This window comes from Somniosus microcephalus, chromosome 33 (assembly GCF_052327205.1).
Source record: "Somniosus microcephalus isolate GS21.2 chromosome 33, FLI_Smic_1.0, whole genome shotgun sequence".
Taxonomy (NCBI): Eukaryota; Metazoa; Chordata; class Chondrichthyes; order Squaliformes; family Somniosidae; genus Somniosus; species Somniosus microcephalus.
In genome coordinates this window covers 25,093,045-25,164,501 of record NC_141019.1, presented here as the reverse complement: position 1 = coordinate 25,164,501, position 71,457 = coordinate 25,093,045, and the positions used below count along the sequence as shown (strand labels likewise).

General features: G+C 50.2%; 1 protein-coding gene and 1 long non-coding RNA gene across 6 annotated transcripts; one reads left to right on the top strand and one right to left on the bottom strand.

The window, feature by feature from the left end:
* Nucleotides 1-47,992: 47,992 nt before the first annotated feature.
* On the top strand, nucleotides 47,993-69,480 carry LOC147097014 (uncharacterized). The gene is made up of 3 exons (XR_015074463.1): nucleotides 47,993-48,244; nucleotides 65,882-66,103; nucleotides 69,250-69,480. It is a non-coding gene; the product is annotated as an uncharacterized LOC147097014 (long non-coding RNA).
* On the bottom strand, nucleotides 53,414-62,839 carry bcdin3d (BCDIN3 domain containing). 5 transcript variants are annotated; one of them, XM_085972747.1, is made up of 3 exons: nucleotides 62,734-62,839; nucleotides 62,555-62,646; nucleotides 53,414-54,076 (listed from the first exon to the last, which is right to left on the bottom strand). In XM_085972747.1, exons 1-3 carry the CDS (start codon nucleotides 62,747-62,749, stop codon nucleotides 53,507-53,509), a joined length of 678 nt encoding a protein of 225 aa, XP_085828873.1. In that variant the 5' UTR covers nucleotides 62,750-62,839; the 3' UTR covers nucleotides 53,414-53,506. The 5 variants fall into 5 exon arrangements, with proteins under 5 accessions (XP_085828873.1, XP_085828872.1, XP_085828870.1 ...); XM_085972746.1 differs by lacking the exons at nucleotides 62,555-62,646; nucleotides 62,734-62,839 and adding exons at nucleotides 58,709-59,066; nucleotides 62,707-62,723; XM_085972744.1 differs by lacking the exon at nucleotides 62,734-62,839 and adding an exon at nucleotides 58,709-59,066 and having other exon boundaries at nucleotides 62,555-62,672.
* Nucleotides 69,481-71,457: the final 1,977 nt, after the last annotated feature.

The following is a 71,457-nucleotide window of genomic DNA, read 5'->3' as shown; positions in this document are numbered from 1 at the left end:
GCTCCCCACCACCTTCTCGAGGGCAACTAGGGATGGGCAATAAATGCTGGCCTTGCCAGCGACGTCCACATCCCAGGAATGAATAATTTTTTTTTAATGCAACCCTTCTCATCCCCAGTCTTTCTCTCCCCCAGTCTCTCTCTCTCCCCCCAGGTCCCTGGATAGCATCAGCAGCCGGAAACCTGACTGATAGCATCCCTGGACTAGGAAGGGAATCAGAGGGCAGATGCCGAGCCCCTACCACATTGTAGTTGAGACCGGCTAACAGGTCGGAGAGCTGGGATCAAACCCGGGACCTTCCTGGTCCGTGTGGGGGTCATTTTGACTTTCAGCGATGGCTGAAAACATGGACAAAGGAGCTGAGTTCCAGCGGTGAGGGGAGAGTGACTGCCCTTGACATCAAGGCAGCATTTGACCGAGTGTGGCATCAAGGAGCCCTAGTAAAACTGAAGTCAATGGGAATCAGAGGGAAAGCTCTCCATTGGCTGGAGTCATACCTAGCACAAAGGAAGATGGTTGTGATGGTTGAAGGTCAATCATCACAGCCCCAGGACATCGCTGCAGGAGTTCCTCAGGGCAGTGTCCTAGGCCCAACCATCTTCAGCTGCTTCATCAATGACCTTCCCTCCAACATAAGGTCAGAAATGGGGATGTTCGCTGATGACTGCACAGTTTTCAGCGCCATTCGCAACTCCTCAGATAATGAAGCAGTCCATGCCCACATGCAACAAGACCTGGACGACGTTCAGGCTTGGGCCGATAAGTGGCAGGTAACATTCGCGACACAGAAGTGCCAGGCAATGGCTATCTCCAACAAGCGAGAGTCTAACCACCGCCCCTTGACATTCAATGGCATTACCATTGCCGAATCCCCCACCATCAACATCCTGGGGGTCACCATTAACCAGAAACTTAACTGGACCAGCCACATAAATACTGTGGCAACAAGAGCAGGTCAGAGGCTAGGTATTCTGTGGCGAGTGTCTCACCTCCTGACTCCCCAAAGCCTTTCCACCATCTACAAGGCACAAGTAAGGAGTGTGATGGAATACTCTCCACTTGCCTGGATGAGTGCAGCTCCAACAACACTCAAGAAGCTCGACACCATCCAGGACAAAGCAGCCCGCTTGATTGGCACCCCATCCACCACCTTAAACATTCACTCCCTCCACCAGCGGCGCACCGTGGCTGCAGTGTGTACCATCTACAAGAGGCACTGCAGCAACTCGCCAAGGCTTCTTCGGCAGCACCTCCCAAACCCGCAACCTCTTCCACCTAGAAGGACAAGGGCAGCAGGTGCAGGGGAACACCACCACCTCCAAGTTCCCCTCCAAGTCACACACCATCCTGACTTGGGAAATATATCGGCCGTTCCTTCATCGTCGCTGGGTCAAATTCCTGGAACTCCCTCCCTAACAGCACTGTGGGAGCACCTTCACCACACGGACTGCAGCGGTTCAAGAAGGCGGCTCACCACCACCTTCTCAAGGGCAACTAGGGACGGGCAATAAATGCTGGCCTTGCCAGCGATGCCCTGATCCCATAAACAATTTTTTTTAAAACAGGCAATATCGGATCAGCCGCCCATTACACATCCCGGATCGGGCAGGGTGCATAACGGGCGGTCTGGCCGCAATCGCCCGTTCACTGAAAGTTAAAATTACCCCTGCCCTCTGGTGACTCAGCACCACACCGAGTTTCCACTTACCAGGTGAGCTACTACAATTTTTAAATCAAGCCAGGCCTCAGGCCTCATGCCTCAGGCCTATGATTCACTTCATTCACAAGATGCCAAAGGAGCAGCGGGGTGGGAGTGCCCCTATTCTCTAATACGCAGTGTCTGCAGTTTTCCCCGTGCTGAGTTTGCAGTCTGGGCTGTACTCATGAGGTGGAGCCTACTGGAGGCTCGGGGACTGTTCACAGGGAGGGAGGGACGGAAAAGCAGGGAAAGAATAGTGTGACCGTATTTGCTAAACCGAATCCAGAGGCAAACAGGGTGGGAGCACAGCAAAGTAGCCAGGACGCGTTTCAAGAAAACCGGCATGACGACTTTGTTGCTTCTGCTAGTGGAATACGCGTCGCGATGACGCCATTTTCACTTTACACCGAATCTCGAATCTTGCGTGTGTTCAGTCGTCCCTGAGAACCCTAACTTTTAATTTCTCAATTTTAAATCTGTTCCAAACAGACTGAGATTTTCCACACAAGGTGTGAAACACCCTCTGTCTCAGAAGGTTTCAGAAATCTCTTCCCGGTGGGAGAATTTAGAGCTTGCCTTATTCATTAAATAAACCCACGAGGCACCGTACTGATCTCTGAGGTAAAGTAAATCCACTCAGCCGCCAGGTTTCACCGCACCCTCGGCTTCTCCCGCGCATTTTAAAGGATCCGCCCTCCGGCCAGTCACTATTGGCTGAAACATGGGGTCAGGTGACTCAATCCCCCAGAGTGCAGTGCGGCCCGAGCTGTCGACAGGGCCTTTTCTCCGCCGCGCTGCTTTGTGGGAAGGCGCGGCCGCCATCATCACCTCCGTTCAACCGGCTCCTGGAATCCATTCCTGAGCTGATACTTGGCACGAAGGGGATGAGAATCTGCCCCCCCGGGGTTTCTGTACATTCATGTTTAAAAAAAAACAAAGATTGAATTTTTCCAGTTTATCCAAAAATGAAGTTAAAATCCAACTCCTGCCGACCAGCGGACCGATGAATATGGCTCTATTCGGGGACGAGTTTCCTGAACCGGGGACGTTGTTTGCTCAGGGACACAGTACCTAATCTGGGACTGTCCCTGGAAAACAGAGGCGTATGGTCAGCCTAAGAAAGAGTCACCTTGCTGGCCAGTCATGCAAATGCTTTGAGTGCAGGCTTTAGAGTGGCTTTTGGCAGGCTCAGTGACGCTTCAACAACGAAGGCCGCCATGGAATAGTGGGGCCAGGCCTCAGGCCTATGATCCTTCCTAAGGGATATTTCCTGTTCTCAGTGAAGTCCTTTGGCAAGCATCACTTCATCAGCAAGCCTGAAATGAAGGGGAACTACCAGACAGGGCAAGAGCTGCCAGACAGGACAAGAACTACCAGACAGGGCAAGAGCTGCCAGACAGGGCAAGAGCTACCAGACAGAGCAAGAGCTGCCAGACAGGGCAAGCGCTGCCAGACCGGGCAAGAGCTGCCAGACAGGGCAAGCGCTGCCAGACAGAGCAAGAGCTGCCAGACAGGGCAAGAGCTGCCAGACAGGGCAAGCGCTGCCAGACAGGGCAAGCGCTGCCAGACAGGACAAGAACTACCAGACAGGGCAAGAGCTGCCAGACAGGGCAAGAGCTACCAGACAGAGCAAGAGCTGCCAGACAGGGCAAGCGCTGCCAGACCGGGCAAGAGCTGCCAGACAGGGCAAGCGCTGCCAGACAGAGCAAGAGCTGCCAGACAGGGCAAGAGCTGCCAGACAGGGCAAGCGCTGCCAGACAGGGCAAGAGCTGCCAGACAGGGCAAGCGCTGCCAGACAGGGCAAGAGCTGCCAGACAGGGCAAGCGCTGCCAGACCGGGCAAGAGCTGCCACACAGGGCAAGCACTGCCAGACAGGGCAAGCGCTGCCAGACAGGGCAAGAGCTGCCAGACAGGGCAAGCGCTGCCAGACTGGGCAAGAGCTGCCAGACAGGGCAAGAGCTGCCAGACAGGGCAAGAGCTGCCAGACCGGGCAAGAGCCGCCAGACAGGGCAAGAGCTACCAGACAGGGCAAGAGCTGCCAGACAGGGCAAGCGCTGCCAGACAGGGCAAGAGCTGCCAGACAGGGCAAGAGCTGCCAGACCGGGCAAGAGCCGCCAGACAGGGCAAGAGCTACCAGACAGGGCAAGAGCTGCCAGACAGGGCAAGCGCTGCCAGACAGGGCAAGAGCTGCCAGACAGGGCAAGAGCTACCAGACAGGGCAGGAGCTGCCAGACAGGGCAAGAGCTGCCAGACAGGGCAAGAGCTGCCAGACTGGACAAGCCACTGCATGAATGGGCAGAGGGACAGGCCTATGATCCTTCCTAAGGAATATTTCCTGTTCTCGGTCAAGCCCTTTTGAGAGAGAAAGAAAGACAGACCCCTTTCATGACCTCCTGGCAACCCATTTAGCCTGGTACAGGCAGAGATCTAAGACCAAGGCAGCTGACTGCTCTCTCAGCTCTGGTTGGTACGTGCTGGAGAATGACCAAGGATTGAAGGGGGAAATAGAGGTGGTTTTACCTCAGGTTTTTTTGATAAAGCACTTGCACTAGCAGAGGGTTGTATAATGCTGAGCATTATTGGAGAGAAATAAATACAGAACGGAGTCACATTGCATCAGGTTTGTGAAATCATAGAATAGTGCAGCACAGAAGGAGCCCATTCAGCCCATCGAGTCTGCGCCGGCTCTTTCGAAGAGTTAGTCCCACTCCCCCGCTCTTTCCCCATATCCCTGCAATTTTTTCTCCTTCAACTATTTATCCAACTCCCTTTTGAAAGCTACTATTGAATCTGTATCCACCGCCCTATCAGGCAGCGCAGTCCAAATCCTAACCACTCATTGCGTAAAAAAGTTTTTCCTCCTGTCGCCTCTGGTTCTTTTGCCAATCACCTTAAATCTGTGTCCTCTGGTTAGCGACCCTTCAGCCACTGGAAACAGTTTCTCTTTATTTACTCCATCTAAACACTTCATGATTTTAAACACCTCTATCAAATCTCCTCTTAGCCTTTTCAGGCAGAAATGTTATTGCTTGAAGAAAAAGTCCAGATAGTGACACAGATAGGGTACATTTACATTACCGCTTTAGTGCTGGTATAAAGGGGTCGGTAACTAGCGGGCACAGATTTCAGGTGATTGGCAAAAGAACCAGAGACGACATGAGGAAAAAAATGTTTACGCAGCGAGTTGTTGTGATCTGGAACGCGCTGCCTGAAAGGGCGGTGGAAGTGGATTCAACAGTAACTTTCAAAAGGGAATTGGATAAATACTTGAAAGGGAAAGAATTGCAGGGCTATGGGGAACGAGTGTGGGGAGCGGGACTAATTGGGTCGCTCTTTCAGAAAGCTAGAACAGGCACGATGGGCGGAATGGCCTCCTTCTGTGCTGTATCATTCTATGATTCACATCAGTGCAGTCCAAATCTGGTAGCAGGTGCTGATCTGACACCGGAACTAAATGGAGGGAGATCCCCTTCATTTCGGAATCAGTCCGCACCCAAGTTACGTGCAGCTTCGCGCTGCCGCTAAACCTGTGGCGTGCGAATGCACCGGGAGCGAGAGAGAACAGCTCCCGTAAGCTGGTAAAATGGCTGAGACCTCTGTAGCGCCCCCTGCCCCTCGAAAGGTCTCCGCTGTGTTGTGACACTGCCTGACAGAACCCAGCCTGCCTGTAACATCTTGGCTGCGCTGTTTGAGGTGGAGCCTGATGGAGGCTCGGTGATTCCCTGCAGGGGAGGGAGGGACGGAGAGAAAGCCAGAGAAAGAGTCACCCTGTGGGCCACTTTTGTACCTCTCTTGGCAGGCCCGATGAGGTAATGAGTTCCACCATAGTGGGGGGCGTGTGGAAGATACAAAGTGCTGCATTGAATTTATGGGGGCACATTGCCAGTATTGTTGGGTTGATGTGCGAGCATAGACTTCCTCGCCACACCGTTTGATTGCCGCGTCAATATATTTATTTTAAAGGGATTAAGGGATGTGTTGAGACAGAGCAGCCAGGAATGTGAGGTGACCTGTCTCAGAGTGAATTACTTCATTCATTATGATCAGATGCAATAAAACCCCCTGGGGCAGAGGGAACGAAACTGGAGGGTTTCCAGAGTAGCATAGTAAAACAAATCAAAAATAAAACACCTGGACAACACAGACCACAAGCTCTCAAGTTCGATTCACGATCTGTGCAAAATGAGCTGATCTGAACCAGGGCGGTAGTCAGGCAGACACACTGGGCCTCAGTGATCCTGGGTTAACGAGAGGGTGGGGGGACGGTGGAAATCGCTATTTAGTATCCGCTGCTGGAAAGTGCAGCTAAGAACATAAGAACTAGGAGCAGGATTAGGTCTTACGGCCCCTCGAGCCTGCTCCGCCATTCAATGAGATCATGGCTGATCATCGACCTCAACTCCACTTTCCCGCCCGATCGCCATATCCCTTGATTCCCCTTTTGTTCAAAAATCTGTCTATCTCCACCTTAAATAGATTCAATGACCCAGCCTCCACAGCTCTCTGTTGTAGAGAATTGCACCCCACATTCAAATAGTCTGACGAAAGGTCATCGACCTGAAACGTTAACTCTGTATCTCTCTTCACAGATGCTGCCTGACCTGCTGAGTTTCTCCAGCATTTTTTGTTTTTATCACTAAAACAGATTATCTGGGTCATTATCACGTTGCTGTCTGTGGGATCTTGCTGTGCGCAAATTGGCTGCCGCGTTTCCCACATTACAACAGTGACCACACTTCAAAAATACTTCATTGGCTGTAAAGCGCTTTGGGGCGTCTTGAAGTCCGAGATTACGAAAGGTCATCAAGCTGAAACTGTTGCTCTCTCCACAGATGCAGCTTAACCTGCTGAGTGTTTCCAGCATTTGCTGTTTTTATATCCGAGATTACAAAGGATGCTTTGCCGCAGAAGGCACACGCGATCGGGTGGGCTCAACCCTCCAGAAGTCTCCCTTCTTCACCTCCCGAACCTCACGTCACAGTGGCCTTGCTTTTTAAGCTTTGCTAAAAGGCTGTTACATTGGCTCCTCCATGACCACCCCCCTGGGTAGTACATGAGGTACTCGCTCAACACGCCACAGACTCGAAAAGGTTCCACAGCGTGGATCTCAGGACATAACAGAAACGACCTTATCGATTCACTTGTACTGAAAAGAACAAACATGTCGATGAAGCCATGAGAAGATTAGAACTAGCCAAGGCCATTTTATATGACAAAAGTTACAGCCTGACAGCTGTGCTGATATTCTACAGATACTGTCTGTCAGTTCCATTAGGTTTTTTTAATTTGGAAGATTTTAACTACCGAACTAATATAATGAAAGCAATATAATTGATTTGTCATGAATCTCATTATTCATGAAGAAATAACTCATGAAGTAACACTGGGCGGCCAGCTGGTGGCGCCGTCCAAGGAGTATAAATACGCGGGCGTGGGCCCAGCTTGCTCAGGATGTTTCTGTAACCAGGAACTAGTGATGTAACTAGAATCTCATGGTTTTGAAACAGTTGATTAAAGCCTTGTTTTATATTCAAACCAAGTGCTCAGTAGTCTTTTTACATCATGATTATTTTGTGCAAAGTGGCTTTCTTAACTATTTCTCAATCTTAATCTCTAACATACAGGTTCCTGCAAGCTTGGATATTCAGCATGGGAGCTGCAGCCAAGGGGAAAGGAACTTCATGAAGTCACTTTGCAAACTTGGTACTTTATCTAGTCGTGGGCAGGTCTGGTGCTCTTGAATTCTCATGTTTCCGGTAAGGTTGCCTGGGTTTGCACAAATAACGATTCTCACGTTTTGGTGTGTCCCGCGAACAATCCGAGGACAACTGACTGCGGCAACGCCTAAAGCCTCGCCTATCAGCCCCTGGCAACAAGACTCTTTCAGCTGACCAGGCAGTTTCTCACAAGCACAGCGCAGCGTCTTTAACTCTCAGCCTAACTCAAGAATTTCCTTGAACACCCAGCCCTCAACAGAGAGCACAATGAATCAGGACAAACAATGACAGGGGGCTGTAAACAGGGGGCTGTAATGTTAATGTCTCATTTGTGACCAGAATAAAGTTCTTCCAGTTCAGGTATTATCCATGATACCTTGATTCGTAACAATACAAGCAGCCTATACTAACCATGCCATTCAATGATAAACAGGAAAGTTCTTTGCGAGCCTGTGGTTTAAATATTTAACCGTAAACATACTGTGCATTAATATTTCAGTAGTCACTAAATGACAATCAAGCTGCTTTGCTAATGATAAATTCACAATGGCTGCAACTAGACTGGTTTACAGCAACCAGGTGGCAATGGAACAATTTTAACCCTTGATTAGACAGAGCCATCGTCACAGGAGAAAGTAGTGTGCCAACAGATGCTTAACGCACCATAAATGACTCAGTTCCCCATTCTGTCCTTATTTTTATTTGCAGGATCTTTGCCTCCGCAGGATCCCTGGCCCAAGACCGCACAAAGTGGAGGAGAAGCATCCGGGAAGGCGCCAAACACCTCGAGTCTCTTCGCCGGGAGCAAGCGGAAGCCAAGCGCAAACAGCGGAAGGAGCGCACGTCAACCCGAGCACCCCACCCACCCGCCCCTTCAACCACCGTCTGCCCCACCTGTGACAGAGACTGTAGGTCCCGCATTCGACTCATCAGTCACCTGAGAACTCATTTTTAATGTGGAAGCAAGTCATCCTCGGTTCCGAGGGACTGCCTAAGAGAAGATTTTTATATAATACGTTCATTTATTTATTTATAGTTAAATGGCAAAATGCACAGCAATTTGTGAAGCGGAGTTGATTGGAGCAAAGCAGTTTCTCTGCAAAACAGACACTCAGTTACAACAGGTACTCTAGTCACTGTGTTCAATGATGAACTGTATTCAGGAGAGCATCTCCTACTGCACTAGTGGATCACTTCTGTTTCCGACATCGGTTATCCTTGTGGTTTCTCCGAGTGAGATAGTTACGATCGTAGAAAAGTACAAACCCATGGACCCATTGAAAAGTGATCACTAGATTTGTCTTGGCACTGCCTAGGTCCCAGTTAGTGCCAATTTGGCATGAATAATTCAGTGCCAATTAGTGCTGATGTATGGGCAATTTTGTGCTGTGGATTCGCGCCAGAAGGGACAGGACTATGACCACCGCAAAATACTTCCACTGCTGCAAACCCTTACAACTGTCGCGGAAAGGCAACTTCTAAATATATATATTTCTTATAGTTCAGCAAAAAGAATACAGAGATACATCTTTGTGGAGTCACTGCCCACGGCACTTACAGCAGAATGCATTGGCTCGTTGGGGTTGCTGGCAGAGTGAAGCACACACTGGGGACCGCATGCTTCTGGGGGTCACGGTAATATAACGACACCCCTTGGGTCAGGTCAGCCAGACAGAGAGGCTCCGGCCTGTACAGAGAGGCTCCAGCCTGTACAGAGAGGCTCCAGCCTTTAGAGAGAGGCTCTGGCCTGTACAGAGAGGCTACGGCCTTTACAGAGAGGCTCCGGCCTGTACAGAGAGGGCTGGGCTGTACAGAGAGGCTCCGGCCTGTATAGAGAGGACTGGGCTGTACAGAGAGGGCTGGGCTGTACAGAGAGGCTCCGGCCTGTACAGAGAGGCTCCAGCCTTACAGAGAGGCTCTGGCCTGTACAAAAAGGGCTGGGCTGTACAGAGAGGCTCTGGCCTGTACAGAGAGGCTCCGGCCTGTACAGAGAGGCTCCGGCCTGTACAAAGAGGCTCCGGCCTGTATAGAGAGGGCTGGGCTGTACAGAGAGGCTCCGGCCTGTACAGAGAGGGCTGGGCTGTACAGAGAGGCTCTGGCCTGTACAGAGAGGCTCTGGCCTGTATAAAGAGGGCTGGGCTGTAGAGAGAGGCTCCGGCCTGTACAGAGAGGGCTGGGCTGTACAGAGAGGCACCGGCCTATACAGAGAGGCTCCGGCCTGTACAGAGAGGGCTGGGCTGTACAGAGAGGCTCCAGCCTGTATAGAGAGGACTGGGCTGTACAGAGAGGCTCCGGCCTGTACAGAGAGGCTCCGGCCTGTACAGAGAGGCTCCGGCCTGTACAGAGAGGACTGGACTGTACAGAGAGGCTCCGGCCTGTATAGAGAGGGCTGGGCTGTACAGAGAGGCTCCGGCCTGTACAGAGAGGGCTGGGCTCTACAGAGAGGCTCCGGCCTGTATAGAGAGGGCTGGGCTGTACAGAGAGGCTCCGGCCTGTACAGAGAGGCTCCGGCCTGTACAGAGAGGCTCCGGCCTGTATAGAGAGGCTGGGCTGTACAGAGAGGCTCCGGCCTTTACAGAGAGGGCTGGGCTGTACAGAGAGGCTCTGGCCTGTACAGAGAGGCTCCGGCCTGTATAAAGAGGGCTGGGTTGTAGAGAGAGGCTCCGGCCTGTACAGAGAGGGCTGGGCTGTACAGAGAGGCTCCGGCCTGTACAGAGAGGGCTGGGCTCTACAGAGAGGCTCCGGCCTGTATAGAGAGGGCTGGGCTGTACAGAGAGGCTCTGGCCTGTACAGAGAGGCTCCGGCCTGTACAGAGAGGGCTGGGCTGTACAGAGAGGCTCCGGCCTGTATAAAGAGGGCTGGGCTGTAGAGAGAGGCTCCGGCCTGTACAGAGAGGGCTGGGCTGTACAGAGAGGCTCCGGCCTGTATAGAGAGGGCTGGGCTGTACAGAGAGGCTCCGGCCTGTACAGAGAGGGCTGGGCTGTACAGAGAGGCTCTGGCCTGTACAGAGAGGCTCCGGCCTGTATAAAGAAGGCTGGGCTGTAGAGAGAGGCTCCGGCCTGTACATAGATACATAGAGATAGGAACAGGAGTAGGCCATTCGGCCCTTCGAGCCTGCTCCGCCATTCAATGAGATCATGGCTGATCTTCGTCTGAGATCATAGCTGATCTTACCAGTTCAGTACCCCGTCCCCGCCTTTTCTCCGTAACCCTTAATCCCCTTAGCCTTCAGAAATATATCCAATTCTCTCTTGAAAATATTTATTGAATTAGCCTTCACAGCCCTCTGTGGCAGGGAATTCCACAGGCTCACCACTCTTTGAGTGAAGAAATTCTTCCTCATCTCTGTTTTAAATGATTTGCCCGCTATTTTTAGACTGTGGCCCCTGGTTCTGTGCTCCCCGGCCATTGGAAACATTCTCTCTGAATTCAGCCTGTCCAGGCCTGCCATAATTTTATATGTTTCGATGAGATCCCCTCTCAATCTTCTAAACTCCAGTGAGTACAAGCCCAAACTATTTAATCTCTCTTCGTAGGTCATTCCCGCCATTCCAGGTATCAGCCTGGTGAATCGCCGTTGCACTCTTTCCATGGCAAGAACATCCTTCCGCAGATGGGGCGACCAAAACTGTACACAATACTCCAGATGCGGTCTCACCAGCACCTTGTACAGCTGTAGTAAGGTATCCCTATTCCTATACTCGAACCCCCTTGATATGAAGGCCAACATACCATTTGCCTTCTTAATCGCCTGTTGCACCTGCATGCTCTCCTTCAGTGACTGGTGCACAAGAACACCCAGGTCCCTCTGCACTTCCCCATCTCCCAATCTATTGCCATTTAGATAATAATCTACCCTCCTGTTTTTACCCCCAAAGTGGATAACCTCGCATTTATCCACATTATAGTGCATCTGCCACGTATCCGCCCATTCCCCCAACCTGTCCAAATCGCACTGTAGCCTCCTGACATCCTCATCAGAGCCCACCCCTCCTCCTAGTTTAGTGTCGTCAGCGAATTTGGAAATATTGCATCCAATTCCCTGATCCAGATCATTTATATATATTGGTCTGGGCTGTACAGAGAGGCTCCGGCCTGTACAGAGAGGCTCCGGCCTATACAGAGAGGGCTGGGCTGTACAGAGAGGCTCCAGCCTGTACAGAGAGGGCTGGGCTGTACAGAGAGGCTCAGGCCTGTACAGAGAGGGCTGGGCTGTACAGAGAGGGCTGGGCTGTACAGAGAGGCTCCGGCCTGTACAGAGAGGGCTGGGCTGTACAGAGAGGCTCCGGCCTGTACAGAGAGGGCTGGGCTGTACAGAGAGGCTCCGGCCTGTACAGAGAGGGCTGGGCTGTACAGAGAGGCTCCAGCCTGTACAGAGAGGCTCCGGCCTGTACAGAGAGGGCTGGCCTGTACAGAGAGGCTCCAGCCTGTACAGAGAGGGCTGGGCTGTACAGAGAGGCTCCGGCCTGTACAGAGAGGGCTGGGCTGTACAGAGAGGCTCCAGCCTGTACAGAGAGGGCTGGGCTGTACAGAGAGGCTCCGGCCTGTACAGAGAGGGCTGGGCTGTACAGAGAGGGCTGGCCTGTACAGAGAGGGCTGGGCTGTACAGAGAGGCTCCAGCCTGTACAGAGAGGGCTGGGCTGTACAGAGAGGCTCCGGCCTGTACAGAGAGGCTCCGGCCTATACAGAGAGGGCTGGGCTGTACAGAGAGACTCCGGCCTGTACAGAGAGGCTCCGGCCTATACAGAGAGGGCTGGCCTGTACAGAGAGGCTCCAGCCTGTACAGAGAGGGCTGGGCTGTACAGAGAGGCTCCGGCCTGTACAGAGAGGGCTGGGCTGTACAGAGAGGCTCCGGCCTGTACAGAGAGGCTCCGGCCTATACAGAGAGGGCTGGGCTGTACAGAGAGACTCCGGCCTGTACAGAGAGGCTCCGGCCTATACAGAGAGGGCTGGCCTGTACAGAGAGGCTCCGGCCTGTACAGAGAGGGCTGGGCTGTACAGAGAGGGCTGGCCTATACAGAGAGGGCTGGGCTGTACAGAGAGGCTCCGGCCTGTACAGAGAGGGCTGGGCTGTTGCTGCATGTGGGGCTTTAAGAGCCCAGTCAACTGGAAGAAACAATCCCGCTTACTTTGTGGCTCCTCTGCCAGTTGGCCCATTCCTACCTTCTTGGAGCAGCCTGGGGAGGGGGAGGAGGATGGGGTTTGGGAGGGGGAGGATGAGGGGGAGGGGGATGGGGATGAGGATGAGGAGGGGGTTGTGGATGAGGAGGGGGAGGAGGATGGGGAGGGGGAGGAGGATGGGGATTGGGAGGGGGATGAGGAGGAGGAGGGGGATGGGGATGTGGATGGAGATGAGGGATAAATATTGGTCCAGGACACCGGGGATAACTCCCCAGCTCTTCTTCAAAATAGTGCTACGGAATCTTTTACATCCACCTGAGAGGGTAGACGGGGGCCTCGGTTTAACGTCTCAAATGAAAGACAGCACCTCCGACAGTGTGGCACTCCCTCAGCACTGCACTGGAGTGTCAGCCTAGATTTTGCGCTCAAGTCACTTGGAGTGGGACTTGAGCCCACGACCTTCGGACTCGGAGGCGAGAGTGAGGGTAAGAGCCCATTTCCTGAGGGCAGCAATCTATCACGTCACTTCAGCTTTTTCAATGCTGAGGGTGCAAGAAAGGAGAATCTCAATGGTTCATGTTTGCTCGCCAGCACTGAGCTTCGAAGCATACATTTTCATAGCAGATCAATTATTTTCTTAACTTGTCCCAAATGAGACAGCTTTGAATTTATTTAGACAAAAGCAAAATACTGCGGATGCTGGAAATCTGAAATCAAAACAGAAAATGCTGGAAACACTCAGCAGGTCAGGCAGCATCTGTGGGGAGAGAAACAGAGTTAACGTTTCAGGTCGATGACCTTTCGTCAGAACTGGAAAAAGCTGGAGATGGAACAGGTTTTTAAGCAAGTGCAGCGGCAGGGAGAGGGGGGAGGGGAGGAAAGAACAAAAGGGAAGGTCTGTGATAGGGTGGAAGGCAGGAGAGATTAAGAGACAAAAGGGATGATGGTGCGAGGCAAAAGGAGATGGTAATGGGACAAGTTAAGAAACAAAAGATGGCTCTCGATGAAGTGTAAATGGCATTGGCAGAATCATCGACAGCTGCCATGTGAGAGAGAAAAAAAAATGGAAAAAAAAAGATTGGGGCCGAGGTTATGGTCTGAAATTGTTGAACTCGATGTTATTCTGTCTGATACCAACCCATGGTAACCGTTCTTGTACAACTGACTTAGGGAACAAGTCAAAAAAATGACGCTCCTGGCAATATCATGCAAAAGCACAAACAGTTATAGCTAAATGATTATTTACCGCGGATGATGTCTGTTTGTGATGGAAACCTCGACACAGAAGCCAACTCATTATTTGACTAATAATTAATGAGAGCGTGTTAGCAGGGCTGCTTTGACTACAAGCTATAAGGAGCTCTTCAACAGATGTTTTCCATATGGTAATTACTTTGCATCATCTATTATGGAGTAATAAAACGAGAGAGGCATCATTTGGAAAATAAAATGGTCATCTCGTTCAATGACTGTAAATGACGTTTTAAAAAAAAGATTGGGGCCGAGGTTATGGTCTGAAATTGTTGAACTCGATGTTGTTCTGTCTGATACCAACCCCTCGAGCCTGTTCCGCCATTCAATAAGATCATGGCTGATCTGATCTTGGCCTCAACTCCACTTCCCTGCCCGCTCCTCATAACCCTCGGCTCCCTTATCATTCAAAAATCTGTCTATCTCCGCCTTGAATATATTCAATGACTGAGCCTCCACAGCTCTCTGGGGAAGAGAATTCCAAAGATTCACGACCCTCTGAGAGAAAAAATTCCTCCTCATCTCCGTTTTAAATGGGCGACCCCTTATTCTGAAACTATGCCCCCGAGTTCTAGGTTCCCCCACGAGGGGAAACATCCTCTCAGCATCTACCCTGTCAAGCCCCCTCAGAATCTTATAGGGGGAAAAATTCGGTTGCTTTGCGCCTCCCGTTAGTGCCCTAAGAGGTCGCTAACGGGGCGCAAAACAACCAGCGCCCGGGCACGGCGCCACCAACGCCTCCCACGAAATTCAGCGGGAGGTTAGTGGCAGCGGTAACCGTTAGTGACCTGCGGTGCTGCGCCGCCGGCAATGACATCATCGCTGTGTGCTGCGCCCCGGCCGCGATCTTCGGTAACACCCCCTGACTTACCGCCAGACGCTATGTCCGACGGGGTCAGGGGAGCCTGCCTGTGGCCGGGGCGACGTTATTTAAAGGGGAGGTGCCGGGCAGCCATTTTTCTTGCTGGCCACCTGCCAGTACCTGCCCCCTCTGCCGTCCCCGGCCTCCTCTGCAGCCCCCCGGCGGAATGCCGGCTGCGCTCCGTGAGCCCGGCACTTCTCTTGAATGCCGGGCTCTTTTACCGGCACTCCCGATCCCCAGGGGCCCAGCTGGGCCCCGGGTCGCGCTGCGCAAGACCCCTCCCCTTTAAGAAGGGGAGGAAGGTCTGCAGTACTGCGGCGCGGCATGTAGCGCTGTGATATTGACTCGCAGCGCCCCAAGAGGGAGGCGGGGCGCTTCAAGTAGCACCCCGCCTCCCTCTTGGGGCGCTACCGATGAATTTTGGCCGCACGCCCCGGTGAAGTTAGCGCCCTAAAGGGGGCGCAACTCCATTTTCCCCCCAATAAGCTTCAACAATTTATGCAATGTTTTGTTTAGAAGACGAACTGAAAGCATGTCATGGGATAAAATTTGGTTATGTAGCAGCTGTTAAACAAATTTTTAATCCCTTTAGGGAGGGGTCCTGTAGCATTGCACACTTTGCCACAATCTCTGCTTTCAGCTGCTCATGGACCAGTTTGCACAGTGCAATAGTGCCATCTAATGGCACACCAATAATACTACAGGACACTCAATGCCACAACGCGGGAATCAACACGGGCGTGAGTCCCCTCTGCTCACTTCTCAATCAGGGCCATGTTAACAACAACGACAGCTTGTATTTACATAGCACCTTTAACGTAGTAAAACGTCCCAAGGCGCCATACAGGAGTATTTTAAGACAAAAAATTTGACACCGAGCCACATAAGGATAAATTAGGGCAGGTGACCAAAAGCTTGGTAAAAGAGGTAGGTTTTAAGGCGCGTCTTAAAGGAGGAGAGAGAGGTAGCGAGGTGGAGAGGTTTAGGGATGGAATTCCAGAGCTCAGGGCCCAGGCAACAGAAGGTACGGCCACCAATGGTTGAGCGATTAAAATCAGGGATGCTCAAGAGGGCAGAATTAGAGGAGCGCAGATATCTCGGGGTGTGGGGCTGGAGGAGGTTACAGAGATAGGGAGGGGCGAGGCCGTGGAGGGATTTGAAAACAAGGGTGAGAATTTTGAAATCAAGGCACTGCTTAACCGGGAGTCAATGTAGGTCAGCGAGCACAGGGGTGATGGGCGAACGGGACTTGATGCGAGTTAGGACACGGGCAGCCGAGTTTTGGATCACCTCAAGTTTACGTAGGATGGAATGTGGGAGGCCAGCCAGGAGTGCGTTGGAATAGTCAAGTCTAGAGGTAACAAAGGCATGGATGAGGGTTTCAGCAGCAGATGAGCTGAGGCAAGGGCGGAGACGGGCGATGTTACGGAGGTGGGAATAGGCGGCCTTAGTTATGCTGCGGAATATGTGGTCGGAAGCTCATTTCAGGGTCAAATATGACACCAAGGTTGCGAACAGTGTGGTTCAGCCTCAAACAGATGTTAGGGAGAGGGATGGAGTCGGTGACTAGGGAACAGAGTTTGTGGCAGGGACCGAAAACAATGGCTTCGGTCTTCCCAATATTTAATGGGAGAAAATATTTGCTCATCTAAACCTGGATGTCGGACAAGCAGTCTGACAATTTAGAGACCGTGTTAGGCAGGGGAAGTACTGACCGTCTCCCAGAGCAGTTCCTGTGGCCCACTGGCAGCAGGGTATGACAGCGGCAGCCTTGGAGTAGTCCAGGCACCTGACCGCTCAAACAAACAGGTGTCTGGTCAGTCAGACACAGGAAGGGATAACATTACAGGATCTCCCCAGAAACAGGAGGTAAAAGTACGTACAGAATAGTTGGATGTTGCACTGACACTGGTGCAAACAGATAATATATCAGCCCCAGAATCGGTTAATTATAGATATCACCCCCATGTATCCATAGCACATATGGTTATATACAGTAGCTGAATGATTATTTACCGCGGATGATGTCTGTTTGTGATGAAAACCTCGACACAGAAGCCAACTCATTATTTGACTGATAATTAATGAGAGCGTGTTAGCAGGGCTGCTTTGACTACAAGCTATAAGGAGCTCTTCAACAGAGGTTTTCCATATGGTAATTACTTTGCATCATCTATTATGGAGTAATAAAACGACAGAGGCATCATTTGGAAAATAAAATGGTCATCTCGTTCAACGACTGTAAATGACGTTTTAGAAAATTCAAACCACGTTTCATAAGAACATAAGAAATAGGAGCAGGAGTCGGCCATTCGGCCCCTCGAGCCTGCTCCGCCATTCAGTAAGATCATGGCTGAACTTCAACCTCAACTCCACTTTCCCGCCCGATCTCCATTTCCCTTGATTCCCCTTTCATTCAAATATCTGTCTATCTCCACCTTAAATAGATTCAATGACCCAGCCTCCACAGCTCTCTGGGGAAGAGAATTGCAAAGATTCGCGACCCTCTGAGAGAAGAAATTCCTCCTCATCTCTGTCTTAAAAGGGCGACCCTTTATTCTGAGACTGTGCTCCCTAGTTCTAGAATCCCCCACGAGGGGAAACATCCGCTCTGCATCTACCCTGTCGAGCCCCCTCAGAATCTTATGGGGGAAAAATTGGGTCACGCCCCCTTTGGGGCGCTAACTTCGCCGCGGCGCTACTTTTAGCGCTCTGAAAAAGTTAGCGCCCCGCGACCAAAATTCACCGGTAGTGCCCCAAGAGGGAGGCGGGGCTCTACTGGAAGCACTCCGCCTCCCTCTTGGGGCGCTGCGAGTGAATGTCATGGCGCTACGTGCCACAGCGCCATGCACTGCGGCATGTCGCGCCGCGGTACTGCAGGCCTTCCTCCTCTTATTAAAGGGAAGGGGCCTAGCGCAGCGCGACCTGGGGCCCAGCTGGGCCACCAGGGATCGGAATGCCGGCAAAAGAGCCCGGCACTCAAGAGAAGTGCCGGGCTCACAGAGCGCAGCTGGCACTCCGTGGGGGGGCTGCAGAGGAGGCCGGGTACGGCAGAGGGGGCAGGTGCTGGCAGGTGGCCAGCAAGAAAAATGGCCACCTGGTACCTTCCCTTTAATTAGCACCGCCCCAGCCGCAGGTAGGCCCCCTTGACCCTGTCGGACATAGCGTCCGGCGGTAAGCCAGGGGGCGCTACCGAAGATCGCAGCCGGGGCGCTGCGCACGGCGATGACGTCATCGCCGGTGGCGCAGGGAGCTAACAGTTAGCGCTGCCGCTAACCTCCCGCTAAATTTCGGGGGAGGCATTAGCGGCACCGCGTCCAGGCACTAGTTGCTTTGCGCCCTCTTAGAGCACTAACGGAAGGCGCAAAGCAACTGAATTTTTCCCCTTCTTTGTTTCGACAATTTATGCAATGTTTTGTTTAGAAGACGAACTGAAAGCATGTCATGGGATAAAATTTGGTTATGTCGCAGCTGATAAGCAAATTTTTAATCCCTTTAGGGAGGGGTCCTGTAGCATTGCACACTTTGCCACAATCTCTGCTTTCAGCTGCTCATGGACCAGTTTGCACAGTGCAATAGTGCCATCTAATGGCACACCAATAATACTACAGGACACTCAATGCCACAACGCGGGAATCAACACGGGCGTGAGTCCCCTCTGCTCGCTTCTCAATCAGGGTCATGTTAACAACAACAACTTGTATTTATATAGCGCCTTTAACGCAGTAAAACGTTCCAAGGTGCTTCACAGGAGTATTTTAAGACAAAAAATTTGACACCGAGCCACATAAGGAGAAATTAGGGCAGATGACCAAAAGCCTGGTCAAAGAGATCGGTTTTAAGGAGCGTCTTAAAGGAGGAAAGAGAGGTAGCGAGGCGGAGAGGTTTAGGCAGGGAATTCCAGAGCTTAGGGCCTAGGCAACAAAAGGCACGACCACCAAAGGTTGAGCGATTATAATCAGGGATGCTCAAGAGGGCAGAATTAGAGGCGCGCAGATATCTCGGGGGGTTGTGGGGCTGGAAGAGGTTACAGAGATAGGGAGGGGAGAGGCCATGGAGGGATTTGTAAAAAAGGATGAGAATTTTGAAATCGAGGCGCTGCTTAACCGGGAGCCAATGTAGGTCAGCGAGCACAGGGGTGATGGGTGAACGGGACTTGGTGCGAGTTAGGACACGACCAGCCGAGTTTTGGATGACCTCAAGTTTACGTAGGGTGGAATGTGGGAGGCCGGCCAGGAGTGTGTTGGAATAGTCAAGTCTAGAGGTAACAAAGGCATGGATGAGGGTTTCAGCAGTGGATGAGCTGAGGCAAGGGCGGAGACGGGCGATGTTACGGAGGTGGAAGTAGGCAGTCTTAGTTATGCTGCGGATATGTGGTCGGAAGCTCATTTCAGGGTCAAATATGACACCAAGGTTGCGAACAGTGTGGTTCAGCCTCAGACAGATGTTAGGGAGAGGGATGGAGTCAGTGGCTAGGGAACGGAGTTTGTGGCAGGGACCGAAAACAATGGCTTCGGTCTTCCCAATATTTAATGGGAGAAAATATTTGCTCATCTAAACCTGGATGTCGGACAAGCAGCTGACCGCTCAAACAAACAGGTGTCTGGTCAGTCAGACACAGGAAGGGATAACATTACAGGATCTCCCCAGAAACAGGAGGTAAAAGTACGTACAGAATAGTTGGGTGTTGCACTGACACTGGTGCAAACAGATAATATATCAGCCCCAGAATCGGTTAATTATAGATATCACCCCCATGTATCTGTTAAATATAGATATCACCCCCATGTATCTGTTAAATATAGATATCACCCCCATGTATCTGTTAATTATAGATATCACCCCCATGTATCTGTTAAATATAGATATCACCCCCATGTATCTGTTAATTATAGATATCACCCCCATGTATCTGTTAAATATAGATATCACCCCCATGTATCTGTTAAATATAGATATCACCCCCATGTATCTGTTAATTATAGATATCACCCCCATGTATCTGTTAAATATAGATATCACCCCCATGTATCTGTTAAATATAGATATCACCCCCATGTATCTGTTAAATATAGATATCACCCCCATGTATCTGTTAATTATAGATATCACCCCCAGGTATCTGTTAAACATAGATATCACCCCCCAGGTAGCTGTTACTGTGTATTACAGAATTTCTGCGGAGATATTTTATTTTGTGTTTAATTACCTTTGTGCCAGTTGAGGTATTGTGTGCACAAAGCAGTTGTCCTGATGGTCCGTGTCTGTGATGCATGATTTAAATAAGACGATGAACGATTTTGATGGTATCTTACAGGGAGTTCCATGAAAATTCCATGTGCAGCATCTATCAACAAAGGTTTGAACATCATGAATTCGGGTGATAAAAAGTTATGGTTTGTATAACGCCCTACAGCAGTATTCTGTTAATGAGCTGTAGTAATCCAAAGCCTGTTTAGACCTTCTGCCTCAAAGCTTCCGCTCTAGTTGAAGTGTCAGCCGTGGCTCAGTGGGTAGCACCCTTGCCCCTGGATCAGAAGTTTGTGGGTTCAAGTTCCACTCCAGAGTCCTGAGCTCAAAAATCCGAAGCAGTGCTACACTGTCGTCTTTCGGATGAGACATTAAACCGAGGCCTCGTCTGCTCTCTCAGGTGGACGTAAAAGATCCCATGGCACTATTTCGAAGAAGAGCAGGGGAATTCTCCCCGGTGTCTTGGCCAATATTTATCCCTCAATCAACATCACTAAAAACAGATTATCTGGTCATTATCACATTGCTGTTTGTGGGAGCTTACTGTGCGCAAATTGTCTGCCGCGTTTCCTACATTGCAACAGTGACTACACTCCAAAAAGTACTTCATTGGCTGTAAAATGTTTTAGGATATCCTGAGGTCATGAAAGGTGCTATAGAAATGCAAGTCTTTCTTTAGCTCTGTACTCTATGGGCTGGATTTTGTGAATGGGGACGTGATGGAGGCGGGACTCCCACTTTTTGGGTTGATGTCCCGCCTCCATCGACTTGTGGCCAACCCACGCTATTTTCCCTTGATTGACCTTGTTAAGCCCGCCCAGCGGGCTCAGCAGGCCAATTAAGGGACACCTGGTTACTGGTGACGTCAGCGATTGACATTTCATCTGTCAAGAGCTTTTGACAGATGAAAAATCAGCGTTTGACAGCTCTGTGAAGCCGTCAAACACTGACAATCTGTCTTCTAACTTGAGTCCTTCTACTCAGACTCAGTTAGAGATCTCTCCAGACCAGAAAGCAGAGGCTGCAGCTTGTGACAGCTCAGCGGCCATTCTGCTTTCTGTGCCGGTGAGCTCAGGGACTCCCGAGAACTGAAGGAAGGAAGCCTGCAGGAGAAAGTAAAGGTAAGTAAAACTTATTAAAACACTTTACACTTACCTCACACACTTACCTCTGCACACATGCACCCATCACTCACCTGCACAACGGACATCTCGACCCCTCCAACACCTGCAGACCGACAGCCCGCCTCACTAGCTTGGCGTGGTTCGGAGCCGTCGGACAGCCTACACTTCAGGGCTAAAAATAGGGATTAGGCAAAAAACTGCCTGTTAACAGGTAGTTAATTGGTACTAATCCCCTTCCCGCCTCGGGGAGGCGGCTCCCAGTGCGGGTCGGGTACCCGCCTCCTTTGAAACTGGCATGGAGGCGGGTTGGGGGCGGGATGGGTTCCTGCCCCCTGATTCTGCAATTTTCCCACCACTCTCGCCTCCAAACCCGCCTCCACGGGGCTTAGAAAATCGAGCCTTGAGTCTTTCTGGAATGACACTGGGCAATCAATCTTGTCAGCACATTGGAGCTCAAACACATTGTCCCTTATCGTTACCCCTTTCAGAAGCTTTGTAAAGCTTTTTGAACATTCAATGCAGTCACATAAAAATTCCACTAAAAATTAGAGATTGATTTTAGACACTGCATAAAGACCATGTCCAATAGGAACTAGTCTGGAGAACCTCAATCCAAATCCAAGTGCACAAGGGCTCACAGACAACCTCATAGGCTGGCTTGGGGATGGAAATTAAATATGTCACACTGGCGCAGTCAGGGGCACTCTTCTGAGGCAGGGGCTGAGATATGTGGTTAGGGGACAGAACAGCTTTAGTCTGCATCTATCTATGCCATATCTGACCTTTTTTTTATTCATTCATGGGATGTGGGCATCACTGGCAAGGCCAGCATTTATTGCCCATCCCTAATTGCCCTTGAGAAGGTGGTGGTGAGCCGCCTTCTTGAACCGCTGCAGTCCGTGTGGTGAAGGTGCTCCCACAGTGTTGTTAGGGAGGGAGTTCCAGGATTTTGACCCAGCGACGATGAAGGATCGGCGATATATTTCCAAGTCAGGATGGTGTGTGACTTGGAGGGGAACTTGGAGGTGGTGGTGTTCCCATGCGCCTGCTGCCCTTGTCCTTCTAGGCGGAAGAGGTCGCGGGTTTGGGAGGTGCTGCCGAAGAAGCCTTGGTGAGTTGCTGCAGTGCATCTTGTAGATGGTACACACTGCAGCCTCGGTACGTCGGTGGTGGAGGGAGTGAATGTTTAAGGTGGTGGATGGGGTGCCAATCAAGCGGGCTGCTTTGTCCTGGATGGTGTCGAGCTTCTTGAGTGTTGTTGGAGCTGCACTCATCCAGGCAAGTGGAGAGTATTCCATCACACTCCTGACTTGTGCCTTGTAGATGGTGGAAAGGCTTTGGGGAGTCGGGGAGTGCGTGATGCTGAAACTGAGTGTCCAAAGTGCAGAAGTGTTCCATTCCCCAGTACTAACATCCCTCAGCTTGATGAGCACAGAACTCAGCTGGGATGGGGCAAATAAGTTACAAGACTTTGGCACTGCCAAAAAAGCACAAAATTGTATTTACGTTGCCTCAATGCAAACCCAACCCTTTGAAATGCCGCACCACCATAGTACTGTACAAAGATCTCTTTGTATTGTCTTTTTCCAAAAAGCTAACAAATTAAATGTTTGCACCACCGGCTTATGAAATTGATCCTTCTGAACCTTTATGTGTTTCCTTGTAATAAATTCATTTTGAGTTTGATAAAGCAGTCACACAACAGCAATACAATGGAATTGTTATAAACACACACACACACACACAGATTCACTGTGAGCTGCTATGTTCCTTTTGGACGGAACCTCAAACTTGCTTTGTTCACGTTTCTCACTCGATGTGGTTAAAAGCCACAAACATTGAAAGTTTCCAGTGGGCTGGGAGGATAACCTCAGGATCATTCCCTGCTGGTTCTCGTAGTAACCAGAGTCTTGTAATCAAAACACTGAACAAACGCTGGGAGGAATGCTCCCAAACTGGTCAGGGTGGCCAATAACCACTTGAGTGCATGTTTCCTCACAGGGTGTGTGCAGTTAACAGCATTATGCTGCACCAAAAACCCTTGCAGGCAAAAAGACATGAATTGACTATTGTCTGAGGACGAGAAAAGAGGCACCTCAATGTCAGGTTAACACACAATAGAACCAGGCACAAAGCATTATAAAAGCCAAGTACTTCTATCGGTGCTGGGACAGCACATTTACCTCTGAACTGGGCTCAATTCTACACCAATGTGTCTCGTGCGTTTTGCACGGTGGGCTGCATCGTGAGGCATTTTGTGTGCTTCTTTGTCTCTAAGTTTGAAAACATCCATCCAGTTGCCTCTGCCGCTTCCCTTCCTTCCCCTAGCCCACCGGGCCAAACTTCCTCTAAGGTTCCGCCATGCCCTAGCTCTGAACTCCCACCTCCCCTCATGACCTCTCCGAGCTCACCTTGTCCGGAAGACCCACCTCCTGCTCCCTCGACCCTATTCCAACTAAACTGCCGACCACCCAACTTCCCATCCTGGCCTCCATCTTAGCAGACATTGTTAACGGTTCTCTCTCCTCGGGTACTGTCCCCCTCTCCTTCACATCTGCCGTCATCACCCCTCTCCTCAAAAAAACAACCCTTGACCCCTCCGTCCTTGCAAACTACCGCCCCATCTCCAACCTCCGTTTCCTCTCCAAAGTCCTTGAATGTGTTGTCGCCTCCCAAATCCGTGCCCATCTTTCCCGCAATTCCATGTTTGAATCCCTCCAATCAGGTTTCCGCCCCGCCACAGTACTGAAACGGCTCTCATCAAAGTCATAAATGACATCCTTTGTGACTGTGACAAAGGTAAACTATCCCTCCTCGTCCTTCTTGACTTGTCTGCGGTCTTTGACAAGGTTGACCACTCCATCCTCCTCCAACGCCTCTCCACCGTCGTCCAGCTGGGTGGGACTGTACTCGCCTGGTTCCATTCTTATCTATCTAATCGTAACCAGAGAATCACCTGCAACAGCTTCTCTTCCCGCTCCCGCACCATTCCCGCTGGAGCAATGCTCCCTTTAAGCTGCGCCACCGTGCACCGCTCCAGGGATCCCGCACAGCCGGCTTGCCAGCTTTTCAATGCAAAAAACCACGTATGCGCAGTATTTTGAATGGCCCACTCAGCCCCTTAAAGGGGCTGGGCGGCACCAATAAAAATTACACAGAACTTTGTCCTGGAGTCCCCCAAAAATCTATCCTTGCCCCCTCCTCGTTCTCATCTATCTGCTGCAAGTCAGCGACATCATCCGAAAACGCGTCAGGTTCTGCATGTATGCTGACGACACCCAGCTGCTGAAACCCTCATCCATGCCTTTGTTACTTCCAGACTGGACTATAGAAACATAGAAACATAGAAGATAGGAGCGGGAGTAGGCCATTCGGCCCCTCGAGCCTGCTCCGCCATTCAATGAGATCATGGCTGATCATCCAATTTCAGTACCCTGTCCCTGCTTTCTCCCCATATCCCTTGATCCCTTTAGCCTTAAGAAATATATCCAACTCCTTCTTGAATATATTTAATGAACTGGCCTCAACTGCCTTCTGTGGTAGAGAATTCCACAGGTTCACCACTCTCTGGGTGAAGAAATTCCTCCTCATTTCAGTCCTAAATGGCCTACCCCTTATCCTTAGACTGTGACCCCTGGTTCTGGACTCCCCCGACCATCAGGAACATCCTTCCTGCATCTAGTCTGTCTAGTCCTGTTAGAATTTTATAAGTTTCAATGAGATCCCCTCTCATTCTTCTAAACTCCATAAACTTGAGCTTATCCAAAACTCAGCTGCCGGTGTCCTAACTCGCACCGATCCCCGTTCACCCATCACCCCCTGTGCTCACTGCCCCATGTCCTAACTCGCACCGACTCCCGTTCACCCATCACTCCCTGTGCTCACTGCCCCATGTCCTAACTCACACCCAGTCCCGTTCACCCATCACCCCCTGTGCTCACTGCCCCGTGTCCTAACTCGCACCGAGTCCCGTTCACCCATCACCCCCTGTGCTCACTGCCCCGTGTCCTAACTCACACCCAGTCCCGTTCACCCATCACCCCCTGTGCTCACTGCCCCGTGTCCTAACTCGCACCGAGTCCCGTTCACCCATCACCCCCTGTGCTCACTGCCCCGTGTCCTAACTCGCACCCAGTCCCGTTCACCCATCACCCCCTGTGCTCACTGCCCCGTGTCCTAACTCGCACCGATCCCCGTTCACCCATCACCCCCTGTGCTCACTGCCCCGTGTCCTAACTCGCACCGATCCCCGTTCACCCATCACCCCCTGTGCTCACTGCCCCGTGTCCTAACTCGCACCGAGTCCCGTTCACCCATCACCCCCTGTGCTCACTGCCCCGTGTCCTAACTCGCACCCAGTCCCGTTCACCCATCACCCCCTGTGCTCACTGCCCCGTGTCCTAACACACACCCAGTCCCGTTCACCCATCACCCCCTGTGCTCACTGCCCCGTGTCCTAACTCTCACCCAGTCCCGTTCACCCATCACCCCCTGTGCTCACTGCCCCGTGTCCTAACTGGCACCGATCCCCGTTCACCCATCACCCCCTGTGCTCACTGCCCCGTGTCCTAACTCACACCGAGTCCCGTTCACCCATCACCCCCTGTGCTCACTGCCCCGTGTCCTAACTCGCACCCAGTCCCATTCACCCATCACCCCCTGTGCTCACTGCCCCGTGTCCTAACTCGCACCCAGTCCCGTTCACCCATCACCCCCTGTGCTCACTGCCCCGTGTCCGAACTCGCACCGATCCCCGTTCACCCATCACCCCCTGTGCTCACTGACCCGTGTCCTAACTCACACCCAGTCCCGTTCACCCATCACCCCCTGTGCTCACTGACCCGTGTCCTAACTCACACCCAGTCCCGTTCACCCATCACCCCCTGTGCTCACTGACCCGTGTCCTAACTCACACCCAGTCCCGTTCACCCATCACCTCCTGTGCTCACTGCCCCGTGTCCTAACTCGCACCGATCCCCGTTCACCCATCACCCCCTGTGCTCACTGCCCCGTGTCCTAACTCGCACCCAGTCCCGTTCACCCATCACCCCCTGTGCTCACTGCCCCGTGTCCTAACTCGCACCAAGTCCCGTTCACCCATCACCCCCTGTGCTCACTGCCCCGTGTCCTAACTCACACCCAGTCCCGTTCACCCATCACCCCCTGTGCTCACTGCCCCGTGTCCTAACTCACACCCAGTCCCGTTCACCCATCACCCCCTGTGCTCACTGCCCCGTGTCCTAACTCGCACCCAGTCCCGTTCACCCATCACCCCCTGTGCTCACTGCCCCGTGTCCTAACTAACACCCAGTCCCATTCACCCATCACCCCTGTGCTCGCTGCCCCGTGTCCTAACTCGCACCGAGTCCCGTTCACCCATCACCCCCTGTGCTCACTGCCCCGTGTCCTAACTCACTCCCAGTCCCGTTCACCCATCACCCCCTGTGCTCACTGCCCCGTGTCCTAACTCACACCGAGTCCTGTTCACCCATCACCCCCTGTGCTCACTGCCCCGTGTCCTAACTCACACCCAGTCCCGTTCACCCATCACCCCCTGTGCTCACTGCCCCGTGTCCTAACTCACACCCAGTCCCGTTCACCCATCACCCCCTGTGCTCACTGCCCCGTGTCCTAACTCACACCCAGTCCCGTTCACCCATCACCCCCTGTGCTCACTGACCCATGTCCTAACTCACACCCAGTCCCGTTCACCCATCACCCCCTGTGCTCACTGCCCCGTGTCCTAACTCGCACCGAGTCCCGTTCACCCATCACCCCCTGTGCTCACTGCCCCATGTCCTGACTCGCACCGAGTCCCGTTCACCCATCACCCCCTGTGCTCACTGCCCCGTGTCCTAACTCGCACCAAGTCCCCTTGACCCACCACCCCTGTGCTCGCTGCCCCGTGTCCTAACTCGCACCGAGTCCCGTTCACCCATCACCCCCTGTGCTCACTGCCCCGTGTCCTCACACCCAGTCCCGTTCACCCATCACCCCCTGTGCTCGCTGCCCGTGTCCTAAGTCGCACCGAGTCCCGTTCACCCATCACCCCCTGTGCTCACTGCCCCGTGTCCTAACTCACACCCAGTCCCGTTCACCCATCACCCCCTGTGCTCACTGCCCCGTGTCCTAACTCACACCGAGTCCCGTTCACCCATCACCCCCTGTGCTCACTGCCCCGTGTCCTAACTCGCACCGAGTCCCGTTCACCCATCACCCCCTGTGCTCACTGCCCCGTGTCCTAACTCGCACCGAGTCCCGTTCACCCATCACCCCCTGTGCTCGCTGCCCCGTGTCCTAACTCACACCCAGTCCCGTTCACCCATCACCCCCTGTGCTCACTGCCCCGTGTCCTAACTCGCACCCAGTCCCGTTCACCCAGCACCCCCTGTGCTCGCTGCCCGTGTCCTAACTCGCACCCAGTCCCGTTCACCCATCACCCCCTGTGCTCGCTGCCCGTGTCCTAACTCGCACCCAGTTCCGTTCACCCATCACCCCCTGTGCTCACTGCCCCGTGTCCTAACTCGCACCGAGTCCCGTTCACCCATCACCCCCTGTGCTCACTGCCCCGTGTCCGAACTCACACCGAGTCCCGTTCACCCATCACCCCCTGTGCTCACTGCCCCGTGTCCTAACTCACACCCAGTCCCGTTCACCCAGCACCCCCTGTGCTCACTGCCCCGTGTCCTAACTCACACCCAGTCCCGTTCACCCATCACCCCCTGTGCTCACTGCCCCGTGTCCTAACTCACACCCAGTCCCGTTCACCCATCACCCCCTGTGCTCACTGCCCCGTGTCCTAACTCACACCCAGTCCTGTTCACCCATCACCCCCTGTGCTCACTGCCCCGTGTCCTAACTCACACCCAGTCCCGTTCACCCATCACCCCCTGTGCTCACTGCCCCGTGTCCTAACTCACACCCAGTCCCGTTCACCCATCACCCCCTGTGCTCACTGCCCCGTGTCCTAACTCACACCCAGTCCCGTTCACCCATCACCCAATACAATACAATACAATACAATACAAATCGCTTTATTGGCATGATAAGGTACATCTTATGTTGCCAAAGCATCAAAATACATTTATGGTTGAACACATAAACGCAGTTCCATTCATACAGTGTATAAACAGGTATATCCCTGAGTTCATAAATATATTTTCGCCTTGTTTATATATATTCTTGTCTTAGTTTACTGGTTGTCCCTCTGTTCATGGCAAGCTGTAACATAGTGTGCCGCCAGTGTTACACAGCTTCTCTCCTCCCCCAGTAGGAATGGGAGTTTTTGGTTGTCAGTCAGATTTCTGAATTCAGGGCATATTTGTGAGAATTTTTGATAGAAATTCTCTCTGATGCCCTGATATTTTCCACAGGCTGTGAGGAAGTGCATCTCTGTCTCAACTACTCCCTGACTGCAGTGAGAGCATATCCTGTCTTCTCTTGGCAGCCTGGTCTGCCTGTGTCTGCCTTTTTCGATCGCTAGGCTATGTTCGCTAAGTCTGTACCTTGTCAAGGTTCTTCTCAGTTTGTTATCCTTTACCATGGTCAGGTAATCAGCTATGTTGTATTGTCTGTTTAGGGCCAAGTAGCAATTGAGTTTGCTTTGGGTTTTTGTTGTTTCTGCCCAATATGACAGATATTTTTCCTTTTGCTTAGCGACGATTGTGTTGGGTCGAATTCTTTGTGTTACCCTGTCACTGTCCTGGGGCTGGTTATTGTTAGTATTGTTATTAGTTACTTTATTGAGTCCCAGGACTAGTTGACTGAGGGTATTCTTCTTTATGGTCAGCTCTTGGCATTTCAGGGCGTCGTAGTGATAGCATTGGGGGTTGCTCATTTGTAGGTGATTCCAAAATTTGGTGGCTCTTTTTTGGATAGTGATTATTAATGGGTATTGGCCTAGTTCCGCCCTGCATGCGTTGTTTACTGTTTTCCTTTGAGTCCGGAGGATACTTTTACAGAATTCCGCATGTAGGATCTCAATTGGGTGTTTGTCCCATTTTGCAAAATCTTGTTGTGTTAGTGGTCCCCAGACCTCACTGCCATAGAGTGCAATTGGTTCAATTACTGATTTGAAAATTTTGAGCCAAATGCTAATTGGGATTTCTATTTGGATTGATTTTTTGATGGCATAGAAAGCCCTTCTTGCTTTCTCTTTCAGTTCATTCACAGCCAGTTTGAAGTTTCCCGTAGAACTGATTTTTAAGCCCAAGTATGTGTAGTGAGTGGTTTGTTCAATTTTGGTTGTTCCTACTGTGAAATTTATTGTGGGTCCATGTTGTTTGGATCTTTGCTGGAACACAAGGACTTTGGTTTTTTGGGGATTTATTGTCAGGGCCCAAGTCTGGCAGTACGACTCCAGCAGGTCCAGGTTCTGCTGTAGACCCTCCTTAGTTGGTGACAGCAGAACCAGGTCGTCGGCATAGAGGAGTAATTTAACCTTGGATTCATATAGGGTGAGGCCGGGTGCTGTAGATTGTTCAAGTAGTTTTGCCAATCCATTAATGTAAATATTAAAGAGTGTCGGTGAGATTGGCGAGCCCTGCGTCACCCCCCGCCCCTGTGGGAAGTATTTTGTTTGTTTGTCTCCAATTTTAACTGCACATTTATTGTTTGTATACATTGATTTAATTACATCATATGTTTTACCTCCTACCCCGCTTTCGATAAGTTTCAGGAATAAACCGTCATGCCAGATGGAGTCGAAAGCCTTCTGGAAATCTACAAAGCATGCGTAGATTTTGCTTTTGTTATGGTGAACGTGTTTGTCAATTAGGGTCTGTAGGGTGAAGATATGATCGGATGTTCTATAGTTTGGCAGGAATCCAATTTGGCTTTTACTCAAGACATTGTGCTCTTCAAGGAAGTTTATAAGTCTTTTGTTTATGATGCTACAGAATACCTTCCCCAGGTTACTGTTTACACAGATGCCTCGATAGTTGTTTGGGTCGATTTTGTCCCCACTTTTGTATATGGGTGTTATGAGTCCTTTGTTCCAGATGTCACCCCCTCTGCTCACTGCCCCGTGTCCTAACTCGCACCCAGTCCCGTTCACCCATCACCCCCTGTGCTCACTGCCCCGTGTCCTAACTCATACCCAGTCCCGTTCACCCATCACCCCCTGTGCTCACTGCCCCGTGTCCTAACTCACACCCAGTCCCGTTCACCCATCACCCCCTGTGCTCACTGACCCGTGTCCTAACTCACACCCAGTCCCGTTCACCCATCACCCCCTGTGCTCACTGCCCCGTGTCCTAACTCGCACCGATCCCCGTTCACCCATCACCCCCTGTGCTCACTGCCCCGTGTCCTAACTCGCACCGAGTCCCCTTGACCCACCACCCCTGTGCTCACTGCCCCGTGTCCGAACTCGCACCGAGTCCCGTTCACCCATCACCCCCTGTGCTCACTGCCCCGTGTCCTAACTCGCACCGATCCCCGTTCACCCATCACCCCCTGTGCTCACTGCCCCGTGTCCTAACTCGCACCGATCCCCGTTCACCCATCACCCGCTGTGCTCACTGCCCCGTGTCCTAACTCGCACCCAGTCCCGTTCACCCATCACCCCCTGTGCTCACTGCCCCGTGTCCTAACTCACACCCAGTCCCGTTCACCCATCACCCCCTGTGCTCACTGCCCCGTGTCCTAACTCGCACCCAGTCCCGTTCACCCATCACCCCCTGTGCTCACTGCCCCGTGTCCTAACTGGCACCGATCCCCGTTCACCCATCACCCCCTGTGCTCACTGCCCCGTGTCCTAACTCACACCGAGTCCCGTTCACCCATCACCCCCTGTGCTCACTGCCCCGTGTCCTAACTCGCACCCAGTCCCGTTCACCCATCACCCCCTGTGCTCACTGCCCCGTGTCCGAACTCGCACCGATCCCCGTTCACCCATCACCCCCTGTGCTCACTGACCCGTGTCCTAACTCACACCCAGTCCCGTTCACCCATCACCCCCTGTGCTCACTGACCCGTGTCCTAACTCACACCCAGTCCCGTTCACCCATCACCCCCTGTGCTCACTGACCCGTGTCCTAACTCACACCCAGTCCCGTTCACCCATCACCCCCTGTGCTCACTGCCCCGTGTCCTAACTCGCACCCAGTCCCGTTCACCCATCACCCCCTGTGCTCACTGCCCCGTGTCCTAACTCGCACCAAGTCCCGTTCACCCATCACCCCCTGTGCTCACTGCCCCGTGTCCTAACTCACACCCAGTCCCGTTCACCCATCACCCCGTGCTCACTGCCCCGTGTCCTAACTCACACCCAGTCCCGTTCACCCATCACCCCCTGTGCTCACTGCCCCGTGTCCTAACTCGCACCCAGTCCCGTTCACCCATCACCCCCTGTGCTCACTGCCCCGTGTCCTAACTCACACCCAGTCCCATTCACCCATCACCCCTGTGCTCGCTGCCCCGTGTCCTAACTCACACCGAGTCCCGTTCGCCCATCACCCCCTGTGCTAACTGCCCCGTGTCCTAACTCGCACCGAGTCCCGTTCACCCATCACCCCCTGTGCTCACTGCCCCGTGTCCTAACTCACACCGAGTCCTGTTCACCCATCACCCCCTGTGCTCACTGCCCCGTGTCCTAACTCACACCCAGTCCCGTTCACCCATCACCCCCTGTGCTCACTGCCCCGTGTCCTAACTCACACCCAGTCCCGTTCACCCATCACCCCCTGTGCTCACTGCCCCGTGTCCTAACTCACACCCAGTCCCGTTCACCCATCACCCCCTGTGCTCACTGACCCGTGTCCTAACTCACACCCAGTCCCGTTCACCCATCACCCCCTGTGCTCACTGCCCCGTGTCCTAACTCGCACCGAGTCCCGTTCACCCATCACCCCCTGTGCTCACTGCCCCATGTCCTGACTCGCACCGAGTCCCGTTCACCCATCACCCCCTGTGCTCACTGCCCCGTGTCCTAACTCGCACCGAGTCCCCTTGACCCACCACCCCTGTGCTCGCTGCCCCGTGTCCTAACTCGCACCGAGTCCCGTTCACCCATCACCCCCTGTGCTCACTGCCCCGTGTCCTCACACCCAGTCCCGTTCACCCATCACCCCCTGTGCTCGCTGCCCGTGTCCTAACTCGCACCCAGTCCCGTTCACCCATCACCCCCTGTGCTCACTGCCCCGTGTCCTAACTCACACCCAGTCCCGTTCACCCATCACCCCCTGTGCTCACTGACCCGTGTCCTAACTCACACCCAGTCCCGTTCACCCATCACCCCCTGTGCTCACTGCCCCGTGTCCTAACTCGCACCGAGTCCCGTTCACCCATCACCCCCTGTGCTCACTGCCCCATGTCCTGACTCGCACCGAGTCCCGTTCACCCATCACCCCCTGTGCTCACTGCCCCGTGTCCTAACTCGCACCGAGTCCCCTTGACCCACCACCCCTGTGCTCGCTGCCCCGTGTCCTAACTCGCACCGAGTCCCGTTCACCCATCACCCCCTGTGCTCACTGCCCCGTGTCCTCACACCCAGTCCCGTTCACCCATCACCCCCTGTGCTCGCTGCCCGTGTCCTAACTCGCACCGAGTCCCGTTCACCCATCACCCCCTGTGCTCACTGCCCCGTGTCCTAACTCACACCCAGTCCCGTTCACCCATCACCCCCTGTGCTCACTGCCCCGTGTCCTAACTCACACCGAGTCCCGTTCACCCATCACCCCCTGTGCTCACTGCCCCGTGTCCTAACTCGCACCGAGTCCCGTTCACCCATCACCCCCTGTGCTCACTGCCCCGTGTCCTAACTCGCACCCAGTCCCGTTCACCCAGCACCCCCTGTGCTCGCTGCCCCGTGTCCTAACTCGCACCCAGTCCCGTTCACCCATCACCCCCTGTGCTCGCTGCCCGTGTCCTAACTCGCACCCAGTTCCGTTCACCCATCACCCCCTGTGCTCACTGCCCCGTGTCCTAACTCGCACCGAGTCCCGTTCACCCATCACCCCCTGTGCTCACTGCCCCGTGTCCGAACTCACACCGAGTCCCGTTCACCCATCACCCCCTGTGCTCACTGCCCCGTGTCCTAACTCACACCCAGTCCCGTTCACCCATCACCCCCTGTGCTCACTGCCCCGTGTCCTAACTCACACCCAGTCCCGTTCACCCAGCACCCCCTGTGCTCACTGCCCCGTGTCCTAACTCACACCCAGTCCCGTTCACCCATCACCCCCTGTGCTCACTGCCCCGTGTCCTAACTCACACCCAGTCCCGTTCACCCATCACCCCCTGTGCTCACTGCCCCGTGTCCTAACTCACACCCAGTCCCGTTCACCCATCACCCCCTGTGCTCACTGCCCCGTGTCCTAACTCACACCCAGTCCCGTTCACCCATCACCCCCTGTGCTCACTGCCCCGTGTCCTAACTCACACCCAGTCCCGTTCACCCATCACCCCCTGTGCTCACTGCCCCGTGTCCTAACTCACACCCAGTCCCGTTCACCCATCACCCCCTGTGCTCACTGACCCGTGTCCTAACTCACACCCAGTCCCGTTCACCCATCACCCCCTGTGCTCACTGACCCGTGTCCTAACTCACACCCAGTCCCGTTCACCCATCACCCCCTGTGCTCACTGCCCCGTGTCCTAACTCGCACCGATCCCCTTTCACCCATCACCCCCTGTGCTCACTGCCCCGTGTCCTAACTCGCACCGAGTCCCCTTGACCCACCACCCCTGTGCTCACTGCCCCGTGTCCTAACTCGCACCGAGTCCCGTTCACCCATCACCCCCTGTGCTCACTGCCCCGTGTCCTAACTCACACCGAGTCCCGTTCACCCATCACCCCCTGTGCTCACTGCCCCGTGTCCTAACTCGCACCGAGTCCCGTTCACCCATCACCCCCTGTGCTCACTGCCCCGTGTCCTCACTCACACCCAGTCCCGTTCACCCACCACCCCCTGTGCTCACTGCCCCGTGTCCTCACTCACACCCAGTCCCGTTCACCCATCACCCCCTGTGCTCACTGCCCCGTGTCCTAACTCACACCGAGTCCTGTTCACCCACCACCCCCTGTGCTCACTGCCCCGTGTCCTAACTCACACCGAGTCCTGTTCACCCATCACCCCCTGTGCTCACTGCCCCGTGTCCTAACTCGCACCCAGTCCCGTTCACCCATCACCCCCTGTGCTCACTGCCACGTGTCCTAACTCGCACCGAGTCCCGTTCACCCATCACCCCCTGTGCTCACTGCCCCGTGTCCTCACTCACACCGAGTCCCGTTCACCCACCACCCCCTGTGCTCACTGCCCCGTGTCCTAACTCACACCGAGTCCTGTTCACCCACCACCCCCTGTGCTCACTGCCCCGTGTCCTCACTCACACCGAGTCCCGTTCACCCACCACCCCCTGTGCTCACTGCCCCGTGTCCTCACTCACACCCAGTCCCGTTCACCCACCACCCCCTGTGCTCACTGCCCCGTGTCCTAACTCACACCGAGTCCCGTTCACCCACCACCCCCTGTGCTCACTGCCCCGTGTCCTCACTCACACCGAGTCCCGTTCACCGACCACCCCCTGTGCTCGCTGACCTACATTGGCTCCCGGTCCGGCAACACCTCGATTTCAAATCCCTCCATGGTCTCGCTCCCCCCCTCCCTGTTATCTCTGTAACCTCCCCGAGCCCTACAGCCCTCCCCAAGATCTCAGCGCTCCTCCAATTCTGGCCTCTTACGCACCCCAATTTTACCCGTTTTTGCCCAGTCCAAACCTGGCTGTGCGCTGATGCAAAATAGTCAGGCATGCGCAATCAGGCGGCCGTGCCTTCAGCTGCCGAGGGCCTAAGCTCTGGAATTCCCTCCCTAAACCTCTCCGCCTATCCACCTCCTTTAAGACGCTCCCACCTGTCCTAATATCTCCTTATGTGGCTCGGTGTCTAATTTTGATGGATTGCGCCCTGTGCAGCGCCTTGGGCCCTTTTACTACGTTAAAGGCGCTAGATAAACACAAGTTGTTGTTGTTGTTCTATTCCCAAACATGCAGTTTTGCCAGTTCAATGTGAATTCAAAATTTCAGGCCCGGTTTATGAATCAGCAACCAAAATGAAGCAGGATTAAAGTTAGACTGAGCACCCGTCTGGTTTTGAACCAGGCAGCCTCATTTAGGGGTTGACTACCGTGGCTCGGTGGCTAGCACCCTCGCCTCTGAGTCAGAAGGTTGTGGGTTCAAGTCCCGCTCCAGAGACTTGAGAACGTAATCCAGGCTGACCCTCCCAGTGCAGTGCTGAGGGAGTGCTGCACTGTCGGATGAGACGTTAAACCGAGGCCCCGTCCGCTCTCTCAGGTGGACGTAAAAGATCCCGCGGCACTATTTTGAAGAAGCGCAGGGGAGTTCTCCCCGGTGTCCTGGCCCAATATTTATCCCTCAATCAACATCACTAAAAAACAGATTATCTGGCCATTATCACATTGCTGTTTGTGGGATCTTGCTGTGTGCAAATTGGCTGCCACGTTTCCTACATTACAACAGTGACTCCACTTCAAAAGTACTTCATTGGCTGTAAAGCACTTTGGGACGTCCGAAATAACAACAGAAAATGCTGGAAAAACTCAGCAGGTCAGGCAACATCCGTGGAGAGAAATTTGAGTTGACGTTTCGGGTCGAACCCCTAAGAAGGGTTCGACCCGAAACGTCAACTCAAATTTCTCTCCACGGATGTTGCCTGACCTGCTGAGTTTTTCCAGCATTTTCTGTTGTTATTTCGGATTTCCAACATCTGCAGTATTTTGCTATCGTACTTTGGGATGTCCGGTGGTCGCGAAAGGTGCTGTAGAAATGCAAGTCAGTCTTTTTACCTGGCAATTTTGAGGAAGGAAAAACGGGCAATAAAAGTGAGGTTTGCACCCACTCCATTTAAAGCAAAGTTAACCTAGTTTGTGCAGGCTTGACTATTCTTGCATCTGCACGCAGCCAGGTTTGGACTGGGCAAGAGGTGGCCAAGCCAGCTTAAAACTCATGGCTGACTGTGTGACTGGTTTGCTCAGGCTCATGTTCTGTAGGTGACGGCCTCGTTGAAAGGCGTTGTCGAGTATAGGTGTGGCCCAGGCTTTCCTTTCACTGCGAGGATTTGCTGTGGTGCTTAATCTTAGTCTTTTCATGCAGGAGGGCGTCTGTTGAAACAAAATGTACAACTGCAGCAATACGTAAACACAGGTGAAACTCTGGAGAAAAAAAATAGAACGTGGAATCTCACATTTCAGCTTAATTGCTGAGATTACATTTTGCCAAACAAAAGAACTAAGTGGACAAGCATTTGTTTTTCTTAGGTTTAGACAGCTCCTATTAGCCACTCAAAGTTTTTCTCTCTCAATTTATATCAGTGAACTCCGCGGGTTCATTTTCTGCCTTGTCGCTCCTTTGCAGTCATGAATTAGCGTCAATCCAAGCAGTCTTGGCCTTTGGGTCAGAAGGTTGTGGATTTAAAACCCCGTATCAAGGTTGGCGCTCATAATCCAGGCTGACCGAGTGCAAGGGTCAGAGGTGTCATCCTTTGGGTACGGCACTAAACCGTAGGCCGGCCTGCCTTGTCCCTGTGGTTTAGGTGGATGCTAAGGATCCCAGGGCACTGCTCAAAGCAGAGTGGGAATTTCTCTTGATGTCGTGGCCAACGTTCCTCCCTCAATTAAAACAAGAACAGGAGAAAAAAAAGACAGATTAACTGATCACTCGTGTCATTACCTGTATGCGCAGGTGCAGGCGGGTTGTGTAGCAATCGTCACCGCCTTTCAAAAGGAATGTCTTTTATGAAGCACTGTGACATGTTTATGCAGGTATTATTTTATTATAATGTCCTGTAGACAGCATTTAGATGTCAAATTATTGAGTGGGCAAAGACCGAATGGCAGGCAAACTAATTTGGAGGGTTACGCCATTTGAGAAACTCTTATCTAATAATTAGAGACTTTGCACACATGCACTGCAAGATGCCAGTACTATGGGGGATAAAAAGGCTTTCTACTTGTGGCAGGAACATATGCAGGAGGGCAAACAAAGTATTCTTTCATTTCTCTATTCGGATATCAATCTATATTATGTTATCACTGTCTCTCTCCACATTCACTGATCGAGGCTCTCAATACAAAAGAATGATGTGAAGCACTATTAAGATTCCACCATCTACAAGGCACGAGTCAGGAGTGTGATGGAATACTCTCCACTTGCCTGGATGAGTGCAGCTCCAACAACACTCAAAAAGCTCGACACCATCCAGGACAAAGCAGCCCGCTTGATTGACACCCCATCCACCACCTTAAACATTCACTCCCTCCACCACCGGCGCACCGTGGCTGCAGTGTGTACCATCTACAAGATGCACTGCAGCAACTCGCCAAGGCTTCTTCGGCAGCACCTCCCAAACCCGCAACCTCTACCACTTTGAAGGACAAGGGCAGCAGGCGTATGGGAACACCACCACCTCCAAGTTCCCCTCCAAGTCACACACCAGCCTGACTTAGAAGTATATCGCCGATCCTTCATCGTCACTGGGTCAAAATCCTGGAACTCCCTCCCTAACAGCACTGTGGGAGTACCTTCACCACACGGACTGCAGCGGTTCAAGGCGGCGGCTCACCACCACCTTCTCAAGGGCAACAAGGGATGGGCAATAAATGCTGTCCTTGCCAGCGACGCCCAGCTCCCATAAACGAATTAAAAAAAGAGATTCTTTAAGAGATTAAGAGATACAGTAAGATTTAGTAAGCGCCCAAATTCTTAAACCTTCAAGGAACACCCAATCCTTGACAAGAACGACATAAATCAAAGTCAGTCAACTGAGTTGCTGTTAAGCTATAAGATCTCAATCTCCACTGGTTACACAGCAAAGCTTTCACACTTGTCAATCCTCACCTGTTTTGACACATTTACCATTGATAAATATATTTAGCTGCTAGGTATTTGAATGGGCTTTCAAGCTGGCTCATTCTAGTTGAACATACAGCTCATTGTTAACATTTCCCTGATGCGATAGCCCCGAGTTTTACACAAGACTCTCTGTTTAAATGATTTCCCCCGCCACCCCCCTTTCCTGTTCTAAGGGAACAGGCCGCCCCACCATTTATAGTCAAGGGGGAAGGTGGACAACCTGCTGCCCAGGTTCTGCCGATAGTGCCCTGATGTCGGAGCTGCCCAGGGTGAATTTCCCTTCTTGTGGTGAAGCACCGGGCCACAATTTCCCCTCTGCCCAAAACAGAATTGATTAAGACCAGTAACTTATCGTGCGGGATCATCACTGCAAACCCATGTCTCAGCATTCCGCAGTGCAATGTGCCAGCCCGCCAATTCACTGAGCCCTCCCCGCACACAATACTTCCTCGCTTTGCCTGCAGCCGCCTGCTCCTTCGACCTAAAATTGCAGCTTTATTCCATCCACAGGATGGAACGTGGCATCGTTTCGGCTTGGTTCGACAGGTTGACAAATGACGTAAAGTGCAGCAACGTGGATGCAAGCTGCCAACGAAGGAGGTTGCAGTGCCAACGTGCCATGAAGTGATGGCACACAAGTTCATATCTCCGATGCCCCGCCGAGCAAATTTTCGGACTTCAACCTTGGCACCCTAGGCAGAGGCTAATCTAGGACCTTTCCCCAGAGAGGAGGAGGGGCAATCAGAGAACAAGTCCTGCCAGACTGTTCTGATGCTGGCAGTCAGTGAACGGCAATGATGGAGGCTTGGGCATGGGTTGACTACATGTCCTTTCAGCCTGGTAATGATGGGCAACCCCCTGTAGAAAATCAGTTCATTTAGAAAATTCTATCCAAAAATATTCAGCAGGGTACATGGGAGGCACAACTCAAACAGGTGCAGGCCCATCTTTCTCCTCCCCTCTCCCACTCACAGCCAAATGAATTCAAATGTAAAAGCTGTTGATATTCAGTAAAGGGTCTCCCAAAACATTTCACAAGGAATCCACCACAAACAGGTTCACCAGCATGATGAGATTTGTTTAAAAAAATCATTCTTCGGAACGTTGGCGTCACTGGCAAGGCCAGCATTTATTGCCCATCCTGAATTGCCCCTTGGAGTGGATCCTGGAGGTGGTGGTGTTCTCATGCGCCTGCTGCCCTTGTCCTTCTAGGTGGTGGAGGTCGCGGGTTTGGGAGGCGCTGTCGAAGAAGCCTTGGCGTACATTGTTACATCACCAAATATGTCTGCTGGAAGGAGAGTAAGTGCTGGGAAAATGGTTGAGAATTTCTTTGCCCGCTCGAGAGTCATTTTAAGAAAGAACTTGCATTTAAATAGCGCCTTACACTTCCTCACAACGTCCCAAAGTGCTTCGCAGCCCTTGAAGGGTAGGCACTGTTGTTTTGTGGGTAACTGCAGCGGCCAGTGTGCACAGCAAGATCCCACAAAGAGCAACGCGACGAATGACCGGGTGGTTTGTTTTAGTGGCCTTGGTTGAGGGACAAATGTTGGCCAAGACACCAGGTCGAATTTAGCTGCTTTTCTTCAAATATTGTCGTTGGGGGTTGGGTGGGGGGGGGGGGGTGGGGAGGGTCTGCCTGAACAAGTAGATGGGCTCTCGGTTCCACGTCTGTTAAAAGATGTCACCTCCGGCAATGCAGCAATCCCTCAGCACTACACTGAAGTGTCAGGTCGGATCATCTGCTCAAGTCTGCAATAGGGCCTGAACCCACAAGCTTCTCGTCCAGAGGGGAGAGTCAGTTTGTTATTTTAATGCATGACATTTTTTTGGCCCAGGTGGAATCTTGTTTGCTTTGTTTTAAAAGTGACAGCCCAACAATAGCTCTTTACACAAGGCACTTTCTTTCAAATATTTCCTCTCACACACCTTAAGCCCATTCCACACATTTCCATTTTAATTGCTGACATAACACTTTAAACTGATCTGTACTTATCAGCTGTCGTTAAAACTAAGGTCATGAGCAGACAAAGGGTCTAGGTCCAGATAACACCCACTCCAAGGTTTTAGCTCCACGAACTCTTTATCCTTCTATTTTTTCTTAATACATAAACAAACACTTGACTCAATCAGGGCTGCAGCCATGGCAACTAAGGACTGCAATTTAAAATACACATATATAGCTCCCAAAAAGTTGTTGAGGCTAGATAGATTTTTGTTAAGCAATGGTATCAATATTTTTTTATTCGTTTCTGGGATGTGGGCGTCGCTGGCAAGGCCGGCATTTATTGCCCATCCCTAATTGCCCTTGAGAAGGTGGTGGTGAGCCACCTTCTTGAACCGCTGCAGTCCGTGTGGTGAAGGTGCTCCCACAGTGCTGTTAGGGAGGGAGTTCCAGGATTTTGACCCAGCGACGATGAAGGATCAACAATATACTTCCAAGTCAGGATGGTGCGTGACTTGGAGGGGAACTTGGAGGTGGTGGTGTTCCCATGTGTCTGCTGCCCTTAATAAGGAGCAAAGGCGGGTAGATGGAGTTAAGATACAGGTCAGGCACGATCCAACTGAATGGGGGAACAGGCTCAAGGGGCTGAATGGCCTCCTCCTGTTGCTATGTTCCTTTCCTCTCCCTCCTGTTCTGAAGGCAGTAACTGCTGCGCGGGCGCCAGCAGCCCTCTAGTGCCTCGGTCAAGTGACCATTCTTTACGTGTGAACCAAGGCAGTGAGCATCGGCGGCCTTCAGCTAGGCCAAGGGGCATCAAAGCTGAGCCCGACCCTATCCCACCCGACACACATGTGCACAACTTCAGCAAGAGTCACGAGACAGCGATCAGGAGTGGGAACCCTGGCTGATTCCCCCCCCTCCCCCTAACCTTAGGAGGCTGAGGGCAATTGTAGCACACCTACTCCCACCCCCGTCAAGATCAGCTAACTCAGTATAGACCGGGGATCAAATCTGGGGGAGCGAGCCTTTGGCCTCTGAGTCAGAAGGTGCAGGGTTCAAACTCCACTCCAGACAGTCCCGGCGAGTGGAGTCGGAGCTCCGGCTCGGAATTGTAGGATGACGTCCAGCGGGATACTCGCGTCCGGTGGGGGTGGGGGTGGGGGTGGGTGCCCCCCCCCCCTCATCGTATGGGTTGTGGGAGCCCGTTAAACCCTCCCACCGTGTAGGACGGACCACCCTATCGGCTGGTATAAAGATGGTTACACGTCGCGGCCTGTCAGGCTGTTAATCAGCCTGCAATTTCTTCCACTGCTTCACACCGTTCTCCAAGAGCGAGCAGACACAAAATGATGATGGTCAAATCTGGGATGTTGTGGTCTGCATGGTCAAGAGCACTTGAGCAGCCTTTCTCAATTTATCTGAAGGAAAAATAGGTTGTGCTTTGACCCCTGCTGGAACAGTGAACGTGTGAACATCTGGTGAAGGCAGGATCGGGATTGGCTATGGTGTCCCCTCCCACCAACAGTCAAGCAGCCTGCTGACTGTCCAGGCACATACCTGAAGAATAGCCATTTGAGGAAAAGTATCAGAGGACATGACGTCAGCAAGAGTCAGCGCCTTAAGGAGAGGAGGGAAAGAAGAACAGCGCCTTTCATGACCTCAGGACATCCCAAAGCGCTTTACAGCCAATGAAGTTCTTTTTGAAATGCAGTCACTGAGATGCAGTCACTAAGAAACAGCAATGAGATTCTTGACCAAATAATCGGCGTTAGTGATGTTGATTGAGGGATAAATATTGGCTGGGACACCGGGGAGAACTCCCCTGCGCTTCTTCGAATAGTGCCAAGGGATCTTTTACATCCACCCGAGAGGGAAGACGGGGCCTCGGTTTAACGTCTCATCTGAAAGACGGCACCTCCGACAGTGCAGCACTCCCTCAGTATTGCCTAGATACTGGGCCGTATTTTCCGATCGGAGGCTTCCTGCGTGCGGAGGCCTCCCATCTGGAAAAAACCTACGCACTTACCTGAGGGCTCCCGAGGGGCATATAGTTCCGCTCCTGGGCCTCTCCAACTCCAAGTGCGCAGGGCCCACGTATCCCAAGGACACAGGCGGTTCGCAAGCGTCCCTGGGATCACGTGGGCTATGAGGAGCCAATCAAAGAAGGGAATCTCCCTTCATACACTTGACAGATCGACCCGTCAAATATATGAATGGAGATCACCCCAATAACACTTTAAAACATTAAATAACATTTTTTTTAAATCAAATTTTTTAAATTAGTTGAAATTACAATAAATTAAATATTTTAAACAAAAATTTAATTTTTTGAAAAAAATAATTATTTTACGGTGCTAAAAATAAACTTACCTTTTTTTAAAAGTGTTTTTAAATGATAAATGAATGAATTTTTTTTAAAAACTTTTTTCAAATCTTATGCTGGTAACAGCAGGCCTTACACCTGCTTTTACCAGGCGTAAGATTTTTAAGGGTTTTCTGTGGGCGGAGGGTCTCCAGAAAGCGGAACTCTCTGCCCGCAGAGGCCCTTCTCCAGGGCAGGCAGAGGATCTGTCAAGAGCATTCTTGACAGATCGGAAATGCCGGTTTTCAATGCATGCGCTTGGCATGCCTGAAACCGGCATTAAAAAAAAAAAATCATTTATGGGATGTGGGCGTCGCTGGCAAAGCCAGCATTTATTGCCCATCCCTAGTTGCCCTCGAGAAGGTGGTGGTGAGCCACCTTCTTGAGCCGCTGCAGTCCGTGTGGTGAGGGTACTCCCACAGTGCTGTTGGGGAGGGAGTTCCAGGATTTTGACCTAGCGACGATGAAGGATCGACGATATATTTCTAAGTCAGGATGGTGTGTGACTTGGAGGGGAACTTGGAGGTGGTGGTGTTCCCTTGCGCCTGCTGTCCCTTGATAAGGAGCAAAGGCGGGTAGATGGAGTTAAGATACAGATCAGCCACATGTGCACAACTTCAGCAAAAGTCACGAGACACCGATTAGGAGCGGGAACGCTGGCTGATTTTTTTTCTGTACACACCCGTAGGGATCGGAATATACGGCCCTATGTGTTTAAGTCTCTGGAGTGGAGCTTGAACCCAAAACCACAAAAAAATGGGAAAATAGATTTTGTCTTAAAGAAAAATGTCTGGTAAGACACTTTTTATACACAGAGTACAATGACTTCTGTTGCTACATTGTGCCTTTGATCACAATAGGGATAAAAATAAGAATTGGAAATCTGGAACCTTTGTTGCAAAAATCTGCAATGCATTAGATACAGTATCTGGTGAAACACAAGCTTCTCCCAGTAAGCATCAAGTCAGATGCTGAACTCAATGCTCAGACCAGGTTGTACAAAATATAATCAAAAAGGCCAATGGAACGTTAGCCTTTATCTCGAGGGGTCTGGAATACAGAGCGGTGGAAGTTATGCTACAGTTGTATAAAGCTCTGGTTAGACCACATCTGGAGTTCTGCGTTCAGTTCTGGGCACCGCACATCAGGAAGGATATACTGGCCTTGGAGAGGGTGCAGCGCAGATTCACCTGAATGATATCAGGGCTAAAAGGGTTAAATTATGATCGGTTGTATAGACTGGGCTTGTATTCCCTCGAGTATAGTAGATTAAGGGGTGATCTAATTGAAGTGTTTAAGATGATTAAAGGATTTGATCGGGTCGAGAGAGAGAAACTATTTCCTCTGGTGGGGGGAGTCCAGAACAAGGGGGCAGAACCTTAAAATTAGAGCCAGGCCGTTCAGGGGTGATGTCAGGAAGCACTTCTTCACACAAAGGGTGGTGGAAATCTGGAACACTCTCCCTCAAAAAGCTGCTGAGGCTGGGGGTCAATTGAAAATGTCAAAACTGAGATTGATAGATTTTTGTTAGGTAAGGGTATTAAGAAAGAAAGAAAGACTTGCATTTCTATAGCGCCTTTCACGACCACCGGGCGTCCCAAAGCGCTTTACAGCCAATGAAGTACTTTTTGAAGTGTAGTCACTGTTGTAATGTGGGAAACGCGGCAGCCAATTTGCGCACATCAAGCTCCCACAAGCAGCAATGTGATAATGATCAGATAATCTGTTTTTTGTTATGTTGGTTGAGGGATAAATAAGGATTATGGTACCAAGGCAGGTAGGTGGAGTTAAGAGGCAGATCAGCCATGATCTAACTGAATGGAGGAGCGGGTGCGAGGAGCTGAATGGCCTCCTCCTGTTCTATGTTCCTGAAAGGCTTTTCCTGCGTCTAAACTTTAAGCTCCAGGATTGGGCCGGCCAGAAACTGCCCTCAAACAGTGCCAGTGCTCTATTGAACTAAAAGGTTAGTGGCATATTCATATTACAGACCATTGGGAGTGAAAGGGTTGCTGCTGTTCTGAACTCCCGTTGACAGATTCAGAATATCGGTGCCAAGACTGGAACAATTGTGCAGGCGCCGCACAGCTTGCACAAGATAAGACCCGTTTTGCAATTTTCTGGCTCCCGACTTTCCCTGTTAACGGCAGGGCAGCAATGGCAAATCTGCAGGCCGAGAGCCTGCCTGTATTGAGCACCGCCACAGGCGGCCGTGTATCTTTGCTTCGGTTGGCGCTTTGCCTCTCGAGGGAAGCTGCCCGATGCGGCGAGTCTCGGTGCCTCTAGGGGGCAGAACTGCAATCGAAACTCTGCTTTAATGACAGAATAAATGTCAAGAAAATGCTGGAAACACTCAGCAGGTCAGGCAGCATCTGTGGAGAGAGAGAGAAACAGAGTCAACGTTTCAGGTCGATGACCCTTGAAAGGTCATCGACCTGAAACGTTAACTCTGTTTCTCTCTCCACAGATGCTGCCTGGCCTGCTGAGTATCTCCAGCATTTTCTGTTCTTATGTCAGATTTCCAGCATCCGCAGTATTTTCTTTTTGTGATTAATGTCAAGTGTTCGTAACATTGTTCCGGAAAGGATTACTTTCTCCAAGGTGGCCTTTCAAAGAAATGGAGTCAGAAGAAACCGCTTTAGGCAAGCCCTTGGTGCAAGATTAGCTGAGTCCCGACAGTTTCAAATAAAAGCTACTGCAAACATTGACTGAATGACTTTTGGATAAGTCTGTAAAGTGCAAGACCGCACCCACAGGCTCTTGAATTTCAGAATAGGTGTGTTAGAAATCTTTTATTTCATCCGTCATTGCTTTTATCTTTGGTGCAGAGTAAGCAAGCTCGGCTGCTAGACGAAGCAGATTGAGATACAACAACACAACTGCCTCCCCAGTCATTCCTTGCCCACCGCCTATCAGACTTCGCCCTGCACACATACACCTCTTGCCTCGACCTGCAAAGCTGCTGAATCAGACCCAGCCTTCGAGTGCCTTGTTGCACTGTGTGGAAACGTATGCAGGCTGACGAGTTGGTGATTCATTTTCAGGCTGGCAGCTGGATCTCACGGCACAGCTTCATTCTCAGCTGGTAATGACTGAAGCTGTCCCCGTTAATGATGCTTTACACGGTGAAAAAGGCCAACTTCGCCAAAGCATGATCACCCCCACCCCTCTTCTGTGTACTCTTCTGGATGCAGCCTAAACCAAATAAACTGTAACTAATAAAACTTTAAAATGAACCGTAAAAAATTAAATTGAAATTTGGTTGCCACGGGTGATGATGCACGCCAGTCCCCGCGGCGTCCACTGGTCGCAGAACGCCTTGAGCGTGCCGGCGGACAGCACGTGCTCCGTCTCCAGGGTCACCCGGGCGCGAACGTGGCCGCGGAGGAGAGGCAGGCAATCGGGTCGAACGACCCCCTCGACTGCCCGCTGCCTGGACCAGTTAATGGCCACTTTGGCCAGGCCCAGGAGCAGTCCTACGAGGAGGTCCCCCGATCTGCCCGCTCCCGTCCGCACCGGGTGACCAAAGATCAGGCGCGTGGGACGGAAGTGCAGCCAAAAATCGAGGAGCAGCCCCTTCAAATAGTGGAACAGGGGCTGCAACCTCGCGCATTCTATATAAACATGGAACACGGACTCCTTCAGGCCACAGAAAAGGCAGGCGGCCTGGGAGTCCGTGAACCTATATTGTGCTCTTCCGTGTAAGACGGGTCAGCCATGGCTCAGTGGGTACCACAATCGCCTGTGAGTCAAAAGGTTGTGGGGTCAAGTCCAGTGTTCCCAGTAGTTATTTTTGGCGCCGGGCGGCCCCTTAAAGGGGCAGCGCAGCCCAGTCAAAATAAAGCGCATGCGCGGTTCTTGCATTGAAAAGCCGGCTGCGCAGGTTCCCTGGACCAATGCGCAGCCACGCAGCTTAAAGGGAACATTGGTCAAGCTCCACTCCAGAGACTTGAGCACAAAAATCTAGGCCGACACTCCAGTGCAGTGCTGAGGGAGTGCTGCACTGTCGGAGATGCCGTCTTTCAGATGAGACGTTAAACCGAGGCCCCGTCTGCTCTCTCAGGTGGACATAAAAGATCCCATGGCACTATTTCGAAGAGCAGGGGAGCTAACCCTGGTGCCCTGGCCAATATTTATCCCTCAATCAACATCACTAAAACAGATTATCTGGTCATTAGCACATTGCTGTTTGTGGGAGCTTGCTGTGCTCAAATTGGCTGCTGCGTTTCCTACATTACAACAGTGACTACACTTCAAAAGTACTTAATTGGCTGTAAAGCGCTTTGGGACGTCCTGAGGTCGTTAAAGGTGCTATATAAATGCACTTATTCTTCCACTGCAGCCAATGCCCATCCTTACCTCATAGCTATCAAGATCAGGGAGCCAGAGAGAGTGAGACTGATAATCAAAGAGACAGACACATTTATTTCAAAGCAAGGAGCTGTGCTTTAAGAGTTAGATGGCATCAAAACACTTTACATTCTTAAACGCCCAAAAGAGTGAGCCTCACTCCAAATGAGCGAGAGTTGGCAGCTTGCGACTGCCTTGACCAGCTTTTCAAGGCGGTTCAGTAGAAAGTCACCAGGAGATGTGACTTGGGAGATTTAACAGCAACTGAAAATCGGTGATACAGAGCGGCCACATGAGCAGCTACAGGAGAGGAAGTCAAATTAAAGCATAGGCACGGCACTTCCTGTGCTACCATCACACCGCCCCCCTCAAGTGCAGCCTGGCACTTTAACCATATTTCCATTCTCAGTGTGAGGTGGACTGAGAATCTTACACCTGAGATTTATCCAATGTGGCAGCTCTGTCACACAGTGTCCCTTTAAAGAGCATTATAGAGTGAGAGAGGCCTGTGAACTAAATCATTGTACACTGAAAATGAATCCAGGCCCGATAGAACATGTTAGAACGCTGCCAGCAAATTCAAATTACCAGAAGTTGATTTTTACTTTTCATTAAACTCCAAACATTAAACGGGAAGTAAGAGATTGAACAAACTAGGGTTGTATTCCCTGGAATTTAGAAGATTCAGAGGTGATTTGATCGAAGTTTTCAAGCTATTAACAGGAACTGATATGAACAGGAACTGATAGGGTAGACTAGGGGGCATAGTCTAAAAATTAGAGTCAGGCCTTTCAGGAGTGAAATTAGGAAACACTTCTACACACAAAGGGTGGTAGAAGTTTGGAACTCTCTTCCACAAATGGCAATTGATGCTAGATCAATTGTTAATTTTAAATCTGAGATCTGTTAACCAAAGATATTAAGGGATAACATATTAAGGGATATGGGACAAAGACAGGTATAGGGAGTTAGGTTGCAGATCAGCCATGATTTCATTGAATGGCGGAGCAGGCTCGAGGGGCTCAATGGCCCACTCCTGTTCCTATATACTGCGTTTCACACTGATACAATGCAGAGTGCTCCTCTGGAATCGAGATGGAGGTTGGTTGTTGGAATGGAGGGAACTTTGCTCTGCATTGGGACCATGCAAAACCCGAGCTGGAGGTGAATGGATGATGCTGACTGAGTGAGAATAGTAGAAAGGGTGCTCTAAACCCTTGCACAGGCATAGAAAGTCAGCAAAAGGTAGCCTGTTGGTGCACTGAATATCAGGACACATTGGCCCTGAAAGGGCACGCCATTGAATGCCACTGAAGACTTATGGGGAGAAATTCATTAGAGCCCCGTTTGGGGCGCTGTTAAAAGTTGAGAAAATTAGCGCCAGGCGCTAATGTTGCTAAACTTTAAAAAAAAATGGGTTTTGCGCTCCAGGAAGGAAGTGGATCAAGCGTCCACTTCCCTCTTGGAGCGCAATGGGCAGCAGGCGGGGCGGAGACTTCAGCAGCGCTGCACACTGGGCCGTGTTCAAAGGCTCCTTCCCTCCCTTAAAGGGAAAGGCCATCGCTGCAGGCTCTGCAATTTAAAGAGTACCTACCTGGACCAGCAAGGCAGCCGCAATCCTGCGCGATCAGCCCCGGCACTCAAGCAGAGTGCTGATCCATCGCGGGCAGGAACCCGCCAAAAAAACTGGAACAGGAAAGGTAAGTTTTTTTTTTACTTCCCTCGGCCACCTCGCCTTTAATCATCGGCCCCCAAGCGGCCGGCCGCCCGATGCGCGTCTCCTGCAGCTGTCGGTGTTTTCGACCGGCGCTGCTGCAGGGGGTGGAAGTCAATTTCGGGTCCGGGGCGATGTGCACGGCGATGACATCACGATCTCCGGGCGAAGGAGATCGCGGCGAATTGCCATAGTGCCGCCGCAAAACACCCGCCGAATATGGCGGGAGTCGATGTCAGCGCCGTACCCGGTCGCAAAGTCATTGACGCCTCGTTGGCGCCCCCGGGGACACTAACGGGAGGCGTGTAGGCACCAATTCCACCCCCTTAGTGTCTGCCCTGGCTCAGTTGGTCGCACGCTCGCCTCTGTGCTGCTCCTGCATATGTTCGGGCAGTTGGTGGCAGAGAGGCGTCAGTGGAGGCCTTTTCTCCAACGAGAAATAGTGCGTGTTCTGGAAAAAGTCAGAGAGGAGAAAACCGCGTGTCAGCAGAAGTTGTGGAGTTTCCTCATTTTACTACAAGGTAGCTGTTGGATGATGTCAGCGTTAATTACACTACCAAGACAAAAGGCTGTAGAGATGCAAAGCTGAAAATTGGGTCTGTGCTAATCCTCACTTTAAAGTAATTGCTGACAGCTTAAAATGAATAACATCATATGCCAAGTTGAAAGTCATGAGAATTTGATGATATTTGCATTTGATAATTGGAAGCGTGGGATGCAGGTGGGGCAGGACTTTTTTACAAACTCATTAAACTCGTTAGAATGAGCACCAATCCTGGCGGTGGAGGAGCTGTGAAGTGGTTTCTAAATCTAAAGGTCATCAAGGTGGAGGATGTCCAGGTCTTACATGCTACCTCAGCCCATTCCAGATGGGGCACTCTGCAAACACTGGAAGCTGCTTAAGGAACCAGACAGTAAAAATCCAAATCTAGACTTCGGATTCTGAAATGACAAGTAACGTGTTGGATAGTAATGGGTAGTCCGGCGTAGTGTGTTAAAACAGCGCCCGAGAGCACCAATACGCTGCACCCGGTCAGTGAGGGGACACAGCTTTGTCATCTGCTCTGCTAATTTGTTGATCTAAATTTTGCTCCAGCAAAACCTCAAATTTAAAATTCGCAGCCATTTGTGTTAAAACATTCCATGTTCTTCCAACCGTGTGTGAAAACATTTCTTTGCACTCCCCCCCCTCCCCCCATTCATTCTTCTAGTGATAATCTTGACCCTTATGCCCTCTTGTTGCCTACTTTACAGCCAGTGAAAACAATTCTTTCCTATTTACCCTCTCAAAATCTTTAAACCTCTGTTAGATTCCCCTCAGTCTTTCTGTTCCAATGAAAGGAACAATCATTTGGGCTTCTCTTCACACTTGCAACCTCTCATGCCTGGTGAATAAGAACATAAGAAATAGGAGCAGGAGTCGGCCATTCGGCCCCTCGAGCCTGCTCCGCCATTCAATAAGATCATGGCTGCTCTGCAACCTCAACTCCGCTTTCCCACCGGATCTCCGGATCCCTCGATTCCTTTAGTGTCCAAAAATCTATCGATCTCTGTCTTGAATATACTCATCGACTGAGCCTCCACAGCCCTCTGGGGTAGAGAATTCCAAAGATTCACCACCCTCTGAGTGAAGAAATTTCTCCTCATCTCAGTCCTAAATGGCCAACCCCTTATTCTGAGACTTCACTGCTCCTTTTCAGTGGCTCCAATATCCTTCCAGAACTGCATGCTGAACAAACTGTGGCCAAACCAAAGTCTCGCACAAATTCTGCAGCAGCTGAAAAACTGAGGAGTGCACCAACTGGCACTTCAGTCTTCTGTACCTGTTACCAGAGTCTGCCCATCAGGACCAGCACTTTAAAAAGTGACCCTCTGGCTGGAGAGGTCCCACAAGAAATGTGCTGGAACGACGTCAACCCAGTTCCCTAATTGACATGGGTCCAGAGCACAAACCCGACCCTCTGCTGCACGTATCGTGTCCTGCATCAAGTCCCGCTCACCAATATAGTAAAAACGTCCCAAGGCGCTTCACAAGAGCGATTATCAGACAGAATTTGACACCGAGCCACATAAGGAGCTATTAGGACAGGTGACCAATAGCTTGGTCAAAGAGGTAGGTTTTAAGGAGCGACTTACAAGACGAGAGACAGAGAGGTTTAGGGAGGGAATTCCGGAGCTTAGGGCCCAGGCAGCTGAAGGCACGGCCGCCAATGGTGGAGCGATTCTAATCACCCCTGCCCTCAGTGACCAACATTGGCTCCTCGTCCACCAATAGCTTCAGTTTAAAATGCTCATCCTCATGTTTAGATCTCTCCCTGGCTTCCCTCTCCCTATGTCTGTAGACCTCCACCAGCCTTACAACCGCTAGCCCCCTCCAACCTCTGTTCCTCTGACTGGAACCCCCTCCCTTCGACCCACCATTGGTAGCCATACCTTCAGCCGCCTAGGCCACACTCTGTAATTCGCCCCCTAAATCTCGCCACCTCCCTTGACGACACTCAGACCCTCTTAAAACCCACCTCTAACCAAGCTTTTGGTCACGCCTACCAATATCTCCTTCTTTGACCCAGCCTCATTTTTTAATCTGATTACACCTTTGTGAAGTGCCTCGAGATGTTTTTCTACATTAATAGCATTATATATGCTGTTAAATAGTTAACCTAACTCGGACTGACTACAAGGAGGGCTGGTGTGATAAACGACAATGATTGGTGATCTTCTGATCCTGGGGCAGAATAGAGGGAGCTTTACTCTGCAACAGATGGTGTTAGGCTTAACCAAGGATTGCTCAATCCTGAATGTCTGAACTGGGAAAGTGTTCCATTTCCCAACACAGACACCTCGATGAGCAGAGACATCCAAGGAAATAGCATCAAAAATCTATTCTTAACATTTCACTAATTAACAGTCTTCTGCTCACGTCCTTCCAATAGTGATGTTTAAACAGTGTTTGCTGAGGATACCATTACAGGCATTGTTTTGGCAAGTGTTACTGAGCCTCAGTGACGGAGCGGAATTAAACAAACCCAACCGATCTTGAATCATTCGTTGGTTTGCAACCGACACTAATGCTTCACAGCAAGCCCCAATCAACAGCTGCAAGAACCTCTTCAAAAGGGTCATTCGATCCAGAACCTCAGTGCGGAGGCCGCAACAGCCTGGTCACATCGCAAGAGGTTACGCTTGCAGCGGTCTTTACATCAAATCCATGCAGATCCCATTCCTGAAAAGAAAAAAAAGACTTCTATTTATAAAGCGCCTTTCACGACCTCAGGACGTCCCAAAACTCTTTGCAGCCAATGAAGTACTTTTGAAGTGTAGACACTGTTCCAACGTAGAAAACGCAGCACAGCAAGCTCCCACAAACAGCAATGATATAAGAACCAGATAATGTTGTTTTTCAGTGATGTTGACTGAGGGATAAATATTGGCCAGGACACCAAGGATAACTCCCCTGCTCTTCTTCAAAATGGTGCCATGGGATCTTTTACATCAGTCGGTTAAATGTCTCAACTGAAAGACGGCACCTCCGACAGTGCAGCACGCCCTCAGTACTGCCCTGGAATGTCAGCGGAGATTTTTGTGCTCTAGTCTCTGGAGTGGGACTTGAACCTACAACATCTGACGCGGAGGCGAGAGTGCTGCCCACTGAGCCACAGCAGCACAGTGCTCCTAATTAATGCTGAACCATTCCCTTGGTTTGCACTGGTATCTCTGCAGAGTAAGTCTTCCCAACAATTATAGACCAAAAATAATCAGCCAGAGTTCCCATTCCTGGTCACTGTCCAGTGCCACCTGCCAGCAGACGAGTACGTATGTCCCATGAGGACGGGGCAGAATCAGGCTTGACTGCAATGCCCACCCCGGTCGAATAGCCCGCCAACTCTCTAGGCTCACACCTGAAGAACAGCCACATGGCGAGCTCGGGGAAAGCACCCCAGCAGAAGTCAGGATCTTGAGGCAGTGAAATGAAATGGGTGGAGAGGGGGAGGTGGGGGGAAGAGGGAAGGACAGACAATAAAGACCGGGGGCAGTTAATGGCAATATTTTTTCCTGTTTTAATTCCCCAGGTAAGATTCACTGCTGTGTATTCCCACTAAACATAAAAGGGAGGTTTGGGCGAGGAAGAGCTGCCAAAAGCAGTTGTGAATCGTGAGCAAAAATTTTAAAAATGAATGACCACTCCCAGACTGTCAGGCATCTCCTCTCCCGCATATGTTTTGCACACTCCAGTAAATGGTGTTGCTGCAAAAGCTGCATCAATAAATCAAATCAAAGAAAGGCGCGGTCTGTGCACAAAAAAAAATGCTTACTACAGATCCTGAAAAAGAATTAGTGGAGAAAATTATGGGTGGCAACCAGAGACAGGGCAGAGGCAGCAAGATCAAATGGAATTTTGAATCTCGCAACTCAAAAGGACGATCCATAATTGATCATTTACTAGCCGAGACGGCATTGTACCTAGTCAGCAATTGCTCAATAACAGAGATTGTGTGTGAAGCCGGACAGGTTGGTTTGGTGACAGTCAATGAGTGAAGGCTTTCTGACAAGAATCAGTCAATGTCTGGCTCGCCTTAGAGGGGCAAAGATGGCACTTTGCTGACACCTTGCAGTGAGCACTGATTACAGTGTCAGCCGTGGCTCAGTGGGCAGCACCCTCGCCTCTGGGTCAGGAGGTTGTGGGTTCAAGTCCCACTCTAGACACTTGAGCACAAAAACCTCAGCTGACACTCCAGGGCAGTGCTGAGGGAGAGCTGCACTGTCGGAGGTGCCGTCTTTGGATGAGACATTTAACCGAGGCCCCGTCTCAGGTGGATGTAAAAGATCCCACGGCACTATTTCGAAGAAGAGCAGGGGAGTTCTCCCCGGGGTCCTGGCCAATATTTATCCCTCAACCAACATCACTAAAAACAGATTATCTGGTCATTATCACATTGCTGTTTATGGGAGCTTGCTGTGCACTAATTGGCTGCCACATTTCCTACATTACAACAGTGACTACACTTCCAAAAGTACTTAGTTGGTTGTAAAGCGCTTTGGGACGTGCGGTGGTCGTGAAAGGCGCTATAGGAATGCAAGCCTTTCTTTCTTTGGGGGAAAATGCAGTGGATGCGAGGCTGTGAAACCATTAAAATCCAGACAGCTACAGTTCAAGTGTAGTTAAAAAAGTTTTAATTTTAAACACAGAATAAAGTGGCTTGTGACTAACTGATCTGCACCAGAAGTGTCTGGCTCATTCAGCCTCGGCTCAAGAACATTTCTTAAAAAGCAGCAAGCTCCTGTCCCAACTGGTGCTCCCAAAACACCGGACCAGTTCCATCTTGCAATCAGTTATCAGGAACTGCTGAATCTTCTGGGCCACGTCCCCTTTAATGGCGAGCATTTTGAAGTGGTCGAACTTGCTTTTGCCCAGCTTACGCAGCCTGCGGGCCGCAGATCGGTAGCACTTCCAGGGCTGCGGTTCTATCAGTAAAGCCGTGCAAAGCCCCGATACGCAGAATAGGAAATCCAGCAGCCCTTGGTCGCCGTGATTGAGGTGGATCCACATCGTCACGGACATACAAAAGCAAATATCAAAAGAAGTGCGGTGGAATTTGTCCAAGTAAGGCTTTAACACGGCCTCTCGGGACGCGGGGTCCATGACATCCAAAGTAACATACGAAATGGATTCAGGAAAGGAATTGGATTCGGTGGCTCTTTGAATCAGGTCAGCATCAATGTCACAACCAAGTAGCTTCAGGTCTATTCCATCTGGAGAAACAGATGCCAGGTTTTGTTTCAGATCACAAAGGTGCTTATACATGGCAACGCTGAAATCCTGAGGAAGACATTTGGACAGAGTTTTTAAACTTGTACAGTGGAAAAAAAGGACAACATTTAAAACTGATTTTATGGCTCACTAGCAACTTGAACTCCAGTTATCTTGTTGTGCATCACATGACAACCTGCATTTATATAGCGCCTTTACGTAGTAAAATATTCCAAGGCGTTTCACAGGAGCGATTATCAGACAGAATTTGACACCGAGTCACATAAGGAGATATTAGGACAGATGACCAAAAGCCGAGTCAAAGAGGTAAGGTTTAAGGAGCGTCTTAAAAAGGAGAGAGGCGGAGAGGTTTAAGGAGCTTAGGGCCCAGGCAGCTGAAGGCACGGCCGCCAATGGTGGAGCGATTAAAATCGGGGATGCGCAAGAGGCCATAATAGGAGGAGCGCAGAGGTCTCGGAGGGTTGCAGGGCTGGAGGTTACAGAGATGGGGGGGGGGGGGGGGGCGAGGCCATAGAGGGTGACAAATCAGAGGCAGTGGAGGGGTCAAGAGAGGTGGGGAGGTAGAGCTGGGTGTCGTCAGCATACATCAAGAATTTAGGGAGCTAGGTAACAGATTAAAGAGCAGGACCTCAAAGGTTGTAATCTCTGGATTACTCCCAGTGCCACGTGCTAGTAAGTATAGGAATGGGAGGATAGAGCAGATGAATGCGTGGCTAAAGAGTTGGTGTAGGGGGGAGGGTTTTACTTTCCTGGATCACTGGGCCTGCTTCTGGGAAAGGTGGGACTTGTACAAGTCGGACGGGTTGCACCTGAACCAGAGCGGGACAAATATCCTTGCGGGGAGGTTTGCTAGCACTGTTGGGGGGGGTTTAAACTAACTTGGCAGGGCGATGGGATACAGAGGGGAGCTGAAATAGGGGGGGGATGTGCTGCCAATTATAGAGAAAAAAACAAGTCAGCTTGGTAGACAGGGCAAATATATAAGGGCAAGGCTGGATGGCATCTATTTTAATGCAAGGAGTCTTGCAAATAAGGTGGATGAACTGAAGGTGTTGATAAACACATGGGAGTATGATATTGTTGCTATCACGGAGACATGGTTGAGGGAAGGGCAAGACTGGCAGCTCAATATTCCGGGGTACAGAATCTTCAGGCGAGACAGAGGGGGAGGTATAAGAGGAGGGGGTGTCGCAATATTAATTAAGGAGTCAATTACTGCAGTAAGGAGGGATGGTATATTAGCAGGGTCCTCTAATGAGGCCATATGGGTGGAGCTTAAAAACAAAAAGGGGGCAAGCACCTTGCTGGGAGTGTACTATAGGCCTCCAAACAGTCAGGGGGAGATAGAGGAACAGATATGTAGGCAAATCTCAGAGAAATGTGCAAATAATAGGGTAATAATAATGGGGGATTTCAACTTCCCCAATATTAACTGGGATAGTCAGAGTGTGAAAGGCTCAGAGGGTGTAGAATTCTTAAAGTGCATCCAGGAGAGCTTTTTGAGCCAGCATGTAGAAAGTCCTACAAGAGAGGGGGCGGTACTGGACCTAATTCGAGGGAATGTGGCCGGCCAAGTGGAAAAAGTGCTAGTAGGTGAGCACTTTGGTGATAGTGACCATAATATGGTAAGATTTAAGGTGGTCATGGAAAAGGACAGGGATGGGCGCCGGAAATAAAGGTTCTAAATTGGGGGAAGGCCGATTTTAATAGGATAAGGCAGGATCTGGCCAAAATGGACTGGGATCAGCTACTTGTAGGAAAATCCGCATCGGAGCAATGGGAGGCTTTCAGAAGGGAGATTGAGATCATACAATGGCAACATGTTCCCGTAAAGGTCAAGGGTGGTTCCAAAAACCACAGGGAACCTTGGATGTCAGGGGATATACGAGAATGGATTAGGAAAAAAAAGGAGGGCTTTTGGTAGATACAAAAGGCTAAAGACGGAGGAAGCCCTAGAGGAGTACAAAAAGTGCAGGGGGATACTTAAAAAAGAAATTAGGAGATCAAGGAGGGGCCATGAAATAACACTGGCGAGCAAAATAAAGGAAAATCCGAAGATGTTTTATAAGTATATTAAGGGTAAGAGGATAACTAGGGAAAAAATAGGGCCCATTAGGGACAAAAGTGGCAATGTGTGTGTGGAGCCGGAAGATGTAGGACGGGTTCTAAATGAATTTTTTGCATCTGTTTTCACTATGGAGAAGGACGATGTAGACATAGAAATAGGGCGGGGGGGCTGTGATATGCTCGAACATATTAACATCGAGAGGGAGGAGGTATTGGCGGTTTTAGCTGGCCTAAAAATGGATAAATCCCCAGGCCCGGATGAAATGTATCCCAGGCTGCTGTGTGAGGCAAAGGAGGAGATTGCGGGGGCTCTAACACATATATTCAGGACCTCTCTGGCCACAGGGGATGTGCCAGAGGACTGGAGAACCGCTAATGTAGTACCATTATTCAAGAAGGGTAGTAGGGAAAAACCGGGGAACTACAGGCCAGTGAGCCTAACATCAGTGGTAGGAAAATTATTGGAAAAAATCCTGAGGGACAAAATTTGTCTCCACCTGGAGAGGCAAGGATTAATCAGGGATAGTCAACATGGCTTTGTCAAGGGAAGATCATGTCTGACTAATTTGATTGAATTCTTTGAGGGGGTGACTAGGTGTGTGGATGAGGGTAACGCAATGGATGTGGTATACATGGATTTCAGTAAGGCCTTCGATAAAGTCCCGCACAGGAGACTGGTCAAGAAGGTAAGAGCCCATGGAATCCAGGGTGCCTTGGCACATTGGATACAAAACTGGCTTAGTGGCAGAAGGCAGAGGGTGATGGTCGAAGGTTGTTTGTGTGACTGGAAGCCTGTGGCCAGTGGGGTACCACAGGGATCGGTGCTGGGTCTACATTAATGACTTGGATATGAGTGTAAAGGGTATGATCAGTAAGTTAGCGGATGATACAAAAATTGGTAGGGTGGTAAATAGCGAGGAGGGTAGCCTCAGTCTGCAGGACGATATAGATGGGTTGGTCAGATGGGCGGAACTGTGGCAAATGGAATTTAACCCGGAAAAGTGCGAGGTGATGCACTTTGGGGGGACTAACAAGGCAAAGGAATACACAATCAATGGAAAGACCCTAGGCAAGATGGAGGGTCAGAGGGATCTGGGTGTGCAAGTACACAGATCCCTGAAGGCGGCGGAACAGGTGGATAAGGTGGTAAAAAAGGCATATGGGATACTTGCCTTCATTAGCCGAGGCATTGAATATAAGAGCAAGGAGGTTATGATGGAGCTGTATAAAACACTGGTTAGGCCACAGCTGGAATACTGTGTGCAGTTCTGGTCGCCACACTACAGGAAGGATGTGATCGCGTTGGAGAGGGTGCAGAGGAGGTTCACCAGGATGTTATCAGGGCTGGAGCGCTTCAGCTATGAAGAGAGACTGGGCAGATTGGGTTTGTTTTCCTTGGAGCAGAGGAGGCTGAGGGGGGACATGATTGAGGTGTACAAAATTATGAGGGGCATAGATAGGATGGATGCTGAGGAGCTTTTTCCCTTAGTAGAGGGGTCAATAACTAGGGGGCATAGATTCAAGGTAAAGGGCGGGAGGTTTAGAGGGGATTTGAGAAAGAACTTTTTCACCCAGAGGGTGGTTGGAGTCTGGAACTCACTGCCTGAAAGGGTTGTGGAGGCAGAAACCCTCACAACATTTAAGAAGCATTTGGATGTGCACTTGAAATGCCATAGCATACAAGGCTACGGGCCAAATGCTGGAATATGGGATTAGATTAGACAGGGCAGCACGGTGGCATAGTGGTTAGCACTGTTGCCTCACAGCGCCAGGGACCCGGGTTCGAATCCGGCCTTGGGTGACTGTCTGTGTGGAGTTTGCACATTCTCCCCGTGTTTGCGTGGGTTTCCTCCCACAGTCCAAAGATGTGCGGGTTAGGTTGATTGGCTATGATAAATTGACCCTTAGTGTTAGGGGGATTAAATATGTGGGGTTACGGGGATAGGGTGGGATATGTGTTGGTGTAGGGGTTACGGGGATCGGGTGGTATATGTGTCGGTGCCGGCTCGATGGGCCGAAATGGCCTCTATCTGCATTGTGGGGTTTCTGTGATTCTGTGAGGGCTTGATGGCCGGCGCGGACATGATGGGCCGAAGGGCCTCTATCCGTGCTGTATGACTCTATGACATGTGGAACCAGGCATTGTGTTTTTGCACGTCACCGAGGGGCAGCATGAAATAAGAAAGGGCCAAGGATAGATCCTTGGGGGACACCAGAGGCAATGGTGTGGGAGTGGGAAGAGAAGCCATTGCAGGTGATTCTCTGGCTACGATTAGATAGATAGGAATGGAACCAGGTGAATGCAGTCCCACCCAGCTGGACAACAAAGGGCTGTTGGAGGAGGATGGTGTGGTCAACCGTGTCAAAGCCTGCAGGCAGATCGAGAAGGACGAGGAGGGATGGTTTACCAGTCACAAAGGAAGTCATTTGTGACTGATGAGAGCCGTTTCGGTACTGTGGCAGGGGTGGAAACCTGATGGAGGGGTTCAAACATGGCGTTGCGGGAAAGATGGGCACAGATTTCAGATTCAGATTCAGATTAGATTTATTTGCCATATGTAACAAGTACAATGGAATGCTTGTTCCCCGTCGGGACGCGTCAGCTATACATACAGCGCCGCGTTCAGAGTCAATACAATGGCTTCCCGTGGCAGTGGGAGCACGATGTCCCTCAGCCGCTCCGTCCTCCTCGTCACCGCGGCCTCCTCCTCGCTGTCGCCGGCTCCACGTGTGGTGGCCTGCTCCTCCCGCTCTGGCCACCATGCCCGGCTCCCCTCCTCCCATCCGGGCTGCGAGTTACCCGAAATGGAGCTGCCGGCCGACGTGCTGCAGCTTGTCGTTGAGTCTGCTGCTGCTGCTCGTTGCGCTGCGCTCCTCTGCCCGACTCACCGAACACATCGTCGGGATGTGAATGCTCCAATGCGGCCTCCTCTTCAACGTCGCCGTTGAAGGGTGACAACACATTCAAGGACTAGAGAGGAAAGGGAAAGGGAGATGGGGTGGTAGTTTGCAAGGATAGAGTGGTTAAGAGTGGTTTTTTTTTTTTTTATAAATGAAATGGGGTGATGATGGCAGATTTGAAGAGATGGGGGAAAAGTACCTGAGGAGAGGGAACCGTTAACAAGATCAGTAACATGGGGGCCAGGAAGAGAAGTTGGATGGTCAGCAGTTTGGTTGGAATAGGGTCGAGAGAGCAGGAGGTGAGCCTCACGGACAAGATGAGCTCAGAGGGGGCATGAGGAGAGATGGAGTAAATCAAGAGGAAAGATGAGAATTCATGGCTAGGGCCGGGGGGGGGGGGGCAGGGCGGTGGGGGGGGGGGGGGGAAAGCTTGGCTTGGTGAGCTAGGGGAAGGGAGGGAAGTGACAGAGGCAGCTGAACAGATGGTCTCAATCTTAATGACAAAGACGTTCACGAGTTCCTCGCACTTCTTGTTGGAAGTGAGGGTGGAGGAGACAGGGCAGAGGGGTTTAAGAAGGAGTTTGTAGTGGTGAAGAGAAGCCAGGGGTTATCTTTGCATGCCAGAATGATCCTGGAACAGTGAGCGGTTTTGGCAGACGAGAGCAGGGCCCAATAGTGCTTTATGTGGTCCAGCCAGATCAGGCAATGAATGGCTAAACCAGTTGGCCGCCATAAACGTTCACGTCCCTTGGACTTAAGGGAGTGGAGAGGAGGGTCGTACCGGGGCAACAACTTGGGTGAGAGTGTAATGATTTTAATGGGGACAAGGGCATCAAAGGTGGAGGCGAGGGTGACGTTGAGCAGTTCAGCAGCTGTAGAAATGTCACGGGGAATGGCATTACTGGAGCTAAAGTTACAAAATTTAATAACTGCAAAATAACAAACCTTCAGGGTAAAAAGAATAATCCTTGCATTTAATAAGGGAAAACTACATCAGCTATTAGTGTCACTCTTAGATCGTAGGGAGGACCATTAAGTGGATGCTGTGGAAGTGCTCTCAACCACTGCCCCAGTCACCAGCCTATCACAAGAACTGATCTATAGACAGCATGGAGACTAGAGGCTGGCTGGATCTTCAGCTGCATCTTATACAATGTATAAAATGTGCAATACCGCTGGTGAAAAATACAATTTTGCATTTTAAACTAGGGGAAATCTGGGTGCAGTGGGTTAGCAGCACTGCCCTTTTAACCTGGCTCTGGCTCGAGATAAGAGGGAGAGAAGATTTTAATCTCAACCAGTTTGTGATTGCAAGAGTTCCCTGTTAAAAGGTTCGGGCAGTCCATACAGTAAGGAGGTGCTTTACTCCAGCTGGAACAATGGCACATTCTTGGGACAGAGTAGAGGGAAACAGATTCAATAGTAGCTTTCAAAAGGGAATTGGATAAATACTTGGGAGCCAAAAATGCAGGGACAGGGGGAAAGAGTGGGACGAACTGGATTGCTCTTCGAAAGAGCCAGCGCAGACTCGATGGGCCGAATGGCCTCTTTCTGTGCTGTACTATTCTATGTTCTATGCTGTTGAAACTACATAGAAACAAGCACCACATATTTAAGCACAGCCAAATAGACAACAGCAGTTTGGAAACGTCAAACTAGCATAATTTACTAAATTATCAGTCACGCATTCGGGAATAAACTTGTACAGAAGCCTTAGCCCAAGAGCTCTGCACACAGGACTGCTCGACATAAAATTGTTGCCACTGGAGCATTAGTTAGTTATTTCTTTGGTTCTTTCCCCACCCACTGATTTGTGAAAGCACCCCGATGTGGGGTGGTTTTCACAAGCCAGCAAGAAAACGGACTGCGGATTTGCACTTAACCCTGGACGAATCCGACGTCCGTTTTCTCCACTGAACTCAGTGCTGCTGCTAGGATCTCGCTGAAATAGAATGCCGAATGCGGGAAAAAGTCACTTTTTCACTTGAACGGAAAACATCCATCAGTACAATTACATTGCAAGGTTGGGTTGGGACTGGAGTATTTTCAGTTATGAATTAGGGTGAAGTAGTAATAGACATAAGTCAAATCACCCATTGCCGTGGTTTCACTCCGACCTTCCCCTCTCTGACCCCGAACTATCAGTACTCCCTTTTGTTCTTTCCTCCTCTCCCCCCTTTCCCTGCCCTTACTTAAAACTGGTTACATCTCTAACCTTTGCCAGTTCTGACAAAAGGCCATCGACCTGAAGCTACGTGGAAATAAGCAGCAAGCAGAACCCCGAGCTTCCAGTCGCCTGTCACTTCGCACTCCCACTCTGACCTCGTACACTGTTCCAACAAAGCTCAATGTAAGTTCGAAGAACAGAACCTAATTTTTCTATTAGGCATTTTACAACCTTCTAGACTCAACATAGAGTTCAACAATTTCAGACCATAACCTCTGCCCCTAGTTTTTTTCCCCCCCCCCCAGACAGCAGCTGTTGATGATTCTGTTATTCCCATTTACACCTCTTCCGGACTCATCTTTTGTTTCTTTACTTGTTCCATTACCATCTCCTTTTGCTTTGTACTATCATACCTTTTGTCTTTTAATCTCTTAATGGGTGAACGGGACTTGGTGCAAGTTAGGACACGGGCAGCCAAGTTTTGGATGACCTCAAGTTTACGTAGGGTAGAATGTGGGCGGCCAGGCAGGAGTATATTGGAATAGTCAAAGTCTAAAGTCTAGAGGTAACAAAGGCATGGACGAGGGTTTCAGCAGCGGATGAGCTGAGGTAAGGGTAGAGATGGGGGCGATGTTAGAGGTGGAAGTAGGCGGTCATTAATTATGCTGCGGATATGTGGTCGGAAGCTCATTTCAGGGTCAAATATGACACCAAGGTTGCGAACAGTGTGGTTCAACCTCAGATGTTAGGGAGAGGGATAGAGTCGGTGGCTAGGGAACAGAGTTTGTGGCGGGGACCGAAAACAATGGCTTCGGTCTTCCCAATATTAAATTGGGGAAAATTTCTGCTCATTCAGTCTGACAATTTAGAGACTGTGGAGGGGTCGAGAGAAGTGGTGGCGAGGTAGAGCTGGGTGTCGTCAGCGTACATGTAGAAACTGACGCTGTTTTTTCAGATGATGTCGCCAAGGGGCAGCATGTAGATGAGAAATAGGAAGGGGGCCAAGGAAAGGTCCTCGGGGGACACCAGAGGTAACGATGCAGGAGTGGGAAGAGAAGCCACATTAAACATTAAAAGGATGTGATTTTTCCCAACACCATTTGGTACACTAAATGAACCTGGCAACAGCACTGAAAAAGCCAGCAGAGAGACATCCCGAAAATATAATTCTGTGACTGCCTGCAACATCTGGGAGAGAATTCATCTTTAAAAAGGCTGAGTCGTGATTTTTTTTTAAATATAAAGCATTAAGATTGTTAACACCGCACTGGGTAAAAGTTGACTGTTCACAACATGCGGCTCGAAAGTTAATTGAAGTGGCAGCTATTAGATTCATTGGCCCACAGTCTGTTCGAACTCAAGAGTCTCGGGCCTTTGGGTCAGGCTCCTACCCCACAGTTGCAGCCCACATCCAGCGCCAGCGCTCCTCCTCCCGGGAACACTTCCGCCAAATCGGCGGCCGGTATCAGTCGCAGCCGCTCGCCTGGAGGATTAAAACGATAATAGTTAGTGAAGTTCCCGTACGGCGCCGCCCCGGGCTCACACTCTCCATTTTCCGCCTTCACCTCACCCCTGGAGGCCGCCATTGCTTGTCCATCACCGAACCATGCCCCCCGAACCGCAGCGGCCAGGGGGAAAGGTTCCGGCTTCGTTCTGACACATACCCCGTCCCGAGGGGAAACAAAGATCAAATTTACTTTTAAGATTAGAAAACAATTTTATTCATAAATATTACTAATAATAACAGTAGAAATCACTGACAAACCATGAAACGTATGTAGAACTACATTTTAATTTCAGGATAAGACATTCTCTTAGGAATACACAGGTCCATTTGGCACGAAAACAATTGCTCATTGTGTTTTAGAATTGTGCCTTATTTGATGTGTAGTATTCTTAAATAGAAACAGATCTGGAGGTTTGCAATAATGCCACACTTGCAGATTTTCCAATCCTGTCACTCCTAACAGCACGGTGGCATAGTGGTTAGCACTGTTGCCTCACAGCGCCAGGGACCCGGGTTCGAATCCGGCCTCGGGCGACTGTCTGTGTGGAGTTTGCACATTCTCCCCGTGTTTGCGTGGGTTTACTCCGGGTGCTCCGGTTTCCTCCCACAGTCCAAAGATGTGCAGGTTAGGTTGATTGGCTATGATAAATTGACCCTTAGTGTTAGGGGGATTAAATACGTGGGGTTATGGGGATAGGGTGGGATATGTGTTGGTGTAGGGGTTACGGGGATCGGGTGGGATATGTGTCGGTGCAGGCTCGATGGGCCGAAATGGCCTCTATCTGCACTGTGGGGTTTCTGTGATTCTGTGATTAACAGTGGGATTATATACTGAGTTCATCAATCTTGATTGAATCTTCTCATATCATTTTATTCTAGTGAAAAATTATGGGAAAAGAGTTTGATTCAGGGTCCGTTTTGTGCTCTGGACCCATGGCAATTAGGGAACTGGGTTGACGTTGTTCCAGCACATTTCCTGTGGGACCTCTCCAGCCAGAGGGTCACTTTTTAAAGTGCTGGTCCTGATGGGCAGACTCTGGTAACAGGTACAGAAGACTGAAGTGCCAGTTGGTGCACTCCTCTTTCAGCTGCTGCAGAATTTGTGCGAGACTTTGGTTTGGCCAGTTTGTTCAGCATGCAGTTCTGGAAGGATATTGGAGCCACTGAAAAGGAGCAGTGAAGTCTCAGGATAAGGGGTCGGCCATTTAGGACTGAGATGAGGAGAAATTTCTTCACTCAGAGGGTGGTGAATCTTTGGAATTCTCTACCCCAGAGGGCTGTGGAGGCTCAGTCGGTGAGTATATTCAAGACTGATAGTGATAGATTGTTGGACACTAAAGGAATTGAGGGATTTGGAGATCCGGTGGAAAAGCGGAGTTGAGGTTGAAGAGCAGCCATGATTTTATTAAATGGCGGAGCAGGCTCGAGGGGCCGAATGGCCGACTCCTGCTCCTATTTCTTATGTTCTTATTCACCAGGCATGAGAGGTTGCAAGTGTGAAGAGAAGCCCAAATGATTGTTCCTTTCATTGGAACAGAAAGACTGAGGGGAATCTAGCAGAGGTTTAAAGATTTTGAGAGGGTAAATAGGAAAGAATTGTTTTCACTGGCTGGAAAGTAGGCAACAAGAGGGCACAAGGGTCAAGATTATCACTAGAAGAACGGGGCGGGGCGGGGGGAGTTCGAAGAAATGTTTTCACACACAGGGTTGGAAGAACATGGAATGTTTTAACACAAATGGCTGCGAATTTTAAATTTGAGGTTTTGCTGGAGCAAGATTTAGATCAACAAATCAACAGAGCAGATGACGAAGCTGTGTCCCCTCACTGACCGGGTGCAGCGTACTGGTGCTCTCGGGCGCTGTTTTAACACACTACGCCGGACTACCCATTATTATCCAACACGTTACTTGTCATTTCAGAATCCGAAGGTTAGATTTGGATTTTTACTGTCTGGTTCCTTAAGCAGCTTCCAGTGTTTGCAGAGTGCCCCATCTGGAATTGGCTGAGGTAGCATGTAAGACCTGGACATCCTCCACCTTGATGACCTTTAGATTTAGAAACCACTTCACAGCTCCTCCACCGCCAGGATTGGTGCTCATTCTAACGAGTTTAATGAGTTTGTAAAAAAGTCCTGCCCCACCTGCATCCCATGCTTCCAATTATCAAATGCAAATATCATCAAATTCTCATGACTTTCAACTTGGCATGTGATGTTATTTATTTTAAGCTGTCAGTAATTACTTTAAAGTGAGGATTAGCACAGACCCAATTTTCAGCTTTGCATCTCTACAGCCTTTTGTCTTGGTAGTGTAATTAACGCTGACATCATCCAACAGCTACCTTGTAGTAAAATGAGGAAACTCCACAACTTCTGCTGACACGCGGTTTTCTCCTCTCTGACTTTTTCCAGAACACGCACTATTTCTCGTTGGAGAAAAGGCCTCCACTGACGCCTCTCTGCCACCAACTGCCCGAACATATGCAGGAGCAGCACAGAGGCGAGCGTGCGACCAACTGAGCTTGATCCACTTCCTTCCTGGAGCGCAAAACCAAATTTTTAAAAAGTTTAGCAACATTAGCGCCTGGCGCTAATTTTCTCAACTTTTAACAGTTAGCGCCCCAAACGGGGCTCCAATGAATTTCTCCCCCCAAGTCTTCAGTGGCATTCAATGGCGTGCCCTTTCAGGGCCAAGGTGTCATGATATTCAGTGCACCAACAGGCTACCTTTTGCTGACTTTCTATGCCTGTGCGAGGGTTTAGAGCACCCTTTCTACTATTCTCACTCAGTCAGCATCATCCATTCACCTCCAGCGCGGGTTTTGCATGGTCCCAATGCAGAGCAAAGTTCCCTCCATTCTAACAACCAACCTCCATCTCGATTCCAGAGGAGCACTCTGCATTGTATCAGTGTGAAACGTTAGAAAATGTGCACAGTCCCAGCCCTTGATCCAGGTAATATAGAAATCAGAGAAACTTACAGCGCAGAAGGAGGCCGTTCGGCCCATCGCGCCTGTGCTGGCTCTTTAACAAGCTGCGAGTTTTACGTGCCAGTGACTGTTTTGGCTCAAACTGCTAAATCAACTATTGCTGTAGTTCAAGCAGTGGCTAAAATTCCTGATATACGAACAGCTTCAGGTTTTTTCATCATCCATTTTAATTATATAGAGAAGGGAAATGTGAATTAAACCAGATTTCATATTTACCAACAGTGGGGACAGGAGATGCGGTGATGAAACAATTGGGTTCCAAATGATACTCGGCCGTACACATCAGACGGCCTCAGGTTCGATCCCTGACTCACACTATTGATACTGACGGTTATCCACTTTGGTGGCAAAAACAGGAAGGCAGATTATTATCTGAACGGCAATAGATTGGGAGACGGGGAAGTGCAACGAGACCTGGGTGTCCTTGTGCACCAGTCGCTGAAGGTAAGCATGCAGGTGCAGCAGGCGGTTAAGAAAGCAAATGGTATGTTGGCCTTCGTAGCAAGAGGATTCGAGTACAGGAGCAAGGATGTCTTGCTGCAGTTGTACAGGGCCTTGGTGAGACCACACCTTGAGTATTGTGTGCAGTTTTGGTCGCCTTATCTGAGGAAGGATGTTCTTGCCATGGAGGGAGTGCAGCGAAGATTCACCAGACTGATACCTGGGATGGCAGGAATGACGTATGAGGAGAGATTGGGTCGATTGGGCTGATACTCGCTGGAGTTTAGAAGAATGAGAGGGGATCTCATTGAAACTTATAAAATTCTAACAGGACCAGACAGACTAGATGCAGGAAGGATGTTCCCGATGGCGGGGGAGTCCAGAACCAGGGGTCACAGTCTAAGGATAAGGGGTAAGCCATTTAGGACTGAGATGAGGAGGAATTTCTTCACCCAGAGAGTGGTGAACCTGTGGAATTCTCTACCACAGAAGGCAGTTGAGGCCAATTCATTAAATATATTCAAGAAGGAGTTAGATATATTTCTTAAAGCTAAAGGGATATGGGGAGAAAGCAGGGACAGGGTACTGAATTTGGATGATCAGCCATGATCACATTGAATGGCGGAGCAGGCTCGAGGGGCCGAATGGCCTACTCCTGCTCCTATCTTCTATGTTTCTATGATGCAGGGACCACCGATATACTTGCAGTATTAATTACCTAGCACTTTACAAAACTTTCCTTACACAAAAGTATCGTCGTTCTGCCCTCTCCAAAATCTCTACAGGAATATTATGACCCAGAAAAATCAGTAAATATGCTCTTTCTGTCAGTTAATTCTATAAAACTCTAGAAGAGCCTTATAAATGCTGCATTTATCAAATATTTTGGTGCTCCTTAAGGCGAATAATGTTTGCATTGGAGAATAAGACATTTTCCATTTTCATCTCCAATCTCAGTATTGAGTCGTTGCAATGTTGAGGCTGGATGCAGAGTCAAGGTCCCCTCCTCTCCCAGCAAACTACCTTAAACTCGATGCTGCCAGTCCCTACAGCACCACGAGAACACCAGTCTGTTTCCCACACCAGCCATTCTGATGGGCCCCTCGAACGTGAATCTCAATTTGTCCCAAATATTGGGAAGTTCTTAGTTACAAGGTAATTACGGATGAGGAAGGCCATTTACCCCATCATAGTTCATCCATCCCAAATGACCCTAATTGTTTCTTAAATGATTCCAGGCTTTTTGCCTCCACTCCTCTATCCAGGAGTCCATTCCATGGTTGCTCACTCTTTGTATAAAGAGCAACTTCTTGATATCAGTCCTAAATTTATCTTCATTGAGTTTGGATCTATGCCCCCTTCTCCTCCTCTCTCAATTTGATTTATAGTCATTTTCTCACTTTCGCTTATCCATACCATTTACAATCTTGTAGACCTCTATAGGACCACTTGTCAAACACCTCCTTTCGAGGCTGAAATGCCCAAGTTTTTTCAGCCTTTCCTCATATGTGAGACCTCGAAGATTAGGCATCAGCCTTGTGGCTCTTCTCTGTACTGCCTGCAACGCTTGAATGTCCCTTTTGTCTCGGTGACCAGAACTGGACACACTACACAAGATGGTCTGACCAGAGCACGGGACAGTTGGATCATGATATCCTCTGACTTGCGTTCCACTGTTCTGACTATTGTCTCAGCCGTGGCTCAGTGGGTAGCACCCTTGCCTCAGAGTCAGAAGGTTGTGGGTTCAAGTCCCACTCCAGGGACTTGAGACAAAAAACTAGGTTGACACTCCAGTGCAGTACTGAGGGAGTGCTGCACTGCCGGAGGTGCTTTTGGGATGAGATGTTAAACCAAGGTCCAGGCTGCCCTCTCTGATGGATGTAAAAGATCCCATGGCGTTATTTGAAGAGGAGCTGGGAAATTCTTCCAATGTCCTGGCCAATATTTATCCCTAAACCAGATAACTTGGTCATTAATTTTATTGCAGTTTGTGGGAGCTTGCTGTGCGTAAATTGGCTGTCGTGTTGCCTAGATTACAACAATGACAACACTTCTTTCCGAGCTGCATGCAAACTCATAATTATTTTAGCTCCTGCAAAATCTGAACGGATACCACAGAAAAGACCAAATAGCAGTTCATAGCCTGCTGAAGTGAGGGTACTGTACATGGGCCGCAGCATATAGGAACAGGAGTGGGCCACTGAGCCCCTCGAGCCTGTTCCGCCATTCAATGAGATCATGGCTGATCTGCAACCTAACTCCATATATCCGCCTTTGCCCCAGATCCCCGAATATCCCTGGTAAACAAAAATCTATCAATCTCCGATTTAAAATTAACAATTGACCCAGCATCAATTGCCGTTTGCGGAAGAGAGTTCCAAACTTCTACCACCCTTTGTGTGTAAAAGTGTTTCCTAATTTCACTCCTGAAAGGTCTGGCTCTAATTTTTAGACTCTGCCCCCTAGTCCTAGACTCCCCAACCAGCGGAAATAGTTTCTCTCTATCGACCCTATCTGTTCCCCTTAAGATCTTGAAAACTTCGATCAAATCACTTCTTAATCATCTAAATTCCAGGGAGTACAACCCTAGTTTGTTCAATCTCTTACTTCCCGTTTAATGTTTGGAGTTTAATGAAAAGTAAAAATCAACTTCTGGTAATTTGAATTTGCTGGCAACGTTCTAACATGTTCTGTCTTTGAATAGGGGGCCTGGATTCATTTTCAGTGTACAATGATTTAGTTCACAGGCCTCTCTCACTCTATAATGCTCTTTAAAGGGACACTGTGTGACAGAGCTGCCACATTGGATAAATCTCAGGTGTAAGATTCTCAGTCCACCTCACACTGAGAATGGAAATATGGTTAAAGTGCCAGGCTGCACTTGAGGGGGGCGGTGTGGTGGTAGCACAGGAAGTGCCGTCCCTGTGCTTTAAACTGACTTCCTCTCCTATAGCTGCTCATGTGGCCGCTCTGTATCACCGATCTTGGCTGGGCGGGCTTAACAAGGTCAATCAAGGGAAAGTAGCGTGGGTTGGCCCCAAGTCGATGGAGGCGGGACATCGACCCGACAAGCAGTAGTCCCGCCTCCAACACACCCCCATTGGCAAAATCACCCCCCTCCCCCATTAACTCTGTCTCTCTCTTCACAGATGCTGCCTGACCTGAGTATTCCCAGCATTTTCGGTTTTTATTTCAGCCTGTCCAGCATCGGCAGTATTTTGCTTTTGTGTGAGCATTTCTAGCAGGAGTTGCTGGTTGGCAATGAGGACGCAGCTCGCCTTGCTTAGGACCCAAGTTCCAGACATTTCTGTTCTTTATTTGGTGTCCCCAATCGAAAAACACTGAAAACACCATGGAATGAAATAAAATGAATGAGCCAGGTCTGATGGGTTTGCTTTGGTTCTTTATTTGCGATATGGAAATACAAAGTTTACAACAGACAAGCGGCAACATTCAAGCAAAGTAATACGAAGTATACAGTCAAAAAAGCAGTTTAGCAGATGATGCCACGACTTTTTTTTTTACATTTCACAACAGAAAAATATAATTTGTACACCTCTTCATCATTTAAAACAATTTGTCGGGGCACAAAAGTGACACTCGGGGAGTAAATAATCGATACCACACACTGGGTGAAAAGGTAACAAGTCAAGCATTGATATCAAGAGAAATTGTAATTGCTCGGAATCTGAAATAATGCAGAGAGAGCGGGTCTATCCGCGTCGGAAAGAGAGTGAAAGGTTCATGCTTTGGATGGGACTTTTCATCCTGCTCCTAATTCTTAATGTGTCTTCCAATAGAAAAAGGGATACAATACCAAAGAACTCAAGTTAAAAATTAAGCATTTAAAAAAAGAGGGAAGTCGGGGCAATACTTCTTCACCCAAAGGGTAATAAAGTTGTGGAATAAGTTAACAGGGAAAGATACTGAGGCGGGCAGCATAAATGGGCGCCAGAGGCAATTCAGTGCATCTAGGAGCGATGGCACAGATGTGGCGGGTAGGTGCAGTTAATGTATGAAAAATGAAAAAGACTTGCATTTATATAGCGCCTTTCATGACCACCGGATGTCCCAAAGTGCTTTTACAGCCAATGAAGTACTTTTTGAAGTGTAGCCACTGTTGTAATGTGGGAAACACGGCACCCAATTTGCGCACAGCAAGCTCCCACAAGCAGCAATGTGATAATGACCAGATAATCTGTTTTAGTGATGTTGATTGAGGGATAAATATTGGCCAGGACACTGGGGATAACACCCCTGCTCTTCTGAGATATAGTGCCATGGGATCTTTTACGTCCACCCGAGAGGGCAGACCTTATTGGTTCCATCCAAAGCATTAAAAAAAAATCAGCCTCACTGATTTTTCTCAATCCTAAAAGTTTTTAAATGTGGAAGACAATTGAAGCATGTCTGGTACTGTTTGGTCAGTGTATGTATATGTCAGTGTCAACATCTGTATGTACAAGCTACATGTCCAAAAAACTGGGAAGATTACATGACAAATCAGCCAGTCTCATTTTAAAATGAAACAGGTTATAACAGGGGTGGAGAATTTGTTTTTCTGCCATTATATCACATCTACCAGTCTGAGTTATACTGCAGGTTGCGTGCAGGTCTTGCTGAGCCCTGCTCCCCGGTTGGTAAATTCTTAATGTTTGGAGGGTGTGGTTGGGAGTGTCCACTTCCTCATTATAAACTTACTGTCGTCTTCGAATGTAAGGTGCCTAGGCTGTTCAACTGACATTTCGTAAAAGTAGTTTCGCACGGGACCAGAGTTATACTATGTCCAGCGCAAGACCAATATCAGCTACGCTATTAGTGCTGATTTTTCATAAATAATGCCAATCTAAGCAACACAGTGGCCTCTTGTATAGGTTTGTGCCGTACGTACCATTATTACCTTTTAGACTGTGCCTGGCAGTTACCCCACAGGGATCCCTCAGAGGGCCATAACGACCGTGCATTACAACCGAGCACTCCAAAATAACCCCATGAAAACAGCCAAACAGGGCTGAATGCTATTTCACAGCACCTTCTGAACGAGTTCCAAATCAGCTCTCACTGCAGACTCCGATTAACAGGCTCTGCAAGAACTGTAGAGGGCAGGGTTGTGATTCGGAGAAAGTTAGGGCAGGGTTTCAGAGGAAGGTGAAATGTAATTGATCTTGAAACGGGAGCGACTGCACCGTCAGGCAAAATACTGTCGGCATTCAAGAAGTATTTGGACGCGAAAAGGAAAATTGGAGCGTTCAGATGTTAGTGATACCCATTCCAAACAATGCAGCTATCTATTGATTTATTGAGACAATCTCATCACTGGCGAGATATCCATTTCACTGTGCAGTTCAGAGAAGGAC

Excerpts from the sequence above, each read along its gene's own strand:
- bcdin3d (XM_085972743.1), bottom strand. The coding sequence starts at position 62,749 with ATGGCGGCCTCCAGGGGTGAGGTGAAGGCGGAAAATGGAGAGTGTGAG. Across the intron at positions 54,077-62,554 it reads ATGTGGGCTGCAACTGTGGG|GATTTCAGCGTTGCCATGTA; the intron begins GTAGGAGCCTGA and ends TGTCTTCCTCAG.